We start from the raw sequence: 71,401 nt of genomic DNA, 5'->3' as shown, positions 1-71,401 counted from the left end.
TCCAATAGGATTTAAATGAACTAGCGAGTATTGCCATTGCAACTTATCTTTTGCATCACGTAGAAATATAACTTGCTCTGTTAACATGAGTGGTGTGAAGAGAAAATAGGGAATATTGATGAATATTGAAATACAATGGAAATATGAAAGAAAACAATATGAGCACGAAGGCTTACTCGAGTCTTGATTATCATCTCCCGATTCATCAAGTCTTCGCATGAGCTCTACAAAATCTGGTTGTTTCATATACTTATATGCAGAAATTCATGTGAGTTATTCATGAAGTCAAGCTCAAAATCATATGTAAACGTGATACAACATAGATTATTAGATTATTTTTACTAATCTATTATGATACAGACTTGTTCAATTGCATTAGATTATGAATTATCAGAACTTTGCTCACTCTCGTCACTGTCTCAATAATGTCATTTTTGTCCTAAATTCATTAACAAATAATCAATTATGTTGGTTGGTAATGTTTTTTTGTTTGGTTTAATCCTAATTTATATATATTTTTTTTTGTTTTTGTCTTCATCATCTTGCTATAATAAATAGCAAGTTTTTAGAGGCTAAAAAATAAATAATATTTATAGAGATACTAAAATTTATTTCTTTCATAACTTCATGTATTAAATTATTTTATTTGGGTTCTGAAGAAACTTTATGATCGGGTTCCTTATATGTTGTATGACTTTATGAAAATTTATAATTTAATCCATGTATATATTTTTCTTATTTTACTAATCTATCTTTTTCACACGAAAAAGGTATAACTGTATTATACGATCCTCTTTACTCTATGTTGCATAAACATCCACATATAATCTTGTGACATTTCTTTCTTCAAACTGTTTAGGCTCGTCAAAGCAGTGGTGAAATCAAAGCGTGTGGGAAGCTTCAAGTCGGCATGTTCTTATCCAATGTTCCTTCGAAGGTACTTCACTTTTGTTTTGTTTTAAAATTCAATTTATTTTATATATAAGGTTTCATCAGAATTTTTAAATATAGCATTATATTATTTTTATTGTTTTGACAGGATGTAGAATTATGTTATATTAGATAATAGACAAAACAGTAACAATTAAAAATTAATAATGTGCATGTTAAAAAGGTGGGATTGCAAACGGGCCCATATGACATTAAATATTAGGCCCAATTTTATGCGTTGCGTAACTTTTACGTTTGGATGTTGGTTATATACTCTATATAAAGACAACTATGTTGTTCGATGTAAACACAATTACAATTGATGTGTAGAATAGAGAGAGATCGAATTCCATTTCTTTACGTCCTTTCTCATTTTCACATTACTCTCGATTGAATTTCTTAAGCTGCTCATCATAATCGGTTCCAAAACACTAAACTTTTCATTAGGCAATTATTTTCATTTATGGCGGTATTGGTAATTTCCTCAAACTACGATGTTGTTCGAAGGTTTTTCTTTTTTGTGGGTTTAGTTAATTATGTTGTTTAACTTGGTTTTTGCAATGGTTCAAAGTCTGGAGAGATAGAAAGAAATTGAGACCCTCTGTTAGCCGCATCGCTCTTTTCTCTGTCGAGTTTTTTAGGTCTTTGAACTTCTTTTCAGGTGGTGTCTTCATGGAACTAACAAACTGTCCCGAAACCCTAAAAATAAATTTGATTTCTTTGTGTCTTTTCCGACCTTTTATCACTGACACATCTTCATTTCTTTCTCTCCATCTTCAATCTGGAATTTTTATAATTGATTATTTTTGAAATGTATGGAACATGGTTGGATAAAGAGATAGAATTTGATTTCATTGTGACCTGCCTTATCAATGGATAGAGAGATATAATTTGATTTCGCTGTGCCTTTTCCGACCCTTTATCAATGGCACACCTCTCTTGATTTTCATCATTGAATTTCTTTATAGTTGATGCAAGGAAAATGGTGTATTTTTTGAGATTTCATTTGTGGCGGTACCGGTATTTTTCTAATCTTGATCTTGATTTCATGAGATTTCATTCAAGAGTATTTGATCTTGATGAAGTAAACTTTTAATTGGCTTTACAAACCCAAGAGTTTGAATTGGTCAGCGAAAATTGTATAGTGCTTGGAAGAAGATGAATTCAAGTTGCCTATAATTTCTAAATTTGAATGAGATCCTAATTTTTTGGATGTGGTTCTATATGAAATTTCAATATGAATTTTGAATTCTTTATTCATAAGTAATATGAGGATGCTGGAAAAATAAGATTGAGGTGTTGGTTTCTTAAATTCAATTGCATTATGAATATTTTTATTCATTTGTAATTTCGGATGGTATGCTTGGGGTCACAATGTCCCTTGGTAGGTCATGATGGTATTCACAATATGAAAGCAGATGGTACAAATTTGGCATGTCCCTAAATGGTTCATTATTTATCTAAAATACTACATCGTATATTTGAAATCCCACATAGTTTCTTGAAATTTCATATAGAGCCACATCCAAAAAATTAGGATCTCATTCAAATTTAGAAATTATAGGCAACTTGAATTCATCTTCTTCCAAGCACCGTACAATTTTCGCTGACCAATTCAAACTCTTGGGTTTGTAAAGCCAATTAAAAGTTCAGTTCATCAAGATCAAATACTCTTGAATGAAATCTCAAGAAATCAAGATCAAGATTAAAAAAATACAGGTACCGCCACAAATGAAATCTCAAGAAATACACCATTTTCCTTGCATCAACTATAAAGTAATTCAAAGATTGAAAATCAAGAGAGTTGTGTTATTGATAAATGGTCAGAATTTATTTTTAGGATCTTGGGACAGTTTGTTAGTTCCATGAAGACACCTCTTGTAAAGAACTTCAAAGAGTGAAAACCAAAGAGAGATGCGGCTAACAAAGGGTCTCAATTTCTTTCTATCTCTCCAGATTTTGAACCATTGCAAAAAACCAAGTTAAACAACGTCATTAACTAAACCAACAACCGAAAAAAACAAAAACCTTCGAACAACATCATACTTTGAGGAAACTACCATTATGGTCATAAATGAAAAGAATTGCCTCATGAAAAGTTGTGTTTTGGAACTGATTATGATGAGCAACTTAATAAAGAAGGCATTTTCCTAAATTCAATCGAGGGTGATGTGAAAATGAGAAAGGGCAAAAAGAAATGAAATTCAATCTCTCTCTATTCTACACATCAATTGTAAATTTCCCAACCAGGAAACATGAAACATCTACCTCTCTTAATATTCTAAATCATTATACAGAAAGAAAAGAATTTAAAGGAAGAAAAGAAATCAAATTCTCTCTCTTTCTTTCAATTTCCATATTCCTCTACAAAATTTAGTATCTGTTTTGTTTACATAAAACAACATAGCTGTCTTTATACAGAGTATGTGACCAACATCCAAACGTAAAAGTTACGCATCCATAAAATTGGGCCTAAGATTTAATGCCATATAGGCCCGTTTACAATTCACACCTTTTTGTTTATTATCTAATATTCTACATCCTATCAAAACAATAAAAAATATAATACTATATTTACAATGTAGTACCCACTAAAATAAATTGAAATTCTATGGCCAATTTTGATGAAACCTTATATATAAAATAAATTGAATTTAAAAGCAAAACAAAAGTAAAGTACCTTTAAAGGAACATTAGAAAAGAACAAGTTAAGTTTGAAGCATCCCTTCAAATGGTGTTAGTATCAAACTGAATTACATCTTTTGTTAAATCTATAATCAAGTAGAAGCATCATATATAACCTCAAACTCATCCATAATAAGTGTAGTATCAACATAGGAGGAACCACACGATTATGGTGAAAGAAATGTCACAAGATTATATGTGGATATTTATGCAACATGGAGTGAAGAGAACCTATTATACATTTATACCATTTTTTGTATGGAAGAGATAGATTAATAAAGTAAGAGAAATGTGTACATGGATTAAATTATAATTTTTCATAAGGTCATATAACATACAAGGAACTTGATCATAAATTTTCTCCGGATATGAAAGAAATGAAATTTAGTATCTCTATAAATTTGTTTATTTTTTTTAGCCTCTAAAAACTTGCTATTTATGGCAAGATGAAGACAAAAAAAAAATATAAATATAGATTGGAGGGAGAAGGCAACAGCGAGAAAGAGGGAGAAGGAAACAACACTGAAAATGGTGAGAAAGCTTCCAAGTCTAATAAAAAGAGTGTAATAGCTATGATAATTGAAAATGAAAAGCGAATAACATAGTGACAATGATGATTAAATATGAGTAGGGATGATAAAAAACTCGTACCGCGGTTAAAACCCGTACGAGCACGGGTACGGGTCACAAACGAGTACCCACAAGTATTATAAACGGGTTTTTTTAAATATTCATAGTACATACGGATAGGTACGAGTATTATGGTACCTATACCGCAAGTACCCATACCGCAGGTACCCATTATTTATATGATTAATATACTATATTTAATTAAAATAAAAAATACATTATTCTACCATTTATTACACAATGTACATTTTTTCCTTTTACTGTTTGGTGGTGAAATACCCTACAAATATTATTACATGTGTAGAAACACACATGTTTTATAAAGAAAATATATATTTTTTTGTTAAAGAAATGAGAACAGAAAATCACACAAATAGAAAACACTAATAAATTTAGCATTTTTGCCAAATATTCAATCAAAATGTACAAAAATAATTACGTTTTATCTTATTTGAAACACAATAGAAGTAAAAATTTATTTATAATAGAGGAAACTCGCAGGTACCCAAAAATACCCGCGAATACCGCACACGGATACCCGTATAGGTACGGGTGGATATGAGTATTACTCTCCTGTTTTGAAAGGGGTAGCTACTATCGGTGTCTATTGACATCCCTAGGAATGAGAGGTGGATGACATAAGGACAATAATAATCGAAAATGAAAGGTGGTTAACACAATGACAATATATAATTTTTTCTCTAATAAAAAGGTACAATTATCTTAATTATTTATGCATTATTGTAGCTGATACCTGTATTTGTAATTTGGGAAATAATATAAGCTTTTCAAGAAATATGGATGAAATAATCAAGAATCCGACAATCTTTCATGAATATAATCCTACAAAGATTGCGAAAATTAATGCGCTCCAATTTTATATTCAGGATCTCAACCTTGTTAAGGAATCTATCACATTTCTCAATAAAATGCTAGACGTGTATTTTCTTGCATCATCACCATCTTGATCAGGTTCGTAAAACATAAACATAAATTATTAATGCGTCTGTGTTGAGGTTTTGATGTGGGAAGGGAAAAAAGGAATTACGAGAGAAAGGAAATTATAAACAATTGTTAGCATGATCATAGGTATGTATTTGAAAAAGAGAATACGATAAAATCAAACGATTCTATATTCTAATTTTTTGTTAGGTTGGAGCATTGCATGTGTCATGAAGGGAATAAAAGATTGGATCAGATAATTAAGATTTGTGGTCTCAATTTGTCCACTAGAACCATGAGAGGGACTAAACAAACCACTCTACCAAATTTCAGATCATTCAACAATAACGAGAGATCAAGATAACCCACCATTAGTCTAATCAAATGCCACCATCCATTAATTAACATTTACTTGTACTTCTGTCTCCCAATATCTTCTCAACCATTTGTTTTGAGTTGCAAATGTAAAATATTTTGTGTGATTATAAATTTGTTTAAGTGATTTAACTTTTCAAATTATTTGAGTTTTTTGCCATAAAGATCAATATTATGGAGGGGTCGTTTTCTGTTGTACATGAAAAAGAGAGAGCATGGTAAAACAAAACCAAGAAGCGTGGTCGTTTTCGTCATGCACTCAACGAAGGCGTTTGTATTTGGCAAAGGGAGCAACAAAGTGGAGCCTGTCAGATGGGCGTGCATTAGATTACATATATATTCAGAAAAGGTGAAGGCCTCATGGTCATACTCATGGTTATGGACTAATAAACTTTAAGATACTTAATGCAGGTTATTATTCACTTTAACATAAGTTCAAACAAGAGAGTAGAAAATCACGGTTTTTACCTAACTAAATGAGTTCTCATGCCACTCACTATCATTTGAAAAGGTAAATAAATAAATGAATAATATAAGAGAAGAGAATGGAATGAAAAAATTAGATAAAACTATTTTTTTTTAAGATCATTCTTTGTCAATATCAACTAATGTTGCCCATTCATTGTTTGGTCTAGTGAATGGTAAAAACACATTAGATGATTGTAAGTTTGTATACATTTGAGAGATTTCTTTAGAACCAACTATTGTTTCCATCCATGCATAATGAGATATTCTGTCCACTTTTCTTATGTCATATTGTGTCTCAATTTAATGAGAAATTGTCATCTACTTAAAAAGAAAAATCACAAAATTATAAAATAAATTTTTTATGCTATTTGATGTATTTGATTGACTTAGTACATAAGAACGTGATTAGAATGTGATTTAGGGAGAGAGAACCTGATTGACATTGACGTACAGATATATATTATGAGTCAGCTCTCCTAAAATCACTGAATTAGACTCATTTTCATGTACTAGATTGGTTTGTACGAATCAACAAATTATTCTTTTTTTTTTTTTGTTTTTAATAAAAATGTTATTTTTTATTTTAACCTTCTCAGTACCTTTACTCATTTTACTATAACATTGTTTTCCTCTAAGTGTCCACAATAATGGATAAAAAATAAAATTATCTAAAGATAACAATCCTCATAAGGGAATATCTAGTGAGTACATTATTGTGAATGGTTTTGTAGTGTTTGTAGTATAATCTAAGGGGGTGGAAAAAGGTTATGTGATTATACTGGGGAAGATAAATGTGTGGTGCTAGGGTGCTGATTCAAAAGCTCTGATCAAAGAGAGAGAGAGAGTGGGAACATACTAATATTGGTTGGCTTTTTGTGTTTGTGTAGCTGTGGTATCTGTCAAAAATGAGCAACAACTCATCTTTTTTGAACTTCTTTTTTGGGTTTGGTTTTGCTTGGTGGTTCCTGTGATATGTGAACTGTGAAGCCTTCTCTTTTTCCTTTTTTTGATGATATAGTAAACTGAACTTTGTGCTTCTTCCAACTCCATGTTCTGTTTCTTCTTACTTGCCACACCCATACATTAGTTCATTCATATTTCATATCTCTTCACTCAGCTTAACCCTTCCCTTCTTGTTATCTGCTTCTACTTGTTTTACTCTCCACCCTGCAATCTACTTACGTAGCCAGAAGGAACTTCTAGCTTTGGCAGGTATGTATGAGCATGAACGTGATATCTTTTCATTTGAGTTTGATTTATGTTCCTTCATATGCACTTATTATTTATTCTCTTTGAGCATTACACTTCTGTTCCCATTTCATCATAATTCCCTAACTTTTCGGATAATAGTCCTTATAATTTTTTTTATCACCAATTAAGCTCTTTAGAGATTTTTGAAGTTAAAACAACATCATATTAGTTCTTCTATCAATTTAATTGATGATAGTTTCTTTTGAGGAACTATTGGGTGTCACCATAATATTTATTTGGAGGACTAAATTGATGGTTTCGGTCTGGGAGAAAAGTTTAATGCTTGATTTTCTATAGTTGTTTTTTTTTTGGATTTTGTTTTACCTTTTATATAAGCTGAGCTTGAAAATCTATTGCAGATTTCTCTGTTTCTTAGTTGGCTGAATCCCATCATTGTTGTCCTCGCCCAACTGGGTTGATATCCATGCTACTTTATTGATTTAAATTCTGAGAAAATGTTGTTGTCTTCCACTTATATATTCTTTTAATAAAAGGATCATTTTTTCCCTTCATTAGTAGTGCCAAACGTGTGCAGTGATTTTAGGAGCAAAAACCACACAAAAAATGATGCCTTCTGTCTACTACTTGGGTAGTTTTCTTAACTGATACCGAGGTATGCTGTCTTGTGTTGTTGCAGGTGCTGGGCTCCAAAGCCAGTGAATGAATGAAGAATGTTGATTATGGAATTGGGTTTCTAAAACTTTGTGAAGCAGAAAGGGTTTTGTGTTTTTGTTGTTGGTGTCTAAATCCATTGTGGGGAACAACAAAGAAAGGAAGAAGTAAAGGAAGCAAACATAGAGATTCAGAAACATAATATATATAATAGAAAGTGGTGCGGTGGTGTCAGATTTGAGCAAGTGGGGGTGTCTCTTATACTCTGCCCTTGAGAAATAATATAGTAGTCTGTTTCTGTTGGCAATGTCTCCTAACATGCTCATTTTTGCCGTGCTTTTTGGGCTGTGTTATCAATTTAGTAAGCCACCAATTCTTTGAGTATATCTCTTCCCATTCAAGAATAATAAATTGCAGAGATTACTCATTCTACCTTATCTTACTTGCCTTGGTTTGAGGGAAAGATTCGGTCATACTAAGAACTATACAACACATAATCCTATTTCATCCTTCCTTCTTTCTTTCTTTCTTTCTTTCTTCAACTTTGACTTTACTACCAAGTTACCCACATTCATTCTTTAGTCCAAAGTCTTAGTCAGTGGTTTAGTTTTCTTAGCTGGAGAGGCAGCAAGGTGGGTGGTTGCAGGTGTAGTAGAACCTAGGAATTGGATCTCAATAGGGCCAAGATGAAGTTTATGAAACTTGGATCTAAGCCAGATGCATTTCAAACTGATGGAGATAATATCAGGTATGAGATCAGTTCCCTCTATTCTCTCGAAACCACACAAAATTATTGTCCTTTTTTCTTTTAATCTCCTTTTAGTTCTTGGCCGGAGATATATGATGTGGTTTCTTATTGCTGATTTGTTCTTTTTAGTTCCCTTCCAAATTCAATGGTGAGTTTCTTTGGTTTTGTTTGTTCCTGTTCATATTTCATTGTTCTTGTCTCTTCCATCCACTTTGACCAAACTATTCTAGTTGACTTGACTATTTCCATATCAAATAATTGCAAACTTCATGATTTTTGTCTTGGTGAACTTTTTTCCATATCATTTATTTTGACATTTTTGACATTTATTTGAGCAACACATTGATAAATGATCTTGTTCTCCTAATTGTTCTTCAACCTCTAGCATTAGGAAAACTATAGGGGAAACGTTTAGGAAAGATTTAGATATCAATGTTTTGTCAATGGACATGATTTATTATAAAGGTTATGGCGTCGTTTGATCCACATAGCCACCAACCCCACCAATAGGATCAAGACTTGATTGTTTTTATTGTATTTCATCTGTAATTCGTAGTATTGGCATGCATAATATTATACTGGATTGTAATTGAATTGAAGATAGATATGTTTGAAGTCCTATGTTTTATCAGTTAAGGATATACAACCATCTCTACAATATTTTCCGAACCATTTAGGAACTCATAGTCTCACATGAATAATTGCTTGAACTTAATAGGCAATAGCTAAGCGGCATGTCCTTGACACTTTCTAATTATAAAAGGGGTTCAACCTCCTTCATCCTCATCTTCCAGTCTCCTCAAGTCCAATAAGACCTCCTAGCTGTATCCTGCTGATCATACAAGCATTGATAGCTCAGTGATCGATGTTTAACAAGTTTGTGATTCCCAGTAAACGCTAAAGTGAAAGTTGGATATAGTATCATGAATTGCGTCCTTCGACAATTAATTGATGAACCATGGCGTTCCATCTTTCTTTCAAAATTTATCCATAAGAATCTTTTTTATTTATTTATTTTGAGAATGTCTTCTGGCATAGATACAGGAATGAATCTACCTATATAAATATATGCATCTCTATATATGAGGATTTTATATAGATGTAAGTATGTAACTACAAACCATAAGAGAATCTTGAAACTTTCTTCAGTCTTATGATTGAGCAAATGACCCAAGTCTGGGTGCATTGAACTTCAATTTTCAATAAAAACAGTCTTGTGTTGTATCTACCTGAATAGGTTTTAACACAAAAGGTTCTGACCTGAATTTCATCTCTCTAACAGCTCTAGAATCAAACTGGTGGTTTATTCTTAAGCCCTGAACTGTGCCCGTATTTGGTTTTATGTCCTGCACCTCAATCATATTTATGGACGATATTAGGTCTATGTTTACTGTTGTTTCAGTCTAACAAACATGGGCTTTCTTTAATTTGAGATAAAGACAGATGATTTCCACCCTTTTGTAGTTAATGTATGCATGCCAGAAAATCTGCAAAATTTTGTTATATTTCCTATTTGCAGTAGGCTCGATAGATTTCTGTTGGCATTTTATTTTTCTTCTGGATTTGTTTAATTCATTTAAAACTAACATGAACCAACATATATTTGTCCAGGTATGTGGCAACTGAGTTGGCATCTGACGTAGTCGTTAACGTTGGGGATGCAAAATTTTATCTCCATAAGGTAAGATTCTCAAATATAGCTCACATGAGAAAGGAACTGCTAATCTTTTTTTATATTTGTTCTGATAGCTGGAGGTGAACGTGGGGGTATTGGGGTACTGGATAGGATTATCTGTCAGAAAAGTCTTAACAAGAAATCATAATGGCTTTGCCTAATTTTCCATCCAGAATAATCTTTGTAATTATTGTAGGCAATTGGATTGTTATATTTATTCATGTTTGCAACATTAGGTGGTTTAATTACGGACTACATGATCCTTTTTGACTCCTAATCATGATATCGACCTGTTCAATATATGCAGTTTCCTCTTTTATCCAAAAGTGCACGCTTGCAAAAGTTGGTAACAGACACAAATGAGGAGAACAATGATGAAGTCCATATCCATGACATTCCTGGAGGACCTGTTGCTTTCGAAATGTGTGCAAAGTTCTGTTATGGTATGGTTGTCACTCTCAATGCATATAATGTCCTTGCAGCTCGCTGTGCAGCAGAGTATCTTGAGATGTACGAAACGGTTGAGAAAGGAAATCTTGTTTACAAGATTGAAGTTTTCCTCAACTCCAGCATTTTCCGGAGCTGGAAAGATTCAATTATTGTTCTTCAAACTACGAAGTCCCTCCTTCCATGGTCAGAGGAACTGAAGGTGGTGAGCCACTGTCTTGACTCAATAGCTACCAAGGCAACAATGGATACTTCCATGGTGGAGTGGTCATACACATATAACAGGAAAAAGCTCCCATCCGAAAATGGGAATGATCCACACTGGAATGGTGTGAGGAAACAACAGATGGTTCCAAAAGACTGGTGGGTGGAAGATCTTTGTGAACTCCAACTTGATCTCTATAAAAGGGTCCTATCATCAATAATAACTAAAGGAAATGTTTCTGGCCCTGTAATTGGGGAAGCTTTAAGTGCTTATGCATCAAGAAGGTTGCCTGGCTTCAATAAGGGAGTGATCCAGGGCGGCGATATCACCAAGAATAGATTGTTGTTGGAGACCATTGTTCATCTATTGCCTGCAGAGATGGGCAGTGTCTCTTGCAGTTTCTTGCTTAAATTGCTGAGGGTGGCTATTCTGTCGGAATGTGAAGTGTTGGAAAGAACCGAACTGATGAGGAGAATAGGCCAGTGTCTGGAGGATGCTACAGTTGGTGAGACAACAATGTTTGATGTTAATACTGTGCAAAGAGTAGTCGAAGAGTTTGTAGCGCATGAGCAGCATGTGCTGAATGAATCTCTGTTGGAAGAGGAATTGCAGGAGATCAGAAGCCCTAAGATGGTATCTGATCTTTCTAAAAAGATTAAGGTGGCTAAAGTGGTAGATGGGTACCTTGCTGAGATTTCAAGTGATCCCAATTTGCCTCTTTCAGATTTGGTCGATCTAGCAGAATTGGTGTCAAGCTTCCCAAGACCATCTCATGATGGCCTTTATCGTGCCATTGACATGTATTTAAAAGCAAGTTCAATTATCCATATCTGCTCAGTTTTTCTTGTTTCAGCGACTCAACTTTTCCGTATTTTTTCCCTATAAATATTTTAAACATTTGCCCTAAACATATACTTGAGGTTTCAAAATTGGAGAACGCACTGAGAAACTCAATTTTCTTAAGTACATGATGCTGACTTGCTGTGTTTGTCTAGTGATATATTCGAAAGGGGTGCTAAGAATAATGAACTCTCATTAGGTCTTACCTGAAACTGTTTGTTGCAATTTTCATCAATGTAAAATTGTGGACACTGAGTAGTGTGATTATTCATTAATTGATCCAATTATAATAGTTGTCTTTTGATCCTCAAAATTGATTTTGCTTGTTGACTTTGTACTTTATCCATAGTAACCAAATTTCACAGGCTGACGCTACCATGTCATGCAGGAGCATTCTGGAATCAGCAAGAGCGAGAGGAAAAGAATATGTAGGCTGATGGATTGCAGGAAGTTGTCTGTGGAAGCTTGCATGCATGCCGTGCAGAATGAGCGGCTTCCTTTGCGTGTTGTTGTGCAGGTTCTGTTCTTTGAGCAGCTGAGAGCTGCATCATCTGGAGGCAACAATACACCTGATCTTCATGGGTCTATCAGAGCCATGCTTCCGGGTGGATCACATGAAAGCTCAAGGTCAACTACAGAAGAGGAATGGGAAGCTGTGGGAACAGCAGAAGACACACAAGCACTGAAAGGGGAGCTAGCTACACTAAAATTAACAAACGGAGGTCCTCAGGGCAGCGACCAAAACAGCAACGATAGCCGTAAAGGCAATACTGAAAAAGTTGCTGCTGGTAAAACAAAAGGTTTCCACATGTCAAAGAAATTATTCTCCAAGATTTGGTCAAGCAAAGAAAGAGATGGGGAGATTACTAGCTCCGATACGTCCGGAAGTCCTGCTTCTACAGTTGTAGAGGAGACAAAATCCACTCCATCTAGAAGTAGGAGACAGTCAATATCTTAGAACGTGTTTTGCATCCTCGGGATACCATTCGATCGTTGTTTAATCATCCAACTCAGGTAGCATTAGGAGATAGAGCTTACTTGACATTTTACAACTGATTCTTGAGTGGAAATATGAGCAAATATTGCCATAAAGAATGAAGGTGCAAGAAAAAAAACATATTATGTGTTCATTGTGGTTATATCACACCCCTCAGGGTGTATATTCCAATCTGTCATCATAGATGAACTCAAATGGTGACCCAGTTTTGCTGTACTATAATAAGAAAATGAATCTGCATCACATTATCTTAGGCTAGATCCTGATTGAATATTGGAGATTAGTTTGTGACAGGCAAAATTTATATGCAGTATTTAAGGCAAAAGTGTGTTAACTAACTAGAATTAACTGCCAATGTATTTATTAGCTCAACCTTATATCCTTGCTAGTTTTTAAGACTGGCCTGGTGTAGGAGATTTTATCATTCACATATGCCACTTATCCTCTCCCCTGTGTGGTTATTTATGCTCTAATTTGCCAAAATATCAAAGTTATACACCTTATGTAGATTAATTCTTGGTCGATGTTATATCATTGAATGCCAATAAAGATAACAATATTATGTTCATTGTTAAAGTTATTCTTGAATCCTGATTAAAGTTTATTATTTTGGATTGATTTAGACTAAGAATGAGCCTTAATGCAATAGAAATTTGTGATTTGGAGATTATTGATTTGAATTCTAAAAAGACTCTTCCTTCTAAAGATAAGGTTGTGCACATCCATTATTTATAGATAAATTTATTTGGTAGTTTTAGTTTTTTTATTTCGTCAAAGCTATTTTCTACCAGAAAAACAATTTGATTGTGATAGTGATGGCGAAAATTGTAATGGTGGCAATTCTAGTGGATAGAAGGTGATGTGGCTACAGGAGAAGCTTCTCACATTTTTTCATTTTTAAGTGATAATGTTTTCTTTGTATTTACGTCTTAAGTGGAGATTGTGATTTGTAAGTGGGAGAGGTGATCTAAACACTACCTCAATGGCTCAATCTGTGATTGAAATTGAACAACTTACGATCCAGGCCCGCCTTTAAGCCCGATAATTAGATAGGGTCGAGCCCATTTACTTTAAGTCACGTTCTAAGTTCTAGTCTTCTCAACAGGCAACTTTTGCATCTGACTAAAAACAGAAAATCAGTTTTGATTTAAACCCCACCATATACATTTAAAACCTCAAGTTCTATTTATAACTTGGAATATATATAAATAAAGATATGTAACTTTTATGTGTATTGTTACTAGCGTGTTGACATGCACTGTTGTGCTTGTCAACCCGCTTTCCTATCATTTGTAATGTATAGTTTGTATTTTATAAATTCAAATATAATTTTTTGCGCTAAATTTATGGTTGAATTTATTCAATTGGTCTAATATCCAATATTTTAAATACACTTTTAAAATAAGAAGATAATAAGGATAAAATAAGAAAATAATATTATATGGTTTTTTGGTAGAAATAAAAAGATATTGATGGCAAAATACGAAAACACAAATTACACCATAATGGGTGGTTATTTTGTGTTTTCCCTTTATTAATAGTATAGATAAAAAAAACAAATACATATATAGAACGTGGACTTACCGAGACAATTATATACGCTAGGGGAGAAAGTCTATCACACGAGACTTTGTCTTAAACAGACTTAATCTATATAATACATAGAGAAGGTTTTTTTTCTTTTTTTTGATCAGCAATAATTTATTAAAAAAGTAAATAGTTAGGAGAACAAGTGGTACTCCTATCCACAAAGACGATGACTATTACAAGAAATGCAACTAGATGGATTCCAAACTCATTCCAAAAAGGAGAAAGAAAACCCTTCGAATCGAGCACTAAGAAGATTCCATGAATGAAGGTTAATAATGAACATTACCTCATCAAGATTAAAAGAAGACTCCTCAAAGATAATTTTGTTTCTAGCTAACCACAAGGACCAAATAGTGACAAACCAAATGGTCATCCATTGTTGATGAAAATTTTTTGCCTCCCCGAACAAGTGCCAATGAGATAGAAAATTGCTTCCGGTACTACTAGGCAGAATAGAATAGATGTCGAACAAGGAGTAAAGTTTCTGCCATACACTGTAAGACAACGAGCACGTGACACTGTAATACATAGATAAGGTTATATATGTGTTTGTCTGGTTAGAAAATTCAAAGAGATAGACTTAATAAGTATTTTATAAGTTCTAATCTATTAAATTAAATAGGTTTTTTTTCAAACATTAGTTTAATCTGTTTCAAAAAAATCTAATATATGCTTAACTGTTTTGTAATATGCTATCAACATAAGGGTTGGTTATAGTTTATGTTGACCTAGTGACCTTGGATGCATATAAGGTTCAAATAACTGCTTTTTCAGGCACATGGTTTTCGGCCATTTCTTTATGTTCTTGTTGTCCTTCTTCACTAGTATGCCATGCAATTGACCTTGAACTATTGTTGATCATACGCTTAATTAAATCAAACACAGATCATAGAGTTTAATAATGAAAGAAAATGCATAAATAAGACAACTAAACATATTTTTAAAAGCATGCTTTTTCCTCATTGCTCCCCCCTTATGTTTGTGCTGTCAGACAATAATGATATTAAGATATTAGTAGTCAAATTTGGGGAAGTCTTATATGATAATATTAATCAGGACCTAATTGTCACATTATTTAAATATTTGTAGTCAAATTGGTGGAAGTCTTATTAAACTCTAAAATGTGACGGAGAATGAGCTTTCACGTCTGAATTATGTTTAATTTCTTATTGGGTATAAGAATTTATATAAAGATATATAATTTTTCACATTTAAGCAGCATTTATCATGCACCAACCTTGCTTAACTATCTCATACACAGTTGACTAATACCAATTATATTATAGTGTATGAAGATGACTAATACCAATTCTTCACTTTTTGCATGTGAAAACTTTTGAACCTAACACTGGAAGGTTTCAATGCATGCAAATGCGATAACTGGTCAAGAGGAAAACTCTAGTTAATTAGATCACTCAGCATTTGATGTATTATTATTTTTTATCATGAAATAGTTGAATAATTCTTAGGATAAATATGCTTGGTAGGAATCAGATAAGAATAAGTGCAGAAAATAGGAACTTGTTTGGTGTATATAACAAGGAGTAAATCTAATATGTCATTAACCCTTTTAACGATTACATAGCATGGCCATCAAAAGTTCATATTTCTGTATGTCATTGAAAACTCAAGTCAAATTTGAAGTACATAAATGTTTGGTCTAGATAACTAATAAGGAGTAAATGTAATTTTTATAACCAATCATGACTTAAAAAACTAATTTCCCCACACAAAAATTAGAAGCGTAATTTGAGATTTCAATATTTTTAGAACCAAATTAGTATATATCCAAATTTTTCACAAACTAAGGTGACTCATTGAGGAATAATTTTAGATTAATTGATGATATGATTTTCATGTATTGGTGACGTACGGGCTACAACAAAGCAGCCTCCGCATCACAGTACTAGGATATATACTATCAAATGTCAATTTATCGGTTACAATTTGTAGAATATCTATCCATTTTTAAATTAATAGAATAAAATATATAATCGTAGTAGGGAGATAACTTATCGTTTCTAATTAGTAATTTTGTTTAGTTTTAGAAATATTTTTTTTATAAAATAATTAAATATAATACATGTTATAATTTTATTGGTTGAAGGAGATAATTTATCTCCTTATATCATACATTATATTAAATTAAATAGGATAGTAAGCAAATTACACTACTTGATGATCCCACAGTTAAACGTATGTAACTTATTCTAAATGTAAAAAAAGTTATTTTCATTAGGATGTGGAGTATTATTACATTAAAATTTATCCTTAAAAAATGTGTTTATAATTTAAAGGCTAATAACCTATTATATCAAACTCATATTTAATGACGGTTTGAGGAATAGATGTAAGTATTTTATTAAGTGTAATATTTATACATCAAAAATATAAAATTTAATATATAATCCCTACATAATCCATTATTCATTTTCCGGTTACATTTTTTAAAGAGTAAATAATAATTAAATATAAATTATAGATAATGCAATATTAGTATATATAACTCATGCATTGTTATTCTATATATATTTTTCTCATTTATTTTGTTATTAGATGTAAGTAATTTTAAAGAGACTTTTTTTAGCATTTCAATACAGAGCATTGAGCTATCCATCCCTTCTGTTGGACTTGGAAATTTCCGATGCAATCATTTCCTTACATACAGCAGAGTCTTTGTTCCATATGTATCCTTCAGCAATATAATATCATTTGCAGTCTCAAAATATACATCAAACTTGAGCAAAATTGTATAGAATATAATATATGTATAGTGAATATAAAGATTTATATATATTTAGTATATCATCTATTATATTATTTTATTACTTTTTTGAAAAACTAATAATAATGTAATAATAGTATGAATATATATATTCTTTCCTCAATTATATATGACAATCTATTTCCAAGTGGTCATGTAGTAACAAGAACTAAAGTGAATGGCAAACCCATTAGCAAAAAGAGAAAGTGGAAAAAGATGTATTGAAAAGGATAATAGAAAGGAAGTAAAATGATGCCACTTGGCGTTCACATTAATTTGTTGCTCCAACTAGCCTTGTCCCACCCTCCTAACTCATGACACATGTGAGTTGTTAATAACCAAGTTTAGTGCAATCCCCGTGAGAAATTAAAAGCTACAGACATAGTAGCCTTCAATTTGGCCTTATTGTTGGGATATGTATATTTTTTTATATAAAGAATGATATACCCTTATATAGAAAAAGACATATATTATAAAATAATATTTTATTTATTATTTATTAAATTAATATATATAATTTTTGTTGTAAATATTAGAATTTATAGAAGGATTTAGTACGAAAATATACCATTAATCTTTTTTTTTTTTGAGATATTGTTTACTCATTCACACTATCAACCTTACTTTAATGCGTTACCTATTTCTTAATTGATCACCACACCCATACAAAAAATAAAAATGATATGAAAAACAAAAACCAAATAAATCCAAACAAAAGCTATCTTTTTTAAGTCCTCATAATAGTTTATCTCGTCAACCCAACACTTGGTGAACTTCTTTTGTTGGTTCTTTATTAATTAATTTATCTCACTATCGTTTCAAAAGGTTTAAAGCACCGTACTCAATGACGCACAGCTCAATCAGATCTCAATGGATGAAAAAGAAAATTAAAAAGGCAGAACTAAAGAGATGGAATAAACTGTTCCGGTCTCTTAAGCAAGAATTCGAGTCTTATGGATAAAAAAAATATTCGTTGGGAGAGTTAGCTCCACATACCTGTGAATATTTTCGACTCGGACATGATTACCTCCAGTATAAGGATACGAGTGAGAAACAAGAAAAACATTCCACAGTCGCATGTTATACAGTTTTAGATATAAAAAATATGTAGTACAATATTACATATACCATAAAATTCTCTTGCTTTTTTATGTTATATTTTATCTTAAATTTCTTGCCTATTTTTAACATCAATATAATTATGAGATACAGGCTGTAGGCGAAGTGAGCAAACAGCAAATTAGAATATGGTAAGATAATCACCATTTCTTTTAGTACTTTGCATGATAATAATAAAATTTTAAATTTTGTGTTTTCGTTAACGTAAAATCTTTTACGGTGTTAGTGTACATCCATTATATTTATTGATTATTATATTCATATATTATTAACTGATAATATGTTAACAACTAAAAAAATTTACACTCTCAAAAAATTATTATTATTATCCAGCATCACACAAAAATGTTAAAGATTGGACATCACGTGACATAACTTGGGGAAGTTATGTTGGTGAGGAAAATAAACTAAGCTTTAGTTTTATATATAACATTATATTAAAATTTGGCAATTTTTTAGCATACAAGATATTTTGGTAATGTTATACACTATATTCACATGAATTTATCAGAAATGCTTCTTTAAAAGCATACTAGTTATGACTTATGAGCTTTAATTTTCATTTTTCTATTCTAGTTATAAACTAAACTGAAAATATCTATTGTGTTTGTTTGCTATAAGTGAGAGTATTGAACTACTCTATTTTAGGAGTAGTATAGTCTCCAAATACTGAAAAAACCAAATAAAAAATAATATGTATAACATTTTTATCATTTTATATATAATAAAATAATATTTTCATTATGAAAAACAAAATAAAAAAAAACTTTTCGGTATTCTTCTCTTGGATATTGAAGCTGATCTTTATTCCTATTTTAGAGGGTTTGCTGTTATCCCTCTAAACAATTTTCAAAATCTTATATTTTATAGATTTTATAATAATTAAACTATCTTCATTATTTAGTTTTTATCTCTTATTTGTACATACATCTCAAAAAAAATTATCAAAAAATCAAATGAAAATTAAAGCTCATAACTAGAATACTTTCCAAGTACCATTTTTGGGTCATTAGGAACTGGATGTGATATGTAATTTTCCTTAAGAAAATGCAAATTCTTACCAAAAAACGTGATAAGATACTCCTTCACCTATACGAAGGAAACTCAAATTCCGTTCCCCCAGTTACCATCTTCCTAGCTACCAAACTAAACTAGTTATTAATACAACTAAGAAATTAAGCATAACATAGTGAAAGATAAAAGGAGAGATACAACAAATGAACAAAAAGAAAATAAGCAAAAAGAGCTAGGTAGCTATAATTAACCCGTACATTCTTTGCAACTAGCAAAATTAGAAATCTCTAGGGTCAACAAAAATGGAAATTCCAGGTGGAGATTTTGTCCAGTCACCAATAGAACCATCACTGTAATCTTCCCCAAGCCTCTTTATACACCATAAATCATCTGCGCACGATAGCATCTTCCAGTGTGGTATCCCAAACCTCAACGGTTCACGACAAGATACTTCAGTAGCTACCACACCACAACCATGTTCCTTAGCCAAATTGTGCGCGAACCCACATAACGCCTTCACCATCTTCACCGCTTTAGGTCCTTCACCACCCAACCCGTACAAAAAGTGAAACCCAAAGGGTTTAAAAAAATCTGGAATCGACGGTAACTGAAGAAACGGTAAAGTCCTGTCCAGCAATCTTGTCGTTCTTGCGAGGGCACGCTTTGTTCGTGACGCGCCGCGAACTTCGAGCGTGAAAACATCTTTGCAGTTCCAAACACTGAGTAGGGCCCACGACTTAGGCGCGTGGGAGAGGAAAAAACTTGAACCAAGCCAAGTGTCTTGTGTATAAGAGCCATGTGGCACAGCAAGGAAAGTTCCAAGAGAAAGTTTATTATTGAGGATTGAGTCTATGTCGCGAGGGAAAAACTCAGTGGTAGAAAATCGACTTCGGTAAAGTGATTCAGCGTCATTTGGGGTGAGTTTGATGATGGTAACTTTCGGTGACACGTGAGCTCTGTGAGCAAAAACTGGGTTCACAAGTATGGAAGGTGTACGAAACCTAGAGTAACCACAGTTATGAGTAAAGAGCTTCACGGAAGCTATGTTGTCGTTTTCGGTTGCCATGTACGAGTACTCAACTCCATTATCTTTGAACCATGACTCCATTCTTTGCACTAGTTTCAACCCTACTCCCATTCTCCTGCATTAAGTAAAACAATGGAATTTTTTTATTAATTAATAATCAATATCAGAATTTTATATTCGTTACGGTTATTATTTATATTTAAGATGATTAAGTTCTTTTGTATCATACCTGTGAGAAGGTGAAACGCGCAAGCCTAATATGTAGGCGACTTTGGTGTACACGGGTACGTGTTTGGGAGTAGTAGATTGGATAGTGTCATTGCAATTGTTGTTATTATTGGTAGTTGTAGTGAAGTGCTTGTACTTTCCATTTCTTGAGAGTTTCTTTCCACATGTCACAGTTTTGATGCAGCCTCTTATCATTCCTATTATTTCATCACCTATCTCAGCCACCTGATAAGCCCATATAGAAAGATAAAGGTATAAATATAATAACATTAACATTTTTACATCATCTTATGATTACTAGGTTAAATTAATAACAGTGGATAATGAATGAATAGTATATATAGAAACTAAAAAAGGCAATGAATAAAAGTTTTTTAAGGAGATAATTATGTACCAGCATGAGAAAAGCAGGTGAGTGGCGAACCCTGCAAATAGGGTCACCTAGGAGATCGGTGAAGAGAGAAAGCTTGCCACTGGGTCCAACTTCGCATATTCTTTCAACCTCTTCAACTCTCCTTCTGTCTTTATTGGGGTTGAACTCTCTCACAACTACGCTATCCAAACTCATATTCGCTAAGAATATAATGTTGATTATGGAAGGCTTCAAATGAAAGTGTGGACGAAGAAAAAGGGGGATTGTGATGCCTTATATACACGAGAACCGGAGAAGAAGGTCTAAGAGTAAGGACATGACAGACTTTTCAAGACTCATAAACGTGCGAAGTGTAGAAAACTAGAAACCTTAGCTATCAAAGTTTCGAAGTTTGAGATGCATAGTAGGGACAGGGTGCCAATGATTTCCTACGTGATTATAGGTTGGCCCAAATTCAGAAAATCAGATATTTGATGAATAAATAAGATTGAAAAATAGGCAGTGATGGGAAGATGATAGAAAAAATAAAGATAATAATTTGATATCTCTGCTTCTATTATTCAGTCGCTGGTGTTCAAGTTCACAAGTCCTCCTACGGGGCTTAAATACCTGGACAGTTTTTGAACCCTTCTTTTTCTTTATTTTTCTATTTTCTCTCTACAAAAACAACCACTTCCTTTTGCTTTCTCTTCGAATTTTATATAATAATTCATATCATGTCTTTATCTTTTGTTTCTTCTCTTGTCTGTTTAATTTTTTCCTTTTCTCTTTCCTTGTCTTTTCATATTTTTTTATTTTCGCTATTTATAATTTTCTCCCGGTATGACTTGGACAAGTCATAATAATAATGGAAAGCAAATTCAATGAAATCAATCATCAATATTCATTATGAAAGGCATGGAAAGGGGCATAGGGAAGAGGAAGTGGCGGCTATGGCTGCGTAGTTTTGTGATTAATTATTTAATCATAGGCTATGCGTTTGGACGCGTTGCCATCATACCCCATTTCTAATAATTACAATTAAAACTCTCTTCCCACTACTTTCAACCACATAATGTTTATATGCATATACTATAATAATCATGTGAAATGAGACATGCACATGCATATTTCATGTGGGATGGGATATATGTACGCATCTTCCATTTGCTATTTAATTTTGGGTTGGTCAATCTCTTTCTGCTAGTGCTAGGGATTCCGGTGAGTACTCCATGAGTTTCTTGGACATCAATTATGTGACATGTGAGTTAGGTGTTAAAGGTTACATTTCAAAACTATAGATAAGGGATTGTGATAGACGATAAAAGACATACTTTAATTTAGAAATTAGAGATGTATTATGCCATAAGTTGACGAATTTCAATCCCAGTAATAGGATTATGGAAATCTTTTATACGTATTACATGGGTAATTCTATATTTTTGTCTCATAATTAAATTATTAAATTAATTAGTTAAGGTTTTGCTATTAATTTGAATTTGAACAGTTTTTTGAGTTTCTTTTATTTTTATTCTAATTTGATAAAGTTCACTTGTTTTGAGTGACTTCCCAGCCCTTTTCTATTCACTATTGATATAATGTGTGATTCATATTTCATAGTATGTTGTGGAAACTGAATGAAAGCATGTAAATATGTAATATAAAAACTGTATGCATGCAAGGATGTCAACGTTACGAAGATCTCACATGACTTTCATTTTGCCGTGAAGAATAATTTGGGGAGAGGGGAATGGTTAGAATCCAAAATAGAAATTTCCCATGGAAAAACGTGCATTAAATATATCAAATTTTAAAAGTTGTGATTTTCAGTTGTGTTTCTATTTTGTGTGTGTAACAATATCATAATTCATATTTTTGTACTACTGAATAAGAGTTTAATAAAATTGCTATGAATATAAGAGTTTTATATTAATAAATAAAAGTGTGGAATTTTTAATACCAACAATGCATGACACTACGTTTAAGTAGTAACTGGGGTTTAATTTCTGTAAAAATATTTCAAGTTTGAGTCATTTGAATAAATATGGATGAGAGAGCATAGGTCTTTCTAAATTGAATTTGACTAATTGGATTAGAATGTGACTTTCACATATTACAATGTGTGCTAATTAATTAATGTCTTGTCTTGTTAATAAAGTTAATAATATACTTGGAAATTTGGAAATGTTCTTATAATAAAAAAGAGATCGAAATCAGTATATTAGAAAAATTCTGACTTTGGTAAGGGAGGTTAGCTACTTAGCTTTTAAATCTCCCTCTCTCTTATTGTATCTTGTACATTTGTTCCTATTTGGCTGCAATTTTGTTCTTTCATTAATGAAATTTCAGTTATAAAAAGAGAGAGAAAAGAAGGAATCTTTAAATAAAAAAAAAGAGCAACACATTACCTAATAAAAAGGAGATGATGATTGAACATGCTAATGAGGATTAAAGATAGAAAAATAATTGCAAAGTACTAGATGATTCCTTCCCGCGGAACTTTGGGGGCTTTCATCATTCTCGTATTTCTTTTTAGCATAAACCTCCAGGTTGAGGTTTGATGTTTGTCCTTTTTTACCATGGTTTCGTTATTTGCCAATTGCATTAACCAATTTTATGAATTTATAACAAATTAACAAAAAAAAATTGAGAGACTTTAAGGAGGAATAATTAAGGTGTCGGGAAAATGAACAGATGAAGAAGAAAAAACATGACAGCACCGCAATTCTTTTTATTTTATTAGCATCGTTCAAATAAAAACCATAGATCAACTGTCGAACTCATACGTCATATATATTGAGATTTTGGATGGATCATATCGTCCTAATCAAGTTGCGGAACATGGGTCTTGGACACTTACGTAAGTATATATTATGTTTATGTGTTTCATCCAGATGTAAAATGAACAGACAAAGAAAACAGTTAGGAACAAATTTCCGTGGAAACGATCAAAGATAAAGATCCTGTTCCCTTTTTAAAAGTTTATTTTCATTACAGATTAGGTTAAGTACATCCCCTCTTACCTTTAACATATATAATTTACTAATATTGTTAGTAGCGAAGCACAACCATTATTGTAGGTCATATACCAAACAATTACCTTTGTGGTTTGGCCATGTCTCTTCTTGGCTATCACATGGAGAAATTAGGGTTAGAGGAACCACGTTAACTAAATGTGGAATCTGATTAAATCAAATATTGGTCCCCCCAACCGAGTGTAATAATCGACGACAGTGAAGCTTGAAATGGGGTTAGGTTTAATTAAACAAATACATGACAACAATTAAACAGCGTGTTGACCACGACTTTGCACATTGTCTACCTCAGTGAGAACGAACAAGGATCATATAGTAGTTAAGGGATGATTAAAAATTGATTACGACAAATGGGAAATTATATTTTGGCAAGTTGACCATGCATGATTAGAAGAAATAAAAACTAGTGTGGATGGTGCTTTGGTGAGGCTCGAGGACTACTTATTGGATCTATTCCTTATTTGACTACAGGTTCTTCTATTTCTATTTGCTGCATACATATTCTACATTCTCCACTAATGAGTTTTCTAGTGTAAGGCTTCAATTCTCAATTATTGTATTAGAAAATTAGAATAATAATTCAAGGTTGAATTCCTAAGAATAAATTTGTTTGGGTAGCTATATATCTAAAAAAATACTCTTGGTTACACAAAAAATAAGAAAAAAATGCATACAATGATAATAATAAATTTTATATATTATCATTATATAATTTACCTTTAATATTTTATTATTATTGACTCTTCATAAAAACTAATACAAATGAATTATGAATCATATACTCAATGTGCATAAATAAGAATAATATTACACTCAAATAATAATAATTTATATTCTCGAGAAATAAAATATATCTTTATATGATGAAGAGATAAATTATTTCATTCGACTACTAAAAGTGTGACATGTATCATATTTAATAATTTTTTACCAAAATATTTTTAGAAATAAATTTTTTATAACAGATGAATAAAAATGATTGGATTATGTTCAAATTTGTTTTATAACATTCTTTTTTTATTGGTTCTAGCTATTTGACAGTTTTCTTTGTGAAGTCTCTAAATTCTATCCAAAACACATGTGATTTCATAATGAAAATATTTACCAAATTCTTCTATTATTTTTTATACCTTGTGCCATTGAAATAATTGTGCAAAATTAATGAAAAAATAATATATTTCTCCAACTTAAAAATATGAAATGATTTTAAACACATTTTTAGAAAGAAAAAACATAGAAAAACTAAAAGAAAAACAATTAAGACTTAAAACATCTCAACAAAACCTAATAATTTTTGTAAAGGTGAAAGTTTTTATCAATTATGAAAAGGGGCCGGGTGATGATCATCCTCTCTCATGTCGATAAAGATAAAATATCATGATATTACAACAAATCATCAATGTTGATAATGGGCATGAGAGCGCTGAGACACTCTTGCCCTAGAAGCAAAATGTGCATTGTCTCACTTAAACAGGATGCTCCTGTTTCACGAGGTACCTACAGCAACATTTGAATTAAAATTGCCACCATATAGGCATATACGTAAAACTATGTTTTAAACACCCCTCTTACTATGTCTGCCCATTGGATTATTACTTTAAGTGATATACAGCTTTGCATGTCGGCGAGGTTTTTAGAAGAGAAACGGCTATGCTCAATTTGGTGGTGTAGCTGTTAAACTTGTTATGGAGGGGTGTATCCTGCATGTAATATAATACTTTGAGTGACGCAAAACGAGATATATTGTATCATATCATATCTCATATATTGTCATGCACCGGTGATAATAAATTAAAAACAACAATAATAAATATTTGAAATTGACATATTTTTTATTAGTGTGTAGTGGCTATGAAAATACCTTACAACCAGTCTTTGTTCGATTGAGATTAAGCAGTGGGCTATGTTTGAGCTTGTCATTTTTCAGATTTGTTATTTTATGTGTGTTTTTATGCAGTTTGTATGCTAAGACTCCGACACTAGGTTATAGCACTGGCTCCTACGATTGCTCAAATATTTTTGTGCTAGAATAATGTTTGGCATCATATATCAAAAGCTGCACGTCATTTTTCATCTTTTGTTATCTAGCTATCTATCTCGATGAGTAGTATACTCAATTTCTTCTGAAATGACATTTCATTCGAGGTCATCTATCACATGGAATGGGTATATAAAATGATTGTGTCTCCATGTCCATAATTAATGGGTTTTCTCTAAGTAATTTATCGAATATTTTTACAATTTTTTTAATGAAGTGTCACTTTTTCATGAGACTGAGACAGAAAAAAATATACAAGAATGAGAATAGATGATCTCTATCTCTGTCATGTGGTCTTTAAGATTGAACATCATTCCATATTGCTCCAATTCAAATACAATAATGACATTTACACCAATCATCCAAACTATCAACATGAATTTTGTTCTCCATAATATAACCATTATTATATATTAACAAATAATTAATTTGTAGGAACAATTAAATAAAATAAATATAGCTGGAAAGGCACTGCCAATATTGTTAAATGGGAAAATAGAAACTGACAATGTAGTACAAAAATGATTTTTTTACCCAACAAGGTTAAAAAAACTATGAACTCACCGACAACAGGGGACAGCAGTGTTGTCTTTGCATGTTCCCAGTTTTCACTTTCACCCCCGCATAACTGTAGAAGCACCCCTGAGGCTCTGAGCTACAAAGATATTGCCGGATTTGCTACTTGTGCTTCCTGTTGTAGACTGTGACTTGAGTCAACTTCCATGTTGAATTTACAATGATGCCCCTTGGTTAAGTCTTGTGCTTCCTTGCATAAATATGAATGTTTTATTTTTCCTATAATAAGGTATCCCTTAGAAATTAGTATTTTTCCGTGCATCTCTATTGTTCCAGGAATTAAACTTTTGACCTAAAATAATACTTGTAAATCTAATAATATCGTTGAGTGTGTAGATATGAATGTTGATAAAAATAAATAAATGCACAATTTATCAAAGAAAAATTGAGGGAGTTATAAAGTGATCTGATAGCTATGGTGAATGGTGTAAGGAATGGAATGAATGAGGTTGCAGATTCGAGTTTCATACACCACAAATTTATAAAAGAGAGCCATAAGATGGTCTAACGATTTGGGTCAAGGTGTAAGGAATAAAATGAAAGAAGTTGAAGGTTCGAGTCTTACCTACAACGGAAAAAGATCTGTTGTCCCTAAGCACGTCCCCAGGTCTATCTTAAACCAATCAAAATGAAGCAAAAATAGAAAAAAGTCATGAACATTTTCTTTAATTAACATGGTATATTTTGATTGGTTCAAAACAAACTTGAGAACGTATTTGGAGACAACACATCTTCGTCTCACCTACAATAAAAATATTAACATACTAATATTTCTCCATCAAACAAAATGGAGAAAACCCTGCCGGCTACCGCCTAGTCATGCACCACCGCCACCTTCTCACTCATCCATCTACATGCATATGCATGTATGCCACCACATGGCCATGATAAGGCCACCATCTCTAATTAATTTCATCCATGAAAGTGACACAATAAGACGCGTGCACATTGTATAGACCAGAGAAAGCCTAAAATTAACTTAAAGATAAAGGGATATTGAACATTTTGGCTTAACTATAACATAAATGAAATCGGAGAATATATTCCTAATCCACTTGTGAGTGATGTGCAACAGAATTCCCACTAAGCTTCTACTGTATGCTAAAGGGTTATGATGATGTAACAACACTTAATTGTTTGGTAATGCCAAGCTCTTAATTATAATCTAAATATAAAACCAAAATCATCATCAGCTGGTGGAGCCTACGAACCGTGCATCTATTATAATAAATTGGTCAGGCTTTTAATATTATTCTTATGCATCAAATGAAATATTTTTTGAACCTCAATATCTGATTATAACTTTTGTTATTTTGTCACGTATAGGCATATTGGGAGTCCTTTTTCCTTGGATGGGACTACGCTTACACATTACAAATATTAGGTGACTTTTTTCTTATGTATGTTTCTCATCACACAGTGGCTAAACTTGAAATGTCGCCATTTAAAAAAGATGGGAGTTAAAAAGGTTAGTGGTCGACAACCATGGCCATATTGCTTGATATTTAAATCTACAGATTTTTGTTTATCTTACAGAAAACCAAAAAGAACAAAAATCCAACATTTTTCAAAAAGATTTCAATATCAACCATTTTCAATTGATTTATGTAACAAATGATCTGATCCATAATAACAGATTGTAGTGCATATTTTTTTATGTAACTTAAATGGTCCCCTATAGTATTGTTCCATGATATCGGATTATGCCAAATATCCCACAAACCAGAAGATCTCGGGATTTATATGGTCTTAATTTTGTCTCCAATTATTAACTGGCACTTGGATTCTAAATCCTCGGTCATGGAGAGTGCTCATAATAAGGTTAATTAGTATAACCTGCGGATCTAGTGACTAGATTTGAGAACCATCAATCTTAGTTAATCTAGGAACAATACTCTTTAAAACCAAGGGACACATCCCCTAAGCTTATGGATCTGTGGGAGGACAGTACTTAGCATCATAAACATAGACAAATATGGGATTGGTTAGGAACATGTGTCATGATTCGTGAAGCAATCTAGGCAAACAAGGTTCAATAGTTCCAAGTAATATGTGGCTATTAGAGGTAAAATATTCGAAGCGAAGGGACTATGATCCACGACAAGTGGAGAATGCTAGGACTCTTGCCATCAAATGGGTACAAAACCGTGTTCTGCCATTTTCTGTTCAAGTGGGGATCTTTGTCTTTTGGATCTCACGCTTTGGCTTCAACTACTAGCGAATGACGCTATTCACAGGTCAGAAATAATAATTAACGTACACTCCACAAAATACACTACACAATTAATAATTAACTATAATATGTTTTTCTTTTAGAAATACGGTAAATAATTGTTCGTGATCAGTAATTTGATTTTTCTCATCAGCAACTGTTATTTTAAGACGTTATCATTCTCTAAGATGAAATGCCAATGTGTTGTTTATTATAAAATTTCAATCTGATAATGTATCATCAACTCAATCCTACTATTATTATTGGATCAACTCCTCCTTTGAAGAAAATGCAAAATATTGAAGGTGTATTTTGTTTATATTCCCTTGTTTCCCAATTTACTCTCCTTTCTGTTTCGTTTAACTATATAAATATACACGGTGGAATTAATTTTCCATAATAAACGGAGTAAACTTAGCGACAACCAAAAAAGTGAAAGCATCCACCAAAATCGAAAAGCCCACTTTCTCCTTAAGACAAACCCACTTTTTTGTCTGGTAAAAGCCCAAAACGTCAATTCAAAGTCCAACAGCCCAACTACATCAAACATTTCCCTTATTCTGGACCATCTATTAGTCAATCTGGATTCATTCAGCTTTTTTGAGTATATGTGGGAAAAATCCAATATAGATAGGTAAAGATAAATCATTTTATCATTTTTTGAACCTCAACACTAATTGAATTCAGTTTAAAACCCAACCATATATGGATATAATTAAGACCTGCTGAACAGGTATGATAAGATTATAGTCTTCCCATATTATATAATTGATATTCATTATTTATAAATATTTTGTAAATAAAGATAAAACATAGTATTATTTGTACATCTCATATTTGACACCTTCTCTTACTACAAATAATATTATCTAAATCTCTACTATATTTTTTATCTTCTATCAATAGCTCATACAAAACCCAAAAGATAGTTGTCAAAATAATATTATTGAAAGATAAATTTCATATTATTTGTGTACCTTAAAAGCGATCAATGATCCGTTATCTACTAATTGGAATCATTGCATGAAAATAAAGATTGATTTGTAATGCTTTTTTAAGGTACAAATATTTGTATTTGAGTCCTCAGTATCAAAATATCCAAAAATCAAAACTGGAGATAAATTTCATTGACCGACCGCGCATCCGTCTAGTATTGCCATGTGCATGACATTGTAACATTAACCAATAGAGAAACGTATATGAAGCCCCTGCCAATTGATATATATCATAAAAATTACTTGGTTGAACTTGAAATTAATACAGCACTTGAATTGGATGGATGATAGCAAGAAAACAGAGACCTCTCATGTAATAAATATCACTGAATTAACATTCTAATTTGGTTTGCTAGCCCCCACCACCAGAAATGGGTTGGTAAAATTAGTGGTCATCCGTTTGTTGTTTAGTCACGTGATCTCATTAGGTATGGTCTTCGGCGTCGGGCATGTGAACTTTATTCATCTTTTTCCTAAAACTTGAAATGCGATGGATAATTTCGTGGCCCATGAATTCAACATTTTGGGAAACATAAAATAGGGTCAGATTCAGATAAACAGTCAGAGCGCCAAAACCCAAAAAGAAAATACACTCCAAATGCAGCAGCCCCTACAAAACAAAGGCATCATGAAAACCCGCGAAACATCGAAGGAGTTGCATGTACACGACACCACCACTTCCCCCTTTTGCCGCGTTATATAATATTACTAACTTGTCAGTTTTTTTCTTCCAAAAAACGTTTTCATTCTAGGGTTAACACAAAGATACGACGCCGCATTCAACTTGAAAACTCAATGGACAATGTTAGGGCAAGCTCTGCTTGGGTCGCTAGCCGTTCCTCCCACGTTATCGTCGACTCTGAAGGTTCTTCATTACTAATGTTGTTTTATGTTCCATTTCTCTGTTTCGTCGTTTTTTTATACTATGAAAAATGCTCAAGATTGTTTACTCTGATAACAAAAAAAATGAGTGTTTGCGTTTGTGTTGTTGTTTCCAGGGATTGAGAAAGTAGTGAATACTATTGATACCATTCCTAAGGTGGAGTGGGATTTCGAAGGGATTCACTATTTTGATAATGGACCACTCACCGTTCAATATTTGCTTGTCTTGGACGCTCTAAATTTTTGCTTCTGGCCTGGTACATTCTGCTATGCTTCATTTTGTGCCTGATAGTGACATTGATTATAATACTCTAGTACTTTAATTAAGGAGTTAATGATCCCCTGTTTTGGTTTTATTGTCTATTATTCTGAGTGGTATTCAAATTTATGTATCACATTTGAGTTCATCAGAGTACATGGTTTCCATAGAGGACATTCCTATTTATTGTCAAATATATATTTATCAAGAAGCACTTTATTTGTGTTAATTTGTTATAGAATAAATAAGTTGGTACTTGATATTTATACAGAAATTGGTTTTAGATTCTTAAAGTTATGAAAATGGTTTGTGAATATGCAAGAGAGTGCATGTTTGATTTTCCATATATATAATGTTACTTTTTTTTGCAACAAATATTTTTGTTCGTATGCTTTCAACATTTTTTCATATTAAACTTTGACATTCTTTCTGTTGTTTGAAATGGAACCCTCCTTTCTAAATTATTGACAGATAAGGATTTGAATTATGATCATTTGGCATCTGGGCTAAAGGCAGCTCTTCAAAATGATAAATCTGCATTTGATGCTGATCGTCTACAAAAGTACACTGGTAATTCAGCCTGGACATAGTTTTGCCTATATGCAAATTAACATTCTTGCTAAATTACATCCATTCTAATCCACATGTTTGTATGGAAAATATAATTGTGCAGGAACTTCATCATTAATTTTGTTTGTCTTTTCATAAGAATTGGAATTAAGCCTTATTAAAATTGTGCATGAGACAGGCCTATATATCCATTCAAATGGAGTACTTTTGCTGCTTGGAACTTGTGTTCTTGTTTAAAGTGGTTCAACATGAACACCAATCAAATTGTAGTTCTTCATATGAGAAAACCAAATCTTAGATTTGTGTTAAGTGACAGTATTTATAAATAGACATATCTGCATCTATGTTCACTTCTAGCCTTTTAGTGATTTGCTTGCTCCCAATGACGCACGGATAGTGTAATGACAAATCAGTTCATAATGGTAGGTCCTCAACTACGCGAGCTTTTGAAGTGGCCTAGACCCCTCCCTTTGGAAGATGAACGTGTTCGGTTACTTCATGAGGTAAGACAAACCATTGACGCAGTTACCTTCAATCATAGTTACTTTGGATTTAGCTATGAAAACAAGCATGTCCTGAAGCCCGGTAACTGTAAGTCTAATACAGTTCACATTTATTGCTAGGTTGGGGCTGAATTGGAAAGAAGTTTCGAGGGTAAAGCGTCTAATATTGTGGAGTGTTGTGGAAAATCAGCCATGAATCTTGTTGCTATTATTGCACGTCATTTTCCTGGTATCTTAGTCGTTTTTTGTCTTTTCTTAAACTTCATTACTCAAATTCTGAAAGAAATAATGACCAATCAACTGCTACTTCTTGAAGTTGATATGGGTCATGTGTAAAGAATTTGGTACATTGACTCCAAAATTGAAATGTTTTAGGCTTTAGAGACCATTCCGTTTACAAGGGCCGCCAAGTATTTATATATAAAAGAGCTCAGATACTTGCAGCAGATTTATGGGGTGCATTTAGGGGCCAAGGGTATGGTGAGTTCAAAGACATCAATTCCCTGACTATAATGGCAGACTATATTGTCCCAGCTGTGCTTCGGCAGCTTGGTGTCTTAAAATATAGTCCAACACTTGCCAGTACTATTGAGGCCAGTGGAGAAATAGGTCCAGGGACTGAGGAAGAAGTTGAACTACGGGCTTGCTCTATACATGCTGTGGAGAAAATGAGGGAGCTGATAAGTGCAAAATCAGGAAGACAGGTGAGTTTGCATCTATCATTTATAGCCCATGTTCCATTCACAAGGAGTTCTATCGGTTTCAGTTTATTTAAAACAAATGTGAAAAAACTAAAACACCTGTGATCCCATTTGTAATTTTAAAATTTTCAAACAATTGAATCATTTGCTTATGCCTGTACATATCTCTGTTTCAAATAATTCGTTAATTTAAGGATTCTGTTATGTATTAGAAAGAATTGGTTTCATATTTTATCTGTTATTACTCATGTTTGTGCACTAGCTCATTTTATTTGAAAATAGCATCTTAACCAATTATTTCATCCATTCAGGTACTCAGTGTGGAGCTGGATCTATGGCTCTGGGCCTCTGGTGTTCAGTGTGCATCTCTGCAGCACCACCGAACACTGTCAATATACTATTAAAAGCACATTACAAATGGTAAGTGCTTGTTATCAACAACTTAGTAGTAGAACAAAAAAACTTGGCTATGTTTTTAGGTAATAGTTTAAGATAATATGGATATCTGCCAACTTGGCTATGCTTTAGTCGTATTTTATGTTATAATGAGATGCCAGATCAGGTGCTGTCCAAATGAATTATGAACAACCATTGTTGCATTTGAATTTTAGGATCTTATATAACCTTATAGGGTCAGTAATTAGGTTTGTGGTTGTTTTACAATTTGGCTAGGTAGATAAATTTACTTGTACAAATATAGGTATTGGGATAGCCGAGGTCACAACGGCAGTATATTCGCAGTTTAGCATACACCACAATCAGCCATAGGTTGCATTTGGTCTCTGTGGTGTCAAGGTAATCTTTCATTTCACCCCTTAAAATTTCACACCGGTTGATAAGAAATGAGTTCCTTTTCTTATCAAGAAATCTCTTCGAATTTCCTTATCAAATGTTGCTGTGGAACCACCTATTTTCATTGTTAGAACTCGGATTAGCCCATTAAAATAACAGACCTGAACTTCTCCTGCCTAAAATTTATAACTCGATTTAGGAACAACTTGTCTCGTTGTTTGGTTTCTTTGATGGGTCTGGTTTTCTGAACAAGGTTCCTCAACTGGAATTGGATGATATTTATTCATGTTTATAGCTTCTATTCATAATTTGTGCCAGTTAATGCTGAACTTTTTATAGAAAAAACATTTTTTGAAAGTATTTACTAGACACATACACAGTTTGTTATATATCTGCCCCCTCCCTATAGATATCCAACCCCTCCATCCACTGTCTTTTGGATCTGTCCTTTCATTTGATCAATAAGAATTTTCTAATGGTTACGAGCTACGTCTTTAGGCCCTAATTAAACTTTAGCTTTTTGTTTTTTTTGGAGGATATGGCTGATAATAGTTGATGGTTTGAGTTCTTACGAATCTGGTTATTCTAGGCTTGTTTATTCTACCTCAATGGGCTAAAGTTGGCTAAATTAATAAAAATCATATTAACATTCTAAAGTTAGTCTTCTATTCAAATGGTGTATTATAATATAGAGGAAATAATAAATGGAGTGTAATTAATTATTGTGGATATATTTGATATGAGTTACTTAACACGTGACTTATAAATAAGCAGCAAAGTATGATCAAGCAATTGAAAATTGTATGACGTGATGTGCCCGAAGCTAGGACACTGAGAGTTTTGGACCACATTTGTATGGCTGGAATATAGTAAAAGTAATAATTAAGAACTCACAATTGAGATCAGCAGGCTTACTTTGATTCTTTATAACGCCACCGCCATTGAAGCCCCTCATCTCAATTCTAAATAGTAACTCAGCTTTAACCACTTCAAGGTGCAATTGATTTTCATAGGAAAAGTCCTTCTGTTCCCATGGCTCTTTCACCTCCTTGGGCACCACCACTTTTGCACCTTATTGAGGATCGCTGTGACAAAAATCTCCAACTTGATATGGTTGCATGAAATCTATAGTAGGTGTATTCAGTGAGGGGTTCCTTCAATTGTGTCTATGTATGTACCTTCTCTTTCAGAAATCAGATGGTACTTTTAAAAGTGGTCACATTTCGACAGCTATTCTTCTTATCTAATGGGTGGACCACTCACCATCTAAAAGAAACTTCTAAACATTGTGGTACACTTTGGTTAAATTAATAGTATGGACGTCACTTATGCCTAAAAGAATAATACTTTTGCCTAGGTAATTTAAGGTAAAGTTTCATCCACTCGTGAGGGAATAATATGTGTACTTTATCTTGACCATCGAATTAATCCTAGATTGGTTTGAAATTATTTGATTTACTTCACCAAATGTTTGACACAATTGTGTGATTAAGCCAAAGTACTGTACTTGTGATGCCAATTGATTTGATGGTGAAGGAAGGACTACCAATGAAGTTACTTTTATATTACGAGACATGGGGACCTTAGCATCAACATACGTCATGATTTATTGGTGGAAATTGGACTCAAGCTAACCCAATAGTAACATATTTGTTGGTATTACAAGGACCCTTATATCGGAATCCTTATGATATCGCCTATATTTTCACCATGATTTGAATTTTGAATGTTGTTTGTTTGTATTATTAGGGAGAGTAAATGTATTACGTCTCTTTTCCTTTGGTGGATGCGGTCAATATTTCCATGGTTCATTTATTAGCGCCTTACCTTCCAATAGCCAATGGGTATTAGACTATTAGCTCCACAACATTATCTGATTATAATAATAAAATATTAGCTAAAGCATTCACCAAAATATTAGCCCACATAAAGAAACATATTTGTAATGTATTCTCATTATAATAATAAAATAAAATCATATCATTAATCAATTGAACTCATGCTTTTAGGGAGACTAATTTGGTGGCGAATGCTACGTTGACTACTTTCCTATTATCAAGGGGCTAAATTTTTTAATAGGAATTAGATAATCAAATACTAACAGTAACCACAAAATCTCTAATTTTTAACATTAGTCAACATAATGACTTAGCATTAGTCAGCAGACAATGGCGACTTCTAATCCAGCTTAAGATGTATTCTAAATATTTATAAATCCGTTTTTTAAGTATATTTGTGTCAAAATGGTAGATTAATATTTTGGTGTACGTTTAAGCTCCCAAGTATAGATTTCTCCCAATAATACTGTTTTTAAAATATACGATTTCAAAGATCATACTTAACATCTCGTGTTTAAGTGAACAAGCTCATTCAAGGCTATGTCTAGACATTTTGGACCCTTCATCCAAATTTGTATTTGGAGGGCTAATCAAATATAATAAGTTAATTACCAATTTAGTATTTTAACTTTTTAAGTTTCAAAGTCATTTTCTATGTTGAAGTAATTGTAAGAATATTTATCACCTTATAAATTAAATGATGATCAAATTTATTATTACTGTTTTTCTTGCCTTAGATAACTATGGAGCATAATTGCTTTGATTTTTGTTACGGACAGAACAAAAAATGCTATTGGTGATGGCCAACGAAATCTTAAAATGTTCTTACTGTGAGATTGTGAGAAGAGAGGTGGAGAACTTGGCAAAACCTCAAAGTTTTGAGATGTGTAGCACCCTTGTTCCTAATTTAATCGGTAGTGTTTTAGAAATATAATTAATATGTTTATTTATAATAAATTTATGTAATAATTTTTTAATTTACATTTTTTTTCTCTAATAATTACATGCGTTTCTTTCATTTTACTACCACTATTATTAAGAAGTGATAATATACTTTATAAAACATTCATTAATATTATCTTTATTTTTCAGTGAAACCAATAAATAGGTTTGGTGGAGTACCCTCATCAACATATCTCTGTTGAATAAAGTGATTGATTCCTATTTATTATAAAAAATGTAAACAATTGGAGGTTGCTTGACCTTGATCTCCTACAAGTGTATTTGTTTCATATTTTATGGAAAATTAATGAACTTCAAATGACTCCGCCATAATTCTTTCGAAAAATAAAGATTAAGAATTCAAAGTTAGTGGGCTCATATTTTATATGTTGTTTAAGGTCGTTGGTCGTACATTATTTAAAAATTGTAAATGAACAAAGATGTTACCCTCAGCTAGCTAGAATAGGATTTTATGATATCATAGATTCACATCGTTCAAATTAAAAATGCAGAAACTTGGCGTTGTTTATGTTAGTAAAAGTCGAGGAACAACCGAACAAGTTGTAGCAAAATGTATGTGGATGTGTTGGGAAGAATAGAAACTTAAAATGATTTGATTTTCATGCAATTTAAATGTCTGAACTGCTACGTAACTAACATTGATTGCTTGAGTTTCTTGATCACACAGCACCGAAATGTTATACTGTAAATCTTTTTAGGCTCTCTCACATATCGTCATTTCATAAAACATAAATGATAAATAATATAATGATAATGTATAATAACCAAGAATGCATACATTTTTTATCTTTATTTTACATCATTTATTGTTTTTTTAAAACTTTATGCATAACCTGAGAGTAATATTTGATTTCATGGGGTCGTTGGTAATATACAGTACACATATATAAGAAAAAATTTAGACCAGAAAAGCTGGCATAATTCATATACACCTAGATTATGTATTGTACATTATTAATTCATGTCGACTTTTTTGTAGAGATTAATTCATGAGTTATAGTTATTCAGTAATAATACGATTGAAGTATTGTATCGTCTATCTACGTTCAAGAGTTTTGGAATATGACTGACATTGCCTATTGAAATAGAGTGTAATATCTGGTATAAGTATAAAAATTTATACATAACTTTTACATTATCTATTATTTATTTAGACTAATTTTTATAAAAAATCAATAATAATAAAATATTAATAATAGATAATAGTATATAAAACTTATATATTTTTTTTCCTGATTGAAATACCACTAGCTGACATGAAACTATGATGGCCCCAAAAGAAAATAGAGGAATTAATCGAACGGTGGAGGAACATTGATCCGCGGAAACCCGGAGCCGCTCACGCCCAATACTTTGGAATCTCACACTTTTCTATACAAACACAGAAAGAGGCAGTCTCCTCAGACATACTTTGTCATTCATGACTCATCACACTCTCCCCCTTTCTCTCTCCTTTACTTCATCTAACCTAACCATAGTTAATTACCAACCCCACTTCCCATTCACACCGCTTATTTATACCTCAACTCTACCTCCACCGTATTTTCCATTCTCTCCCTTTTCTTTTCTTTATGTGAGGGCCTTTTGCAACCATCTCTAATAATCTAATAATTCTATTTCCTTTCCGTTAAAGAGGCATGAGTTGCAACGGGTGCAGAGTCCTTCGAAAGGGTTGCAGTGAGTCTTGTATTTTACGCCCTTGTCTACAATTTATCGACACTCCTGAAGCCCAAGGCTATGCCACTGTCTTCGTAGCCAAATTTTTTGGCCGTGCTGGTCTCATGTCTTTCATTTCCAATGTCCCCGTAACCCAACGACCTGGTAACTTTTTTTAACTTTATCCCCTTTCTCTTTCTATTTCTGTTTTCAAAATCTTTTCAACTAATAACATTTCTTTTCTAATATTCAGCTTTGTTTCAATCTCTCTTGTTCGAAGCTTGTGGACGAACGGTTAACCCTGTCAACGGTGCCGTTGGGCTTCTCTGGACTGGAAATTGGCACGTGTGCCAGTCGGCGGTTGAGACGGTGCTCCGTGGTGGTACCCTACGGCCCATGCCGGAGCTTCTCGCTCTTGATGCGCCCACTCACGTCGCCGATGATGCATCGGAAGGTGAAGTTACTTGCACCGACATGTGGAGGCTACGAGATCCGAACCCGAATTTCCGGTTCACCAGTTCGCGGTCTAAAGTTTCTTCTGGCGTAAAACGCAAGCGATCGGAGGAAATTGCCGATCTTGATCTCCGATTAACGCCAAGTTTTGTGCAGAATTCGCCGGCGTACAGTTGCCGACGAGATATTCGCCGTCCTGGTACGCCGTCGATGAATTCAGAGGAATCCGTCACAACTACGGCGTGCTTGGATAGTGGGCTCGTAGATCGTTACGCTCAGGGCAGAGACAGAAAAGTCCTCAACCTTTTCATTTGAGGGTTATTCGCTTTCTCTCATTAGTGAGGTTAAATACAAGCGTAGTAGTATAGTATTTATATCTTTGTTACGCTTTTTAAAAGGCTTTGTTTTGAGAAGAGTGTTTTATCGGAATTTAAATCCGATGAAATTTTGTATGATACCGACTCAGGATTTCTCTCTTTAATGTCCATTGTTGATGGAGAGAAAGATGAGGGTTCGTCGGTGAGATAATTTTAATTTTACTTTATTTATGATCCTTCAAACATGTTTTGGTGCATGGATCTTAATTAATAATTAAATCATGTATATTTCTTTTTTGTCGGTTTGATTTGGGTGAAGTAAAAAATTGAGTAAATGTTCACTTTAGGAAAATTATTGATTTGATTTCAGTTATTTAATGTTTCCAATTTTTTATTACAATTTTTTATTTTTTCAAACTAGAATTTACAAGTTTGATGTCAATTTAAACTAAATGATCTGCTGGACTCGTTATTATTTTTTTAAACTTTGCTATTAGAGAAATGGGTTTTATGTTACAAATCTAACAAAAAAAATAACTCAAAAATAATTTGAACGTTTAAAAAAATTAAGATATATATGAAGCAAAGAGATCACAAGTTAATTACATATTATCAAAATTTTAAAAAACAGAAAATAATATTCTAATTAATTTAGAATTGAAAGTGGGTCACCATAAGGACATAATATCTTAAGAGACATGTGATATCTGTATCTTAAAAACATAGAATCAGGTAGAGTTCTAAATAGTTAGACCCCAACTTAGTGGCGTTCCAAGTTTTAAGTTACACCGTAAAATTTGACCTGATCCGTTTGCGACAGACATGAGGTAGCTGTCTGTGACTCATGACCCACCCAACTAAAATATCCTTATCTTTATGCACTTCATGTAGCGTGCAGGAGTAACTACACTGCAATACTAAACTGCATCTATCTAGTCATTTGGAGTTTAGTAAGACATGGTTTCCCAGCTTGTGATAATATGGGTGTTTGTGATAAAGCAATTCCCGTATCTACCTTTATTTAGTTTATTTTAATTTAATTTATTCCTAATTTATATTTATCTTATTGATTTTTTTATTATTATCTTATTATTTTAATGTCTTCTATAATAAAATGTTTGGACTATGCTTCTACACACATGCCCAAATATGTTGGGCCGGCCACGAGAACTTAGAAGGTCAATGTGTCGATCAATGTATCAGTCATCATATAAATACTAGAAATGATGAGATCTAAATGGATTTGAGATTCATAATGATTAAGGTCCAAAGTATAGTCTATATGGAACTTACAACAAAATATTAGTGGCTATATAATAGGCTCATATGCCTGTTGTATAGATTAATTAAAAGGATAAAAATATAATATCACCTTGATGTTATTGAACATTCTTTCAAAGCAACATAAGTTCACTTATATGGTACAAATAGTTGATGTCATATACACACAAAAACATTGTCATCCTTTTGACTTCTCCCTATTTTACCCTCTCTACCATATAGTTATCGTCCTTAAGCATCACTGGCTTGATAAGTGAAGTCTATTTTTAGGTTTCCACTGAAAGCAGATCAAAGTTGTATATCAACTTAGATCAAACATTGTCTAGGTACTCCATGGCAGGTTTTCAATCCATTTCAACAATCATCTCCTCTACCATACAAATGGGATGTTATCTAAATAATTTCTTAAACATAAGAGATACATGATGGATGGAGTATGTCATAATGATTTAGATTAATTTATCTTATATTGAAAATATTTTATCTTCATATATTGTCTTTCCAACCACTCTATATTTTTGTTGTTGTCTAAGCTTAATCCACACAAATTAAAAAATATTAATTAACATTGTATTTGGATTAAAATACTTCTATTTGTTTTAGAGAGAATAAAATCAAACTTTATTAATTAAAAGAGATAAAGATGTATATATCAATAGTTTAAGAGATTTTTACATTGTATCATTCATCATTAATGTTTTATTATTATTGATTCTAAAATAAAAATAATACAAAATGAATGATAAATCATGTACTGATCGTGTATAAATTTTTATATTGTCAATACATACATATTACACTCTAATTAAAAACAAGATAATGGGAAGTATGATTATTAAACGTAACATAATTGATTTTTTTTCAAACCTTTAAATTATGAAGCAACAAATTTTTTACAAAAACAAGTTAATAAACAAACGATTCCAAAGGATATTAGTTAATTTTTAAAAGATAATAATACTCAAGTTAATTAAAATCTAACATGTAATAAATACCTTACCTAACAATTGTTTTAAGAAAGTTTATTTAATTATAACTTTATACCTTTATAATCTAGGGTAGAAAACTAATTAAATATTGGAAATGATATGAAATTATTTTATTTGAAACATATAAATTTTTAGTATTAAATCTATACACTGATTATGTAAAGATATATATTGTCATTGTGTCATTTGCTGTTTACTTGGATTATTTTAAAAAATCAATGATGATAAAAATGAATTATAGATGATACAGTGAAAGTGTAAAAAACTCTTATACAGTCAATATATATATTTTTTAATCATAATTTTTCTACAATTTTTAATGTCTATGTGTAATAATATCTTCTTTAACGTGTCGCACTTATCCGAATTGGGGGAAATGAGTGCGAGCCACTCAGGTTCATGAGCACAAAGTCAATTACAGTGATATTTGTAATTGATGGATAATCTTATGAGAGAGATGTGGAGAAAAGAACGTAAACGAACCCAATTGTGTGTTGATTTGAATGGAAAGCAAGTGGAGCATATGGCTTTTCTTCTTGCGATACTGCGTCTCGCCGCATTTGCCATGGACCCCACTCAACTTTCTCCCATTTGCAATGTGGTTCCCACATACACTTCATCTTCCACTACGTTTTCGTCGTCTCCTCCTCATAGTTCATAGGTACCAATGTCGGTAGTTTTATATTAAGTCCTTTATCTATAGTCCAAATTATTTTATGTTTGACAACCAAATGAAATTATAAATTTAACTTTTTTTAAAAAAATCAAAAATAGAATCTCCAAAATCTTAAGTTGGATTTATTTTGAATTAGCTTATTTTTTCCCTTCAATTTTCCACTTCTCATTTTATTCATCATTAAACTTGATATTTGTGTATTATTTATTTTATGAATTGTGTAATTCATGTTTAGCAACTTTTATTTATTTATGTGTTATGTTGTTTCTTAATATTAATATTGATTTTTATATCATATTTTATTTTAATATATTTTTATCTTTTGTTATAAAATAATAAAAATTAAAAATTATAATAAAATATACATAATGATAAATATTAAAAATATATATTTAAAAATAGTGAAAACAATAAAAATAATTATAGCATAAACAAATAACCTCATACTATTTTCTGTAATTTACTATGTAAAAATACAACATTTCTACTTTACATAAACAAAACAAATTAGTTTATATTTAATTTCAAGCTAAAAAATCCAAACATAAACTAATAATAATATCACACTTTATAAACTGAAAGTAAAAATATAATTCGTACTAATTCTTTTAAACTTTTACTCCTCAATAAGTATTTCGGCCATGTAGACTGCAATGACCCAAATAACCTTCACAATAAATCAAGCTATTCAGTTGGGTGTGCTTGCTAGACATTGATTAGGTAATCCAAACGTCTTGTTAAAGTGAACTTGTATCCTCCAAGGATCATTATGTAACTTGTAATGCAAAACCTAAACACAAAATAAACATGTCAAAATTTAAAATACAAATATGCACCAATAAATTGCACAAGTTCATTTATTTTCCACTTTCCACATAATGTATGATACAATATTATGCTTCTACTCATCCATAGTTTCTGCAAATCATCATGTATCCAGTTTTGGCTCAAATAGAGGAGCTTCCTTAAGAAATTACCACGAACAAATTGCAAATTGTGATTCTATAATAAACTTCTGAAGGGTTATATTCTTAGGAAATCATTTGTCTTGTCCTAAATCTTATAACATGACTGAATTTAGTATTGGAAATTGATCGTCTTTATGAATCAAACATAATTTGTTTTCTCCTTTCAAGATGTATTGTGCTAAATGATGTTTCAAAGGAGGATGTCTAATTAACCCTATGGAAAAAACAAACTCCAACGAAATCTATTAAAAATCATAATTAACATGGTTCTATTAGTTGTCGTCAAAATAGTTTTTTCAATACAATAAAAATTTGGATTACTAGTTTTCCTTATTGTTTTCACGAGGAGGGGCATAAAATTAGTAATGTGAGATCAATGTGAATTTATTTATTTTACTTCCCACATTGTTTCATAAGGTTTGAGCATCTTGTATTTTGTTGCTAACACCTTCCATTATTATATATATACATATTCTAAAATTGTTTTGACAAAGGAAGATAAATACCTGCATTAAAGTGGTGAATACGTCGTCTTCTGTTAGTTTAGATATTTCCACTGCCCAATTGTCAACACGTCCGTAAACAGCTTTTTGCCTTTCAGCTTCAAGAAGAATAGAATCACGATAAAAGAATCTTTGCCATATTTTCTGAATATTTGCTAGCTTGAATTTGATCTCTGTGTCATTGAATCCCTGAAGATAGTAGGCCAGTAATCACACAAACAATCTCGAATTCTTGATTAAGACAACTTTATGTGATTATTGATTTAAATGTCAATTAAACTAGTAGTTAATACACAGAAATAAGAAATATAACATAAATAAGTACCCGAAGAATCTTTATCAAGTTTGGAATTTCAACTTCAGGAATTCGAACAGCAAAGCTGTCATAGTTGAAGACATTCTCGTATGGTAGAAAAATCCCATCCTACAGAAAAAGGAAACAAAAAGACCAAATGCATGACGTTACCATCATTGATAATTCCACTGATTTTAGTCTTTCAAAAAGCCATTAATGGAAAAAGAGAAGACCCTAAGTAACTACCTGAATGATAACCGGAATGCACCCTTGCAAAATACTATCTTCCATACGTCCACTCCAACCATCACCAGGAAATACTCCACAGAAAATAGAATTAGCTATCTCCTCATGATACTTATCAGTACGTACTGGAGTCACAATTACATCATTTGCATATTGTTTCCCAAGTTTTCCCTCCTTGTTAGGGCTTGATCCAAACTCTTCTGCCACTTTCTCCCTCACACCCATGCTATACCTGCATTCATTTCTGACAAACTTGTAACTAGATCTTCTTTAACATGCTCATAACATTAAAAAAGTAATTTTGGGTGACAACATGATTAATCATGCTCTTTTTTTTGGTACTACTTCAATCTATAGATAATAAATTAATCCTTTTCAAGGTGAGGGTGTGTAACTATTCATACCAATAAATGTTATTTTCAGGAATCAAACGATTAATCTCTTAGACTTTCTAGAATCATATTAGTTGACAAGGAAGTGAGAAATTATTTGTTTCATAAAAAACTGGGTAGAAGGAAAACACGTTTTATGACACATTAAACACCGCATACTATAGCTACCTTACAAAATTTCCAAATCAGTTCTCTAGTATACTTACCAATCTTCTCCTCTTCCATCATCGTAAGCTGGTCCTAAATTCCCATTAAAGTAGAACAACGTCTTCCGCTTCTCGTGTGGCCTGAAAACAAATCACAATAAGTTGCATTGTTATATAGCTGAACCAGGTTGATGAGATAATTAAGCGAATCGAACCAGGTGTGAATTTCTCCAAATTTTTTTACCAAGCCCAAAGTTTTGAAGACAACACATCAACATCAGGCTCTTTCCAAGCAGGAAGCACAAGATCCTTGTTCGGGTCAAAACATGGATGAACGCCTCTTCTATTAGAAGGAATGGTATCCCAGTCATCACCCCAATAAGCTGTGGTTGAGTGATCATGCTTTGTATTTGTGTTTCCCCAGTGAACTAACATCATGCTGTTCCATATCTCCTTAGGGGCATAGCAAGCACCTTCATCCCATGAAAAGAACTGTCTTCAAAACCAAATTTGATATTTTTAGCACGTGCTTATCATACAAGCAAATACAATTAACTTTACATCATTAGACTTACCCAGATGTGGTCCCTTCCAGATAAGCGATTCCAATAAGGATATTTCTCAACAATGTGGTTATATGCATTCGTATAATATTCCAAAGTCAGATAGCTCCTCAGATTATCAGGTTCCTGAATGTTATCGTACAAGAAAATGTAAGAAGAGTTGAGAAAAGGAAAAGGTAATAGTTGAACTCGTGATTTGAACTATGATAGTTGATTCTTAATACAACACACCTTCGTACTCAAGTGAGGAGAATCATCCGCACGGACTATGATACATGAATCAAGAACAGGAACAAAGAAAAAGTCTGTTTCATCGCCATTTAGAGTTCGATGAGGACTTGCTAACATACTCTCATAAATTGCCATCTGCATATAGAAGCAGCATCACTAGATAAACTGAAACTGAAATGAAAAAAACTCTAAAAATGGTTAATGTTTAAGGCCACTGGTCATACCATTATAGATCTTTGTTTGGATTATATAAAATAAATATTTTATGTTACTCTTGCGTCGCAGGCCTTTAAAATTAGTACACCAAAAAATCTTAAAATTGACTAACATAAATACCTGGGCACCATATAGTTGATCTGTCCAGATTGTTTCGTTGTTGGAGCCATATAATCTATTTACGCAATCTATGTTATAATGTCGTCCCTATAACAAGCAAAATGATTGAGAAAAATTGGATAACAAAACATCAGAATTTGCTCCTGAGATGTAAACAAGAGTGAAAGTGACACTTAAATAATCCTAACCTCAAAAAGCAAGCTGTTGAACTCTGGAGGCAAATCATAAACATATATAAGAGGCCTTTTCTTTGTCACCACAACATTTAGATTAATATTTTTTCCACTGTCATGAAAATTGTTAGGAACATCAACCCGAGCAGGACGAAGCCAACTAGGCCACTCTCTTGTAGAAGATATCACTGATGGAACACTGCAATCTACTCCATACCAACCATCTTCACACTGAAAATACACTATGTTCAGTTTATATACTAACACTAAAAACAGGCATCCCGATTTATGAAACTCCCATCTTGTGAAGTTTGGGAGGGTAAATTATTACAAGACATGAAACATAAAATTGTACAATTTATACAGAACAAAATGTGACAGTGGTTTCATTTTATCTTGCTACAGTTGCCCTTGAGAAACTAACCAATGACAATGTTGGACATTTTTTGGGCTGATAGTAGTATGTTTTAAAATTAATAATATATCTTGGCAATAGGCATGTGTGTAGACATGAGAAGTATTTGATAGTAATGATATAAAATCAATCATCTAATCTTCAAAACCTTAAAGTATGAGGATAAGATGAAGAACATGTAAGCAATAACAAAATTGTATCTTGCAATAACTTATCTTATTCCATTGTAGTTTGATGTTTGAATTGTTTTTACTTTAATTTATATAAATTTAGGATTTGTTGCACATCTATTATATTTATATGATTATGAAACTTAAACTAATTAAAGAATGCTTTCACATTACTGACGAAAATAGAGCATTGTGTTTTAGACTTTGTAAGTCTCAAAGGAGCTACAAGTAGGAGTGGAACTGAACTTCTTAAGAAATCTTATATCGATTTTTGTACAAGCACATACCTCATGCATTGTTGTTTATAAATGTCAATGGCTAGTCATAAATTACTATGATAGTAGAAGAATATGTACCTTTGCTTTGTTACAAAAGCAATCACTAATCAATCCAATTTCAAAAGTAGTGGGATTTGACCATACGTCGTGGAACACTTTTTTCATTTCAAATATTTTCACTAAACTAGAATAATTTAAAATAGGAAACTAAATGTTTGAAACAAAAAATATATTCAGTCGCCAACAACCTTATAAATGATTTTAAGGATTTTTATAATGAACATAAATGTTTGAAAATTTTCATTCTATCTATTATGTTTTATTGGTTACTAAAGATTTTATTCTTAGACTCATACATCATAGAGCACATCTGATTTATGATTAGTTAAAAAATATATTTAAGTTAAAAAATTAATAATTAACTATTTTTCTGATCAATTATAAATAATGGTACATGCAATAGCACAATTTGTGAAACAATAGATGTGTACCCCACATGTCATGAATAAACAACGGGGCAATAGGGAGAGTGCGACACACTCACATAATGGGCTTGAAACGAACAAAGATTTTTCTCAAATCATTTAAATGAAAATATATTATGTTAATTAAAAAATTTAAACATTTATTATCATTGATATTTTGCTTGATCAATATCATTGGCTGTGACAAAATTTAAGACAAAAAAATCTTTATTAGGCTGAAACATAACATATTGTCTAGGGGTGAAAGGAAGAGAATAGCTACAGAGGGAAAAGTGAGCAAAATTGTATTTAAGGGGAAGTGAAGAGAAGAGTGGGGAATTAGACAATTGAAATTGAAGTCGAAAGGCCTAAATCTAGGGGAGGATTGTTCACTATTGACAAATCTTGTAATCTTGTTTTTCACCATTTCAGCAAGAGTTAGATTCTCGAAACATATTCTCCTAGCAATTGTCTTGGGACTTAAAAAAGCAAGATGTAAATTTAAAGGCATATGATCCACAATCTTAGAAATATAAAAAGCATTAAAAGTTTCATTCTTTTATAGTTAATAGGATATTTAGGCATATCTATTATGAGGATTCATCATTACTCTTTTAATATTGTTGTTTTCATAACTATGATGTTTTTTTCTTTCATATTTTGGAATATAGTGACCATACCTCCAAATTTAAGGTTGGATACTACTCATTATTTTGAAGTTCCTAATAGTAATGTCACATTAAGGAACAAAGGAATCACCTGACAAAATCCACCACGACAATGGCCATGTCCAGAGCACTGATTAATACAAACAGATTCCACAGGTATTTCACAAAATTGGCCCTCATAACCATCATAATTGCATTCACACCCCTCTTTGACTTTCACCTTTCCAGCATATGCTTCAACTGGGTCCACATTACACCAACCTGGTATGCTACCATTTGTTGTGAACACATCATGGTCAACTTTTGTCCAATCCACTTCCTTTTCACCATCACTGAAATAGGCATAAATATAATAACTTGATAGGTATTCATGGAAAATATTAGCCAAAAAAACTCAACAGTGAGAATTTGATATAACATACATAAATTGAAATCCACATGACCATGTCAATGGTCGATTGGGATATTTTGTGCCTTCTCCACAGAAGCACATTGCTCTTGTTTTATCACAGTTGTTGGTTGGGCAAATTGAAGGAACCTCTTTCCCGAATGGTTCATTTAGTGATCCTGGGTAGTTGCATTCCAATTTCATCGTCTCAGTGCAACCATCTCCTATCAACTCAAAAAATAGTTATGATTACATACCAACTAATGAAATAAATATGCTTCCTTCAACAATCAAACATACTCATAAAAAGGTACCGAACACATTATGCATTTTTCTTTAATCATAACTATATTCACAATAGAGACATACGAGAAAGAAAGAATTTCCAAATGAACTTGTATGATATCATTGTTGGACTAGATTCTGCTGTCCCCAAAGTATATCTCAAATCTCAAAGACAATGAAAGAAAACAGAAAAAATAATTAACATGTCATGTTTTCATTTGTTTAGATATGATTTGGGATAACGGTCGCTTTTCCTCATCAATCATACCAGTTAAAGTCACTTAGATGAAAGGAGGCAACTCACCAGTATAACCATGAAAGCATCGACATTCTCCCAACTCTCTGTTACAAACGCCCAAGCCGCTACAACCATTTTTGCAGTTATTGCCACTTATTTTCTGTTCACAGACCATATTCACGATATTATTCAGGAGCAAAAAAGTACTTTTAGTAACTAAATATACAACCATTAAAATCAGAAAACAAGGTTTCACTTGTCACACCTCAATAATGTTAACTTCCTTTGTAATAGAATCACAACTTGCAAGCCACTTCCCAATCTTAGCTTTCCAAGGTGCACCCTGATAAATAAATTCTTTGTGAAAATCAACTAGTAAACAATGCTTATGATTAATAGCAGATTCTCCCTTGTCAAGGTTGTTCGTTAGTTTTGTTGACGAGTTACTTGAAATGTAAGAATCACGAGCTATACTAAAATAATGGGTAGAATGTGCCAAAGGTAACAAAAACAGATGCAACACATAACCGACGGCGAGAGTGAAGGTGATTATTGTAGCCGCAAGAAGCCAAGAAAAACTCCATTTTCTGATGGGGAATGAATCTAAGAAGTCTCTGGCCATGCTCAACCACTCTATAACTTTATTTTGGTAAAGAATAGCAAAGTTAGTCTAATTAATTTATTGTATAAGAAATAAATAAATAACTACTATAAACTATAAGATAATAAAGACTCAAATAATAAATAAACTCTTTAAATTCTAATTAGAATAGTTATCTCACAATCTAAATATCCTCTAGAACCACAACACTATACAAGGTTTTCTGATTATATGGCCATATTGACATTATAAACTGAAATATCAACATTTGCATCATCATTTCTTACAATGAACATAACCATAGCCCATACACAAATATAGAAAAAATGTATAAAGCTCACAGTAGTCAAATTCATTTAATACCAATTATATACTTGCTATGATATTATAGGATGAATCAAATCTCATCATTTATTAAAGCATTATATTCCAAAATTATTATAATATCAATTACATGAGTAATATTATCCCCCATGTTGTAGCAATGGGAATGTTTCACACATCAATACAAACTAAATAGGAATATATTAGTCAAATTATATTTCACTTTAATATCATTAAATAATATGCATCCATTAACAACAACAAATAGGAAAAGAATGTAGTATAAAAGAAATGCTACACAAAGACTGCAATATAATAGTGTGAAAACTTAACTTTGTCTCATTCAAAATAATTAAAAAGAATAAAATAATGATTTCCAAAATGTGTCATTTTTAATTAAAAATAAATTTATTAGGTAATAAATATTATTTATGTATAATATTAAATAAAACTAAAGTGTACCATATAATTATTATTATTAATATATTATGATGTTTATTTAAATAAATAAAGTTGACTGGATAAAAATATCATCAATATTTTAAGAAAACATTTGGCTAGGTAAAACTTTCATCAATATTTATCCTTTTTAAGAAAATATTTAACCATATAATCATCTTTTTAATGAGAGATAAGAATGTTATCAATTGTTATCAAAAAAAATTAGAATAAGATATCAATCTTATTAATTATTAAATCAAACAGGATTTTAAAGATTGAAAGTGGTTTAAAGGTGAAAGTGGTGATTTATTTCTCGAGTCTTCAATTTTGGAAAAGACAACTACGAACCTTGAAATGAATTAGTTTATTATTCAAAAAAGGTGAGACGATATCTTTGATAGTACAAAAAAATCAAACAACATATATTTCTTATCATAAAGCCTATGAGATTAAAATATAAAAATACATTTTGACTTGAAAACACACAGAGCCAAAGAGAAAATGAGAGAATTTCAAACGGATGCCTCCAAATTCGTGTAAAGTGTATGTATTTATTTTCCTTTTATAGTTTATATTTATTTTATTTATTTATTTTAGTCAGGTAATTTTGTCTTTTATAAAATAGTAATAAATATTTTTTATTATTATATAATTAAAATATATATTTTGTTGGTTTTTTTCTATTTTTAGATAGTAACTATTAATTTTTAAATCAAATAATACTTCAACTTTATTAGTTTTCCTTTTTCATAGATACCAATAAATATGTTTTTATAATTTAATAATTTTTAAACTATTTTATTAATACATAATTTTGAGAACTAAATAGTGAGGTTATGATTCATGTTGTATCTCACTTTTTGTTTGCTTCTAATTAATAAAAGGTTATAGTAGGAAAGTCACTTTACGACTAATGAAACAATATTTTGACAAATAATAAAATTTAAAAAAAAATTAGAAACTATTTTTGGATAGTAAGATTTTGACTTGTGTAAATCCTACATTTTACTCCAAGTGATTGTGGTCATTAGTATTATCTCCAAAATCTTGAAGTGAGAAATCCATTTATGATGATTGTGATATATTATGTTATTAATCTTCCATCATTTTATTAAATGCTTTTCTCAAATTGCACCTATAAATAGTAAGAGCAATATAAAATCAAAAAATAAAAAAGTATTATTTTACTTTATAATTATTTGTTTAATAAAATAAACTAAGTAGTCACAGTGTCAAATTGATGATTTATCAAAAATCGAGTTACGCAATTACTCCTTTTCATTTGTAATCACTTATTAAAATTGTAATCAATATATCGTTTGTAATTAAATTTAAGTGCTACTAATGTATTTTTCTGTAATCAAGGCAACTCTTCTTTATATACTAAAGAATAACTTTATACAGCACCATTTTTTTCTATAGAATTATCTGAAAAATATAAATTATCTAAACTCATATATAACATAGATATCCTTCCTTCTAAGAACACAACAATTAAATCTTAATTTCCTACATGAATTGGACAATATTCTCAAATCTTAGACAATAGTCTCTACTAAAATATATGAAAAATGTGTGAAAAACAAGTATGCACATATCACTACTTTAAAAATATTTCATAAATTTTTATAATTATCGATATAATTTCACATTCATTCCATATTATAAACTAACTAGTAGGTGTTATTCAATAACTAACAAAAAAACGTATATATTTAAATTTAGCAAGCTTAAAAAATTAAATTATTGTAAATAAATGGTCAATTGATATAAATAGCATTCTTTCAATATTAATTCAATGACTAGTTCTTTAACGAGAAAAATATTGTATATAATTATTTTGCACATTTACATATTACTTAAATTATCCTTCATTCAATAATATAATTCTAAGAATTTTCACTCTTCATTATAGATCTATCAAAATGGGTGAACGAATTCGATTAACTTGGACTAAAAAGTTCAATGAAATTTTTTGTTTTTCAAATATCATATTAAAGCAAGTTGTGAGTCAAAATGGGTCAACCCAAATATCATTATATTAAACAACATAACAATTTAAAATGTTTTTTATATAAGGAATTAATCTTTTTTTGGAATTCGTGGTTGTTCTCAAAAAATGTTATTTACAAGAATCAAATTCACAAACTTAGAAATTTGGTGAGACTTGTATCATTAAACCAACCATTCGTACTACGACATATTTTCTATTTATTTGCTTTAAATCATAACACAAAATTTGAGGATATCAATTCCTAAATCATAAAAAGTACAATTCACAATATTTTCCTATTAAATTAATGCACAAATATTCTAGGAGTATAATACCTATGTACAACTAATATAAATAGTTATACACAATCAATATTAAGGTTGGTAATAAACCGAACCAACCTGGTATTCGTTCGAAACTCGATTTGTTATTTAGCTCGATAAACTTGGTTCATGAACAAAATAAGTAGGACTTGAGCTGAAAATTGAACTCGTTAAATAAATGAACGAAACTTGAGTTGGATACAGTGCGACTCATTAGTTCATAAGTTGACTCGATATATATATAAACTAATTTTTATGTTTATAATAGTTCATGCATTATTTTTTATATTTATTGTTATTATATATATAAAAAAAGGTTATATGTAATCTTGTGGAATATTTTTCAAACATTAACTAATTATTTAAGTTGTCCAAATGAACCATTTTGAATTGAATTGAATAGGTGGCGAACTTTAACCGAGCCAAACTCAGGCTAGAAAAGTAGCTCGTATCGAACTCGAGTCGGGTTTTGAGCATAACCAATCTTTATCGAGCTGAACTCTGGTTCGGCTCGTTTCTAGTCCTAATCAATATATTATTTATAATTCATTTTTATTATTAGTTTAAGATTCAATGACAATTAAAAACGAATGATAGATAATAATCTTACTATATATAAATTTCTTATCCTACGAGCCTATACATTTTGATCTCCAAGAAAAATAACACTTATGGTTTATAAATGACCGATAGCGTATGAAAATTTATATGCTATGAAAATATTCCATTACTCCTCGGTTTTTTTTTAAGTAATGTCTATCTTTGGTACTTGTGATAATTAAGCTCAAAAGAAAAAGGGCATGCACATAAACTTATTCCATTAATTACTCGGAAATAATCTACCCCTTAAAATTTAACGTTCTCCAAGTTTGCGTTAAATTAAATCACGGAACAATCACTACGAATATTCCCATTTTGTGCATTTTTGATACCAACTCGGCCCAATTTGGTCATTGCAGCAACGAAGTTGGCGTGGAAAGTTTTGCTATTGGTAGCAAAAGCATTAACTGCAGCCTTGGACCTTGGGTCTGTAAAGAGGACTTGGTCTGAAGTGAAAAGGCCTTTTCCTTTCTGAAGATTCTTGTAATAAACATTATCAAAAGCCCGTGGAGTTATTGGGTCCATATTTACGGCAATCCTTGGATCCACATCCCTTGGGCACATTGATTTTAGTTCTGTTGCGTATTGCAGGTCCAATGTAGGGTCCACACGACTTGGACTCTTGAAATTGTATACTCTGTTCGTGAACTTGCTGCAATGGGAGAATCCAACGGTGTGAGCACCTGCATGTGATAACACATACTTTATTATTACTCATGCTAAGGATACTAGACAAAAAATATATGAGTTTTATATATTGTCATTTCATTATTTATTATTAATATGTAATCATCGCTCCCTTTTTTAAAAGATAAAATTCAAATAAATGATTAATTTTTATTCATGATGATATCTTGTGGCAATCTCAAATGTTGTTTTTGAATAATAAATTTTGGAAATTGGCATCTTCCACCTCGATGCTTTAAGACAAAGCTAAATGTATAAGTTCAAATTGCTAATTTGCCATAATATTTTGGACAAACGCGCAGATCAGGTAAAATCCAAAAATATAAATTCACCAACACAGTCACGTCTCTAAAGCATTAAATGGGTCCACTAACAAAATTCTAATATGATATCATAGTTGATATGATCATATAATCACATAGCTAACTAAGGAGGATAACAGGAGCAAAGTTCAACCTCTCTGCCTCTTAACTTAAACTCAAGTTTAAAAAATACAAAATGATAAAATGCAAAAAGACATGACTGGTACAAGCCCAAATAATTTATCATAAATAAAAAAGTCACAACAATATGATGTCAGACTTGGAAAGGGATGTTGAAAATTAACAAATCAAGGTAAAATTAAAGAGAATAAAATGGGTGTTATGAATCCAAATTAGCATTAAATTATTCGGCACAAAGAATCATACAATGGAAAACCAACAAATACTAATACAATAATTTTCAACAAATCTATCTTGAATTTCTTAAACACAAGCTGACAAGACTCTCGATTAATCTTTTCCCATCACCTTTCACTTATTAATGTTACTTATAATCTTATATTATACTATTCAAAAAGGGACATAAAGTATATCTTATAGGATCCGTTTGGAATGAATTAGTTGTATTTGTATGGCACTCTTTTAATGGGAAGTGTATTGCACGCGCAGTACCTGAAAGAGCAATCATTTCTGTTTGGGTGAGCCCGTTTGCCTTAAACAAGGAATTGAGTTGGTTCAAGTTGAAGTCCGGTTGAGGGAGCCTCCCACTCACATCTGAATCTTTTGATCTTAGCCCATCAAATCTTCCCAACTCAACTTCATAGAAAGGTCCACCAGCCTAAACATTCAATTGCATTAACTCAATTAATATACTTCCTTAGTTCCTTAAGTCATAGTTAATCATATAAATCACATAATATTCAGAATTCAATATCACAGAAATAGAGTCAAACCAGTGCAATAACATCTCTGGTTGCCATGGCAAGAATATCAGCACATGAGACTTTATTTTGGCAGATAGGAACAGCATCCACTGCTGCTTTTGCTTTATTAACTGTGTCAAAACCATCTCCGGCCAGTGAAAGATTATCAGGGTGATCTTTCTCTGCTCTGTTATTTGCCGTGGATTGCACCAAAACTGAAGCATCACAACCCTGTAATATTATTGCACACACAACAACATAATAAAAGAGTTTCATAAGTTCAACAAGAAGATAATGCACTGTAGAGTGTTCTAACTCTATACTTTTATTAAAATATTATTGCCGACACAACAACATAAGTATAAGAATTTGATGAGTTTAACAATAAGATGATACACTGTGGAATGCATGCAATTGATTACCTGAACAAAGCAATCATGGAAGAAGAGACGAAGGGTTGCAGGAACTGTGACAAATGTTTGTTGAAATTTCTTTTTAACTGCTTCTCTGACTATGTTTTCAACATTGGGGCAGATTTGTGCATAGTGGTGTCGACTTAGCTGGGCAGAAGTGGGACATGAATTAAAACACAGACTTAAGAAGATTAACCAGACAAAGATTAAACTGAGCTGACCCATTTGTTGTGTTTTTGAGTGGGAGATAAAGGAGTTGTATAAAATACAGGATATAATTGAAGAATGCAGAGTGGGAGTGAATGATGGTTTTTAAGAGAAAAAGTTTAGGGGAAAGGGGGCATGCATTACTATTGGAGCTATGAAGCTGTCGGGGTCACGAGCCAGTTGTATTAGAATCTTTTTTTAAAACCTTTTTATTTACAGCAAGAAAGTGTGAGTTGAATAATAATAGCGGAATGATACATTTTGAAAGTGATATTATTAATCAATGGCCCAAAAGGGGGACACTAGTAAGTTGGTTCTGTATTGCCATAGTTTCAATATTATATAGTTCCTCTAGTCTCTAGTCCTTTCCCAAATGAAATAGATTGGTTACATTAGGGGAGGGGTGTGGTTAATTTGAATATCAGATTCCCCACTTCTAAAATTTGTGGACCAGGTTGGTAAAGCATCGATATCAGAAAGAAAAGGAGCAAGGGGCTGCTAACATTTAGCACAACTATAATGTGGAGTTAAGGTTACTTTCATTGGCCACCCATGGCTAGATAAAGTGTACTAGCCAGATTGGTTTACTTGGCGGTCCTACTGTCCTAGTGATACAGTACAGTGGTTTGATAAACTGCTATTGAAATGAACAGTTTTGGGAGTAAAACAAATTATTTGAGGTGGAGGTGATAGAATGATTGGGGTCCATTTGTATGTTACTTTTTTTTATAAAACAAAACTACCTAATAATAATTTTTTGGGAAATTAGGGCGACCTCTCAAGATTCAAGGATGAAAAAGTTGAGCAGCCAATGAGTTTCTAGAAAAAATGACCGTAAGAAGGTGCATGGAAAAGATAAATGAAAAGGAGAGAGAAAAATAATAAATGTGAATGTAGATGTATCATGTTATCAGGAAATAAAAACACTAGGGGCATAAATAATGGACAATATATCCCAAAATTTGTCTCAAATCAATTATATTATGTCTACACGTATTACAAAAAAATATATAAAAAATGAGCAGTGTGATGCAGGATCCTTATTTGAAATTATGTCACGAGATTAACTTGAGTGTTGAAACACGGGTTCTTACTCCACATACTGCAATTTTGTTGTTGCCTAATTGGTCTAACTGATAAATTATTACAAAAAAGATGATATATCCCTTGGGTTGAGCAAATCCAAGGTTGTTACTCAAATTTGGAGATAAAGTGTAACCACAACGATTCATAATAAACTTGTTGGGACATATGAGATTATGGACACCTGAACATTTGGTTAGATGGGGGCATGTCTTGTGGACCATGGTTAGATAAACTATCATCCATTTACCTCATCCTATAAATACCTACATGTATCAAATGTAGGTAACAAATTCTTATACATAGTTTTCGTCACATGCATTCTATCTTCTTTGTGAGTGACCCTAAGAATAACTTCCATCACTACATCATATAGTGAGAGTTGAGTGCAGGGACATAGACTCACATATCATTATCTTAATTAACGAAACAATCGTTATACTTGAGTGGCTTATCGAAAAAAGTATTATGTAAATTAATAAACATTTAAATTTTTACAATTTATAACGTGAGGAAGAATTTTAGTTACTGTGAAAATTATGGAATACAAGTAAAAAATATATGGGACATATTTATTGGATGAATCTGTACAATGTAGACTTAAGTTATAAGAAGAGTAAAAGCTCAAATTGGTTCATTAAGTTTTTTGGTGGCCAAATTTGGTATGTGGAACAAATATAATCTCTGAAAATTTTATCACATATGACAAATTAGTCCCTAAAAATTGATTTCCAGAGATTAAATTATCTCATGGGACCAAATTATGTTATAGAAAAAACTTTGACGAATAGTTAGTGATTTTAATTTTCAGGGATTAAATTGTGTTGCAAAAACAAAATTTTGAAGAACTGCTAAGAGATTGTTTTTTTCAGTGACCAATATCAAACCACATTTTTTGGGAGAATAATTTGGTTTAGTCTTAAAAAAAATCAAATTGTTAAGTTGAATTTATAATTAATTATAAATTGTCAATAATACTCATCCGCTTCAAGTCTATATGTCGGAATGGAGAAAAATAAAAAAATGGATGGATAACTCTAATTTAACGTGTAATGTCAAGTTCAATATTTTATGAGATTAAATTGATGGAAGAAATCGAACAACTAAGGCATATTTTATGAGATTAAATTGGTGGATTTAATTATGGAAGGTATAATAACTTATTGGTATTTCTAATTATAAAATCTTTTATAGGTGGTTTTGAGCCTTTATAGCCGTGTGATAAGGCATGATTAGGCTTATTATGACAGCTCAAACAATGCACATGGCAATCACTAAAAGAATGACCCCATAAAAATGAGTTTGAATTCTCTTCATTAACAGAGAGTGAAGTGCATCACAAAGCAAAGAAAAACACAATATTCAATAACATATTTACCATTCTAATTATAATAAAAATGATATTATTACTATTAATAATTAATAATAAAGGAAAATACATATACATATCTCTCCAATACATTAAAGCAGTAGAATTAATGCTGTTAATTTGTACATATTGCTTCGTTTGATTGGTTCAAAATGTAAAGTGTAAATGAATTATCCTCATGGGCTAACTCACTCATGGTCGGGGCCCATAGCTCCATAAATTTAGGATACTCATGCACGTAATAATATTCTCAGCCTTGTTATATGACTTTTCCATCTCATTTTCTTCCTTATTATTTGGTGGTGTAAGATCAATAATTCGAGACATATTTTTATCGCGTGCATGTACTGGACATATAATTAAATTCAGATAAAGATATTTATTGGACTGTTTATTTAGAAGAGCCGTATTATTTTTACAATAAAAAAAGTTTATTAACTCGATCTATTTTATAACAAATGAATATCAAGTTTGTTCAATGACTTAGTATGGTGTGTTTACTATAAAAGCTCTTATCATCTTCAATATTCAATGTATTTATTATGGGATAACAATGACATTGATATAGTGAAGCTAATGATATTCAAATATGATGATATAATGAGAAAAAGTGCTCTATCATATCATGTTTATTTTTAATTCAGCTTCTCATATGAGATATATAAAATACAATATGCCAACAAATAAAACGTGCCAACAACATAGATATATGATATCTTATTGGCTGACATAACTCTAAATTATATCAAGATATAATAAAATATATATCATATCACCCTTCTTTCATTCTATATACTAAATAACCCCATATGCATTTTATCATTTATTTATACACATATTTCTAAAAATCATCACAAACACCGATTAAACAACAAAATAACTCGAATTATTTGTGCATAGAAAAAGTATTACCATCCAATAATTTATCTTCAACTCTCAAACATGAGAATTCAAGTGGATATTCTCGTTTGGTGTCAAGTTATTATCGAGTGTGGGGCAACAACTTATTGTCCTCTCAAAATCTAACTTCTGTTTCTCGGAAGTTTCTGCTAGTGCTTTACCTCCTTTTGTAGTTGTTGCCTTACAGCAACAAATTATTAATCGGTCACGAAAAGACACCCCTCTACTGGAATAATATTCTATAATATAGTACCTAGTATTTGATATTTGATTTATCTAAAGTGGAGCGCACTTAAAAAACTTTATCAGTTGGTTTTTTATTTACTAAAAGAATTATGGATTTTTTAATTTCATCCCTTCTATTTTATAATGTACCTAACTAACTGCTAATAGAATCTTACAAAATGTCTTTATTATATACATTCTGTTATGACTAAATACTAATTTCCGAATGCCGTTCAGTATAAAACTATAAATTCAACCCCCTGTGTTAAATTAGACATATATTTTTAATTATCACAATTTCATCAATTAATTTTATTTCCAAGTCAGATATATCTAAATATTTTCCATTTCACTTTGTTTTTTTAATACATGTACATTTTAAATTATTAATAGTAATTTCCGGATTGCGTACTTATTTTATTGTCTAATCATTAGTCGAAGTCCCAAGTTTATGAAATGATATATATATTTTTACAAGGAAGACAGTAAAGTTTGAGCAATAAAAGCAGAGACAGTAATATCTATGCAATTCAGTCGATAATAATCATACGGATTGTTCCTGGTTTATGTAATTATGTAGTTTTCTAATATTATTAGGAGAGAAGAACGTGTGTTTCCCATGTATAAGTTTAAGTTACTACCAAACCTCAAGCAAATGTATCAATGGTATTCAAATAAAACATGAGCCATACATATTTATTTCAAGGCAAGACATGAGTTCTACTGGTGCTGGTAACGTCAATCAACTCTCTGTTCGTTACATTCAACTTCAACATGGTGGGGGCACAAAATCTCTTATTTATTTATTATCATCATCATTACTATTACAATTATTATTATTATTATTATTATTATTATTATTATTATTATTAGCTAGCCAACTTGGATTCAATCTGTTTCTTCATACTGCATTCAATCATAATGCAACAAAGTCAATTATTATTAATCAATTATTATTTGGGGGGTTTTCTTAAAAATTCCATTGCTCAATAAAGAATCTAATAAATAGTTAATTATAGAAGTGTTAACAGTTCCATTCGGTAACAAATAAGACATTACTAAAGATGGATACATATACCTACGGTAAAGGGGATAAATGATAATTTTTAAAAGATATATATCATTTGGATGATTGAGAAGACTCTAGGGTACATAAATTAATTTTTTTTTATAGAAGATTTTGTCTTAATTCTTTGTTACTTTAATTGAAAGGAACTGAGGTGATGATAATAAGAAACCACATTACAAACTAAATAATTATAACAATGAAATTTTGAATCAAAATTCATCACACAATCTTTAATTTTTTTAAGAGACATATATAAAGAGAATTATTTTTAAGTTTAAAGTTAATATAAATTTTATGTCTTGGAGAGTCAATTCAATTAGTAGAATTAATAAACATTAAGTATGATTGTGTAAGCATTTAGGTTCAATGGTCACATAACATAGAGGGGTTTAAAATGTATTTTGGATTAAATCTAAACTCCATACCAATAAGATTGAAACGTGTACATCAATAACAATTATTATTAAGTTGAAGGAAATAGAGTTGCTTTATTATTTTGACCTAAAGATAATACTTCTTCATCATCTATCTTATTCATTGGAAGATTGTGTTCATAAGTTCAGTTGTATTGTCAAGGATATTTAAAGTATTCTTTGAAGGCACTCACACATGTAACGACTCTTAAGGTTAATTTGAGAGTTAGATTTTGGAGGGGAAAGAAGAGAAATGAAAGGCTTGTGAGTCATGAAACACACTTGTGAGATGACTCTCAAGTTTTCCATTTCCCCCCAAAATCTAACTCTCAATTAACCCTTAGATGAGTGAGACTCCTGGACAGGGAAGTTCTTTTTATCTTTAATTTGTAAGGGCAAAACTCTAATCTCAGAATAATTAAGAAGGTTACAGGTGTCAATTCATTTTGGGTTTTCTTTATTTTTTCACACAACTTTCCTCTCTATTACTTAAGAGGAGTCTACTCCCCTTAGAGTGAATAGTTCACTAAGGAAGGATCAAGGAGTGATATTTCTTTCAGGTATGGGGTTCATCTTTGGTTTAGATTCATTTTTTTATCGGCAAAGAGAATTTTATTAATAGAAGATAATTACATAATGAACAAAAAGAAGCGAAACAAAGAAGGTCAAGAACCAGTTACACTATGATAATAAGACAAGAGATTGCATTAGAAATCCAGTCCGAGTAAGAAAAAGAATTATTGTCCATCTGACCATTAACCTACATCCAGGAATGAATTCTTGTAGCTTCAAAAATCTTATAAAGAGAAGGACTGACAAAATTGAAAATAAAGTCATTTCTAGCAAGCGAAATAGCCCAAGTTGAAGCTAACAAGATGATACTCCAAAATTTTGAACGGCTTTTGTTTGATATCATACCCATGTGAGCAATAAAATGGTTTATAGGTTGTGAAGGAAGCGCCATGCTGATGTTCAACCAGTTGTAGAGCAGCTGCCAAACCGAAGATTTGAGGTTGCAAGTAAAAAATAGATGACGTGGAGTTTCTGCATACTTGTTGCAGAAGGACATAAAGGACCTCCTCATTGTGATAAATGGATCCCCCTCTTGTGAAGTGCGACCACTGTAAGTATCCTATCCTGAAAAAGTCTGCAAGCAAATGTAATGACTTTTAAGGGAGCTTTGGATTTCCAAAGAAGGCGAAGATGGTTGATGTTGATAGCTGATTGATGGTGGTGCTGAGTGAGAAGATCGTAAGCAGATTTGACCGAGTACTGATTAGAGTTGTCATGGCGCCACTCCCAGGAATCAGTAGCATTTTCCCGTAACACCCCTTTTTGAAGTTCGTGCAAAAAAGAATCAATTAGTTCAAGTTCCCAAGTAAAAAGATGACGCCTCCAACTGAAGTTCCAAATCCAAGTACCCTCAGACCAACTACCTAACTCATTAATGAGAGTATTTTGATGCAGACTCAGAGAAAAAAGTCTTCTAAACCTTGTTGACAAATTTTTAGTACCAAGCCAGTTTTCATGCCAAAACCTAGTTTTAGACCCATCCCCGATGCGACAAGAAATCTCATTCCAAAACCAAATATTATTAGAATTATCCTATGAGAGATCTTGCATAAATCCCTAGTCAAACAGATTTCTTAAGATGGAGAGATCTAGACCCAACCCCTGAAGTAGTAGCAAAGTCATGACCATACTTAGAACACAAAACTTTGCACGAGAGGCTATCTCTCTCATTAAGAAGATGCCAATTCCATTTACCAAGAAGAGCAAGGTTAAAAAGGTGAATATCTTTGACCCCTAAACCCCTACACTTAACATGCTATTTATCTCTCGGATTCGTAACATGCTATTTAATATGACGAAGTTGCTTATATTAGGAGCAGTTTGCTTCTTTTAGCTTGATCTTTATTTTCTCAAAGCAATGTGGAAAGTCTTCAATTTGTTCTCAATTTAAATTGTACAAATAGCATTACCCTTTTCATAGTACCAAACTCCCACAACATCATATAGCAACAGCTACAACACTTGGAAAGGACGATGTACATAAATAAATAACTGAGGTTGATGATATTTGCTGTACACATGCAGAGCCCTTAGCTGAGAGTTTTAGACTGTTTCTGTTTTGCAACATCTATCTAACATTCTAACTATCTTACAATTACTACTTGTTATGCTTGCAAAAAATGTGAGACTTGAGCGTATGTGAATTATTGAATGTATAGATTAATTATAGGATTTAGTGATTTACACATTGCTTTGGTGCCAGCATTATCATATTGGAGCATCCTCTGTCCTGCTTTCTATAATTTTCTACATGTTCCTGATTGTCATTGAATATCCAAATTAAGTGGGACAGAACAATAGCACAGGCTCGCGTAGCTCAGTCTTTTCAATTTATCAAACCCAAAGGCCCCACCACTCCATAAGAATGCACCTTCTAGCCCCGGCAACGCGTGCTGTCATTCCATTTCCACCTCCCTGGTCTTGTTTATTAACTGTATAATTCCTATTCTAGAGAGATAAGCCCAACCGAACAACTAACAAGCATGTGATCTTATCAAAATGATTATTGGTTACCATATATCTATATACTCGTATAATACTCATATAAGTTGTTTATATATATATAATATAAACCATGTGTATGGTATTGATAAGCATAGACACTATGATATTGATAATTCATATTCCCGAGATAATGAGGTAGGCGATGTGAGACTTACTTCCCAACATGCCCCCTCCACATAAGCTTGCCGGACTAGGCGAAGGGTTACCTTTGACGCATAACTAAAGGGCATCTTTTGGCCCAAAAGAACCAGAAAGAAGTTGGGCTATGACTCTATACCATGTTAAGGTTCCATCTTAAAATCAATTAACAATGAGAGGAGTAGCCCAACAGGTATTTAAACCATTCCTGAAATAATGAGGTAGACGATGTGAGACTTACTTCCCAACAGTTATTACATACATAGCCAATTAATGTATATAATCATCGACCTGACTCTTTCTGCCTAGTCATGCTAATATAAAATCCCATCAAACAGCTCATTGCACCTAGCTTATACTTATACAGTGCAGGTACAAAGCATCCATAATTGACAATTCTCTCTCTTGCATTATCAATTCATATAATATAAATATAATAGAATGAATTAATGTTGCGATAAACCTATGATTATTGTTCTTAAAAATGCTGGATTCGAGATAATAAGTAGTTACAATAGGTACCCACTTATCTGACGGTCAGGATCAACTTGTCGGCAGCAGAGAAGATGTCGCCTTAAGCTCCTTTACATAGACAGCACGCTTCAACAATGTTGGAGTATTGATTGAGCTATTACCAATATGCTATTATTCCATTTATTCTTTAATTACTTATCTGTAACTTTAAATTCAGAATCTTATGTACTTTATATATATATATATATATAATAATGTTGATATTTAATAATGTTATTTTCACAACCAAATTGTGACAACCTCATTAATTTTTAGATGAGTTTGGAACATGTCTAAATTTAAAAGATAATATAGAAGTTAGAAATATATATAATTTGATTTGAACCTATATATGTTGATTTGGAACCCTATGACCATAATTGCTGTTTGTTTATTATTACTGCACTTAGATCCATGATACAGAAACTTTGGTTGACGTGATTCATTCACCTCAGCAGGCTAGGCTGTTGGGTTGATGATTTGTCTCGAGCAAAACCCAATTAAGGCCTTGTGATCTTAAACAATTATAAAACATTGTTTAATTAATATATTGAAGTACTATTGTTTATGCATTTCTTGACAGTTAGATAATTTAATTAATATATCTGCATTGTTAGACCTGGTCTCTCTCAGGCATTTCCTCCGCATAACTTGAATCTCATTGGTCACTAGAGGCTTTGCTTAGCATGCTTCAAACCTCATGCATCATAGAACTTAGGTTTCTGTGAGAATGTCATAGATTCTACAACATTGTTATTGTATTACTGTATTTAATCTCCAACACTATATACTGACGATGCTGGTGGAGGAATATGAGAGAAGAATAGCACAGACTTTTAGAAATAAACAAGGTTATAGCTCAAGTTGTGGTGAAAGGAGGAGTTTCTTGCCTTTCCTTGAGATAGCTGAATCCGCAGGTCAGAAACTAGAATCTACGTCTCACTATTATTTTTCCTGCTTTGGCAATCAGTGGAATTGTTGTATCTACTAACCGCTTTGGTTTTGGGAAGCTTTTCCTGATTGTTCTTAATTCAATATTCATGATGAGAATTCTACTTAGACATTTTTGCTTAATTTATCAGTAGATTTTGAATTTTGTACGCTGCCTCTATTTGCATGACTTCAATTCCCCATTTTGCGTTGAAGATGATTTGTTGATGATCAGAATTAGAATTTATATAATGTCATTAGCGTGATAATTTAGTTTCAGTTTGTAATGTTAGATTGTAGCTTGGATGTATAAAAACCACCTGAAGAAAAGTCTAGGAGATAAAATCTGCTGTCTAGTACATGAAGAATATGGTTTGCCATCATGAGAAGCATAAGCTGAGAACCTTAATTCATGCCAAAAGTTCAATTCTTACACAAAGAATTGCCTAAATTAGTTCATTCCTTTAATCTATAGAAGGTTTAACAGAGGGAAAAAAATCATGTATTAACATATAGAAGAAATTAGTTATGGAAGGTACACTATATTAAATGCGAAAGAGGGGTTAAAAAGTGAAAACTTAATGGTTTGTGTATGGTCCTAGCTCTAGTTTTGATTGCACAAAGGTGTCCCATAGAAGACTATTACCTTTAAAGGCAGCATAGAAATTCCTAACTCTAATGATATTATATGAAGCCACTTTTTTTTTTATAAAAAAACTGGATATATTGAACGAAGTTAAAAATGACCTTGATGATGGATTTAAATCTTGCAAAAATTGGAAGGATAACATGAATAATGACATCATGGTTCTATATAGCATATATGAGAGGTTGTTTATTATGGTAGGAAAATTTGACACAAGGGCGTTGCAAGATATTTTTTTAGTGTTCCTTTCAATTGTGGTCCAAAATTTTGGAAGTAGAAAGGCAGGGGAAGAGACAAATTATGCTAAAAGGAAGTAGATGTCATCATTTTGTATTAGTCTTCTAGACCATTATATCAGTACTTTCATCCAACCAACCTATTTTCTACATAAACAATTTTTCATAGAACAACATTCTGAAGTTAGATTTTTTCCCATTTCAGCTTAATAAGGTGGAGTCATACCATATAAATGCACGTCTGAACAAAACTTTTTAACAGAGTTAACTTTATTGCAGAGTCTTAAGGGATCTCCAATGGAGAAGCTTAGTAGACCATGGGACAAAGAACACATGAGGATGGCCATGCTAGAACAGGAAGAGACTTTCAAAGAGCAGGTACTTCTCTTTTTGTTCCTTAATCAGAAATCAGCATCATATATAGTTGAGCATGAGTACCCTGATAATGTTTCTGCAGGTAAATGAACTTCATCGTCTGTATCGGATTCAGAAGATATTGATGAAAAACATAGAAGCTAGCAGAACTATTGGAGTAAGCCAACAAGGATGGAACTTCAAAAATGCTATTGGTTTAACTCAAAATGGTCATCATAAAGGTACACAAGAAAAGCCTACAATGAAATTTAATCTTGAAGGGCTTGACTTAGAGGACATAGCAGAATCGGATAGTGATAGAGTTCTCGACATCATAAATGAGACGGAGATTGAATTGACATTAGGCCCTTCAGGTTACAATCGTAAGAATATCCAGACACCGCTAACTAAAGATTCAGGGCATATCTGGTCTTCATCTTCTGCTGGATCCAACCTTATAAACAAGACAAGATGCAGGAACCATCATAGCACTAATACAACTAGAGAAGAATTAAGTGGAGGCATAATAGGCCTTGCAAAGGTGCCAGAATCAACCTCTGGGTATCAAAGTGGAATGCGAAACAGTTATGATATTGAAGAACAATCAAGACAAGGGAGATCAAAACAGTCACCTTGGCTTTTGCAAGTTTTGAGTCTGAAGATGACTTAGAAAACTCTAAGCTCAATGTGATATATCAATTTATTGTTTAAGACTAACTTTGTGAATGACTTATCTCTAGAATTTTCTTATCAGTTATCAAGTGTGGTGGGGGGTTTGATGATGTCTTGTTTCAAGATGAGCTGTTACCGTTATGTTTCTAAAATCACATGTTTTGATGGGAAGAATGCTGATTCTTCCAATGAGTAACAATGTTAAACTTAGCAAGATTTTAAATAGTGTTTTTGAAAATTTCCAAAATCTTAATATTTAGGAGAATTGCTGGAAAATGCAATATTTTAGAAGTTGGTTAGATGGTTAGTACATTAAAAGTTATTTTATAAAGTTTGTATTAGTTGCTTGGTTTACAAGCTTTCTTTTTTCTCGTGCTTTCTTGCAAGTGGAAGAACCTCCAACCTTGAATGATATTCTTAATAGTGCAGCCATCTATGCTCCAAACAACAACCATTCCAACTCAAACCAAAGCACTGAGTAACTCAATACACCAAGGAAGTATTGGAATGGACCATATACCCCATTGATTCAGCCATGGAGAAATCACTACCTTCTCTGGTATCACTTTTGATGAGATCAAAACAGTGTTAAAGCAAAAATATCAAAAAATTCACCATCTTGTAAAATTAGAATGAAGGAAGATATAGAGGCACCGCATTTCCATCAATGCGACTTTTGTTAATACCAGCCTCATATCCAAAAGCAAAAGCAGAATGTGTGATTCTTGAAGATGAAAGTTGATCTTGATGAAGAAAGATTAAGGCAAAACCATAACATTGAAGTATAAGATGCATATAGGCTACACCATAATTATGCTTTCAATGGCTTCCGCTTATGCCTCTATCCTTTCCTTTTTCCTTTCATCGTCATCCAAGTAGACCAAGATGATGAACCAGTAAACTTTGTTGAAGTTTATTGGTGAAAAGGCTATTCTGGCAACTGAAATGAGGGAACTGCAATCTCACCTGCTAAACTTGTCTAATGAGAGGGACAAGTTTCTTGCAATTCTTGATGATCCCACCACATTATTCTTCATCTTCTTTCTTTAGATGCTCTGGCTTTAGCTCTTTCTTTATATGCTCGATCTAACGTGATCAACATACACTAGTGATGTGAGCCAATTAGTTACTATTGAACCCTAAATATTCTGTGCTGAGATCCGGGGTTTCATATTTTTAAAATTATTTTATTTAAAAATAATTTAAAATCTGGACCTTTAAAATTTTATGCATGTTACATGTCACAATCTGGAGAGCGGAGAGGATCTGAATTCAAATATTCTATCAATTGTGAGAATCCCAGGTGACCTTAGATTGTATTGTGTTGACGCCAACTTAGCTGAGGCCTAAGGGTCATTATCCAAGCCTCAGAGTTCTTGAAGAAGTATTTTGACCCTTTACCTGATTGTCTTTGTTGGGCAGAACTCGTGGATGACTAATAAGATAAATTAACACTTTATTTTAGCCTATCATATAATATACATAGCCATCACACAAAATGAGTGAACAAGTCCTGTTTTATCAATCCTTGGAAACTAAGGAAGAACCTGTAGTCTGCAAAATGGCCTTAGGAAATGGAGTGACGTCGGTTCTTGTTTGGTTTTTTGTGACCTTTGACAGATGTCACACCATCATCACGTTGAAAAGGAGAAAGCCATCCAAGTTTTTTGGACACATAGTTTATGAAAGATTTTCTAGGAAGAGGAGGGTTAGAAGAAGGTGAAGCATTTACTACAGGACTATTAACTCCTGATTTAAGTGTAGCTTTCTCCATCTCTTTTAGTTTCAATTTCAATTTCATTACCTTCAATTTCAGGTCTTGATTTTCTCTTCTTAAGCTGGAGATGGAGAGTTCATTTGAAACGCGTTGTGGATTAGCGGAGTATACATTCAGTTTGCCATGAGACGAAGGAGATTCGCCATCTCCATTACCATTATTCATGGCATTGCGAAGCCGTTGCTGCTCATGATAGAGAACTTGAACTACAATTTGGACAGGTAGCCTGTCATTTTGAGCGGCATGTGCACATGCCTCTCGCGATAACTTCTGACAGTCCATCACGCTGCAAACTTTCTTTCTCTCCATGTCGCTTAGCGCAGGATGAGCCTGAGAATAATTGTCAATTCCAAATTCATCACCGGTAATTCATAATAAGCTCACGTGTAAAATTCTATATCAAATACTAATACAACCAAGTAAATCATTGAATTTCACATGCAATTATAACTCCATTTATGTATTATAATATAGAAAGTAAATAATCATAAGACTAAACATAAAGCCAATTCAATTAGATAAAGTTAATCTTCTGAAGGAGACAGGAAATAATCTTGGTTATATAATGTGAATGCTTGTTCTGTTGTTCAAACAAGATGTATAGACAGGAGGATAACAAAATATGTTAGTACTTATCAGTACTGTACAAATCTGTGGTATGTTTAATTTGCTAGAGAAAGTACTGTACCTTAAGATAGATGTCTATGGCTCTATACATGCCATCATCCGTTGGCCTTGACTGTTCGGGAATTAATTCAGCCATCCTGATGAACTTTGGAACAGGTAAGTTTCGGTCAGTAGCTATTTCAGCAAGGTAGTTTTCAACTAGCTGTCCAACTCGATCCATATCACTTCGTGGGGGAGAAAAATATTCATCATCTGCACTGTAAACTTGATGGTTTCCCATTTCAGAGTCAAGGTAATTAGTCACGATCCTCAGAACTGTATCCACATCGAATAATGTGTCCCCCGTAAATGAATAAGAGGGAATAAGAAGATCATCTAAAACAGCCTGTCCTAACTGCTTGGCCATTCTCTTCTCCAAATCAAGCCTGCAAGCAACTGTTGTCTCAACATATATCGATGTCCGAAGCAGCATAGAAAGAAAGCTTACTGATATTGCATTCTTCTCCCTTGGCAAAAGACTCACTAGTGTCTCTAAAACAACCCTCTTTTCATGTTCTTGTTGGAGCTCAATCTTCTTTCTTCCCTTTCCAAATATGTCCTACTCACCAAAACAAGATTTGAAAATAGAGAATAAAATTCAAGATTGAATCCATAAAATAAAATCATATTTATTTTTAACATTTCCATCTTTTTAGTAAGGGGTCTCACTCTCACCAAACCTCGTAGCGATTTCTGTGCATAGAGCATTAGGATGGGGCCAATAGCATAGTGTTTAAGCCCTCTTGCCAACATTGCAATTAGAACTCTTTGGAAAATGTCAATTCTGAGGACTGTTAGATCTTCAGCCCACCAGTCAACTAATGACCTCTGATGGGATGCAACTGAAGACATCACTTCTTCATAGCCACTGTCACTTCTTGCAGATGTACAAAGTCGGCTTTCCTTCCATGCTATATAAGCAATTGCGTCTATGCATCGGCTCACCACTTTTGCTCTCTCTGCTATCGGAAGGAAATTCTCTGACATGTGTAAGATAGACACAGCCCCTGTTATGGTCTTGAGTGCCACTTCATTCAAGTAAGAATCAGCCCTTCCTACCAAGTTACCAACCGAACAATCCTCTGTCATCTCAAGACACTCAGCCACACACCTAAGCATAGCGATGTTTTCAACGTTTATTTCAAAGTTTATCCCATAACAGAACTTTGCTGCAAGCTCAAATGCTTCTGCTCCACCAGGAACATCAGAGAGTTCAATGAAAGAAACAACAGCATCACTAGATTCCGAGACTACTTTCCTGATGTAGCCACACTTGGAGACTAATGGAAACTGCAATTACAGTAGAAGATGTCGAATAGTGTTAGTTAATGACCAAAAATAAAAATAACAATTCTCTGCATCACCTTATGCAACGAAAATGTAGCTTCTCCAAGTTGAACATTGATATCACTTGGAATCTCCTGGGAAGATATCCTGTAATTAAATAATTAAACTCACGTAAAAGGTAGAAAATGTTCATTTGTACACTACAGAAGCAGGTTAAGTACCTAAGCATTAGTTCCATAAAAATATAATCATACCATTCACTTGTTCTCTTCATGGCGCTAGAAAGAAGCTCTTTCTTCTTCTGAGACACGTCACTACCAGCACGTATAATTGTCTCATGACCATGATCAACCATGTCAGGGACAGATTTCTTGCTCACTATAACTTCTCTATCTTACAGTTGATGATGAAGCAGACAAAGAAAGCAAATAGTTTGTGTCAATTATGGTATATATATACCCTCAAGGTAATATTTTATGTCTACTCTTCTTTCTTGTGAACTTGAGTTTCAGAGTTTAGCTATGAATATGTCGGCTGTAATAAACTATGAGTATGTTTTTACTATTTAAACTTTAGTTATGATAAATAATTAATCCATAAATTTATCTTCCACACAATTGTCGTATCCATATAGTAATCAACCTGGGAAGAAATTGGTCAGCCTACGTTGCAGCATGATACCACATATGATGCTTCCAGCTACAAATCTTATATCTACCACAAAAGTACCACAGGTACTACTCATATACAGATGAATTTTATTGCAAAAGTACAAGAGGTGCTACTCATATACAGACATAGTATTCTTTGTCTTCTTAATATAAATGGTTAGATGATGTAGGAATTGTAGAACTATTAATGCAGTAGTTGACTCCATTGTCACTAAGCAACAACGTTATCGGAATCTGTATGTGTTGTTCGGGCGATAAGATGCCCTATGCAATAATTGGTGCTCCCAGTGTTAATGAAAGATTGGCTCTGGTATACATCAGGCACATTATTTAGGTTCATGGTTTCACATCGTGCATGATAAGGGCCCCCTTTATAACGGAGACTGGTCATCTAAAACATGGTCTATATCGATTGATTTCAACATCTGACCATTACTTTATTTGGGTTGGATTTGAGTTCCAAATAATGCATCACAATCAATTACAGGCTGCCCCATAACAAAATTGTCGTTTTATCGTTTTCAATGAATACATGGCCTCTACCCCTTTGTCAACAGCTTCCCAACAAATTAAAATCAAGCATTTATGACCTGATTCTGATTATGTGGCTTAAAGTGATCAAAATTAGCTTACATGAATTATAAGGATAGATCCAAATTGGTTTATACATATAAGTTCAATCTTACCAAGTTACTATATTAAGTGA

General features: G+C 32.3%; 8 protein-coding genes across 10 annotated transcripts; 4 read left to right on the top strand and 4 right to left on the bottom strand.

The window, feature by feature from the left end:
• Positions 7,002-13,061, top strand: LOC109348806 (BTB/POZ domain-containing protein NPY4-like). Its single transcript, XM_019589371.1, has 5 exons — positions 7,002-7,242; positions 7,919-8,641; positions 10,253-10,322; positions 10,624-11,778; positions 12,197-13,061. The coding sequence occupies exons 2-5, from the start codon at positions 8,580-8,582 to the stop codon at positions 12,764-12,766; spliced, it is 1,857 nt and encodes a 618-aa protein (XP_019444916.1). The 5' UTR covers positions 7,002-7,242; positions 7,919-8,579; the 3' UTR covers positions 12,767-13,061.
• Positions 19,400-21,581, bottom strand: LOC109348839 (probable N-acetyltransferase HLS1). Its single transcript, XM_019589417.1, has 3 exons — positions 20,942-21,581; positions 20,549-20,772; positions 19,400-20,434 (listed from the first exon to the last, which is right to left on the bottom strand). Exons 1-3 carry the CDS (start codon positions 21,113-21,115, stop codon positions 19,570-19,572), a joined length of 1,263 nt encoding a protein of 420 aa, XP_019444962.1. The 5' UTR covers positions 21,116-21,581; the 3' UTR covers positions 19,400-19,569.
• LOC109348804 (UPF0553 protein-like) lies at positions 30,245-44,445 on the top strand. Of its 2 annotated transcripts, XR_002107802.1 has the most exons (9): positions 30,245-30,416; positions 30,508-30,620; positions 30,754-30,894; positions 31,368-31,466; positions 31,893-31,969; positions 32,090-32,198; positions 32,345-32,673; positions 32,982-33,200; positions 44,434-44,445. XR_002107802.1 is itself a non-coding variant. In XM_019589368.1 (8 exons), coding segments are annotated over exons 1-8 (963 nt in total). In that variant the 5' UTR covers positions 30,245-30,414; the 3' UTR covers positions 33,075-33,396. The 2 variants fall into 2 exon arrangements, 1 of the variants encoding a protein (XP_019444913.1); XM_019589368.1 differs by lacking the exon at positions 44,434-44,445 and having other exon boundaries at positions 32,982-33,396.
• LOC109348805 (LOB domain-containing protein 37-like) lies at positions 37,840-38,969 on the top strand. The gene is made up of 2 exons (XM_019589369.1): positions 37,840-38,084; positions 38,173-38,969. Exons 1-2 carry the CDS (start codon positions 37,901-37,903, stop codon positions 38,685-38,687), a joined length of 699 nt encoding a protein of 232 aa, XP_019444914.1. The 5' UTR covers positions 37,840-37,900; the 3' UTR covers positions 38,688-38,969.
• Positions 42,259-49,016, bottom strand: LOC109348802. The gene is made up of 14 exons (XM_019589367.1): positions 48,660-49,016; positions 48,461-48,554; positions 47,906-48,095; positions 47,575-47,815; positions 45,504-45,719; positions 45,316-45,402; positions 44,980-45,114; positions 44,761-44,874; positions 44,430-44,677; positions 44,246-44,326; positions 43,648-43,879; positions 43,432-43,530; positions 43,110-43,295; positions 42,259-42,425 (listed from the first exon to the last, which is right to left on the bottom strand). Exons 1-14 carry the CDS (start codon positions 49,014-49,016, stop codon positions 42,324-42,326), a joined length of 2,382 nt encoding a protein of 793 aa, XP_019444912.1. The 3' UTR covers positions 42,259-42,323.
• On the bottom strand, positions 52,797-55,356 carry LOC109348801 (peroxidase 51-like). The gene is made up of 4 exons (XM_019589366.1): positions 54,972-55,356; positions 54,580-54,780; positions 54,299-54,464; positions 52,797-53,359 (listed from the first exon to the last, which is right to left on the bottom strand). The coding sequence occupies exons 1-4, from the start codon at positions 55,185-55,187 to the stop codon at positions 52,956-52,958; spliced, it is 987 nt and encodes a 328-aa protein (XP_019444911.1). The 5' UTR covers positions 55,188-55,356; the 3' UTR covers positions 52,797-52,955.
• LOC109348800 lies at positions 64,010-66,519 on the top strand. Of its 2 annotated transcripts, XM_019589365.1 has the most exons (3): positions 64,010-64,373; positions 65,474-65,646; positions 65,726-66,519. In XM_019589365.1, the coding sequence occupies exons 2-3, from the start codon at positions 65,566-65,568 to the stop codon at positions 66,290-66,292; spliced, it is 648 nt and encodes a 215-aa protein (XP_019444910.1). In that variant the 5' UTR covers positions 64,010-64,373; positions 65,474-65,565; the 3' UTR covers positions 66,293-66,519. The 2 variants fall into 2 exon arrangements, with proteins under 2 accessions (XP_019444910.1, XP_019444909.1); XM_019589364.1 differs by lacking the exon at positions 64,010-64,373 and having other exon boundaries at positions 65,175-65,646.
• On the bottom strand, positions 67,738-70,495 carry LOC109348799 (BTB/POZ domain-containing protein At5g67385-like). Its single transcript, XM_019589363.1, has 5 exons — positions 70,279-70,495; positions 70,102-70,171; positions 69,413-70,027; positions 68,760-69,296; positions 67,738-68,401 (listed from the first exon to the last, which is right to left on the bottom strand). Exons 1-5 carry the CDS (start codon positions 70,377-70,379, stop codon positions 67,862-67,864), a joined length of 1,863 nt encoding a protein of 620 aa, XP_019444908.1. The 5' UTR covers positions 70,380-70,495; the 3' UTR covers positions 67,738-67,861.

The sequence above is a fragment of the Lupinus angustifolius genome, chromosome LG06 (assembly GCF_001865875.1).
Source record: "Lupinus angustifolius cultivar Tanjil chromosome LG06, LupAngTanjil_v1.0, whole genome shotgun sequence".
Lineage (NCBI taxonomy): Eukaryota > Viridiplantae > Streptophyta > Magnoliopsida > Fabales > Fabaceae > Lupinus > Lupinus angustifolius.
Note: the sequence above shows the minus strand (reverse complement) of the source record. Positions and strands in the feature narration are given on the sequence as shown.

What these genes read in the sequence shown, in the direction of transcription:
- LOC109348799 (XM_019589363.1), bottom strand. Translation starts at nt 70,379, where the DNA reads ATGGTTGATCATGGTCATGAGACAATTATACGTGCTGGTAGTGACGTG. An exon ending in CTACATTTTCGTTGCATAAG is followed by an intron (nt 70,028 to 70,101) that starts GTGATGCAGAGA and finishes CTGTAATTGCAG; the next exon opens with TTTCCATTAGTCTCCAAGTG. An exon ending in AGAAATCGCTACGAGGTTTG is followed by an intron (nt 69,297 to 69,412) that starts GTGAGAGTGAGA and finishes TTTGGTGAGTAG; the next exon opens with GACATATTTGGAAAGGGAAG.
- LOC109348800 (XM_019589365.1), top strand. Translation starts at nt 65,566, where the DNA reads ATGGAGAAGCTTAGTAGACCATGGGACAAAGAACACATGAGGATGGCC. An exon ending in AAGAGACTTTCAAAGAGCAG is followed by an intron (nt 65,647 to 65,725) that starts GTACTTCTCTTT and finishes ATGTTTCTGCAG; the next exon opens with GTAAATGAACTTCATCGTCT.
- LOC109348801 (XM_019589366.1), bottom strand. Translation starts at nt 55,187, where the DNA reads ATGGGTCAGCTCAGTTTAATCTTTGTCTGGTTAATCTTCTTAAGTCTG. An exon ending in TCCATGATTGCTTTGTTCAG is followed by an intron (nt 54,781 to 54,971) that starts GTAATCAATTGC and finishes ATAATATTACAG; the next exon opens with GGTTGTGATGCTTCAGTTTT. An exon ending in AGAAATGATTGCTCTTTCAG is followed by an intron (nt 53,360 to 54,298) that starts GTACTGCGCGTG and finishes TATCACATGCAG; the next exon opens with GTGCTCACACCGTTGGATTC.
- LOC109348839 (XM_019589417.1), bottom strand. Translation starts at nt 21,115, where the DNA reads ATGAGTTTGGATAGCGTAGTTGTGAGAGAGTTCAACCCCAATAAAGAC. An exon ending in CACCTGCTTTTCTCATGCTG is followed by an intron (nt 20,773 to 20,941) that starts GTACATAATTAT and finishes TGGGCTTATCAG; the next exon opens with GTGGCTGAGATAGGTGATGA. An exon ending in CGCGTTTCACCTTCTCACAG is followed by an intron (nt 20,435 to 20,548) that starts GTATGATACAAA and finishes TACTTAATGCAG; the next exon opens with GAGAATGGGAGTAGGGTTGA.
- LOC109348806 (XM_019589371.1), top strand. Translation starts at nt 8,580, where the DNA reads ATGAAGTTTATGAAACTTGGATCTAAGCCAGATGCATTTCAAACTGAT. An exon ending in CAAAATTTTATCTCCATAAG is followed by an intron (nt 10,323 to 10,623) that starts GTAAGATTCTCA and finishes CAATATATGCAG; the next exon opens with TTTCCTCTTTTATCCAAAAG. An exon ending in CCATTGACATGTATTTAAAA is followed by an intron (nt 11,779 to 12,196) that starts GCAAGTTCAATT and finishes CATGTCATGCAG; the next exon opens with GAGCATTCTGGAATCAGCAA.
- LOC109348804 (XM_019589368.1), top strand. An exon ending in TATTGCACGTCATTTTCCTG is followed by an intron (nt 32,199 to 32,344) that starts GTATCTTAGTCG and finishes GAAATGTTTTAG; the next exon opens with GCTTTAGAGACCATTCCGTT. An exon ending in GTGCAAAATCAGGAAGACAG is followed by an intron (nt 32,674 to 32,981) that starts GTGAGTTTGCAT and finishes TCATCCATTCAG; the next exon opens with GTACTCAGTGTGGAGCTGGA.
- LOC109348805 (XM_019589369.1), top strand. Translation starts at nt 37,901, where the DNA reads ATGAGTTGCAACGGGTGCAGAGTCCTTCGAAAGGGTTGCAGTGAGTCT. An exon ending in CCCCGTAACCCAACGACCTG is followed by an intron (nt 38,085 to 38,172) that starts GTAACTTTTTTT and finishes TCTAATATTCAG; the next exon opens with CTTTGTTTCAATCTCTCTTG.
- LOC109348802 (XM_019589367.1), bottom strand. Translation starts at nt 49,016, where the DNA reads ATGGCCAGAGACTTCTTAGATTCATTCCCCATCAGAAAATGGAGTTTT. An exon ending in CTCCTCACTTGAGTACGAAG is followed by an intron (nt 44,875 to 44,979) that starts GTGTGTTGTATT and finishes GATAACATTCAG; the next exon opens with GAACCTGATAATCTGAGGAG. An exon ending in TATTCACCACTTTAATGCAG is followed by an intron (nt 42,426 to 43,109) that starts GTATTTATCTTC and finishes TTTTGTGTTTAG; the next exon opens with GTTTTGCATTACAAGTTACA.